Raw genomic sequence first — 71510 nt, forward strand, 5'->3', positions numbered from 1 at the left:
TGTAGAGCTTTTTACTAGCTTCGAAACGAGCCCAAGATCATCAAAATCGGAGTCCGGATGCAAAAGTTATTGAAGTTTTCGTGAAGCAGTTTTTTGGCCGGAAGTTGGCCGGACCCGGAACTTCCGCCCTACTTCCGGTGAACTTCCGGAAATGACGAATCTGCACGCAGAAACTATACTGTAAGCATTCCGGGGACGCCCGACTTCACCCGGAAGTTGGCCGGTACTTCCGGGGGGCGGAAGTTCCGCCCCAAATGACCGGAAGTTCCGGTTTTGACGAGTTTTGTGCATAACGGGCAGATTTCTCTTGCCCTATTTAAGGGGGTCTTCTTCCCCAAAGTTTCCCAACCGTTTGAGCTCGTTTTTGCCCCCATTGTTGATCTTCTTTGAGCTTGCTATCTCCCTCTCCCTCCCATGAATCTTGCATCTATTTGAGAGATAGATAGAGGAGATCTAGATCTACATCTTCACCAATCAAATCCCTCTCTTTGTGAGGGGAATCCACTAGATCTAGATCTTGGAGAAATTTGGTGTTCCTCCTCCTATTTGTTCTTCCTCTCTTATTCCCCCCAATAGCTTTTGTAGCTTTGTTGGAATTTGAGAGAGAAGGACTTGAGCATCTTTGTGGTGTTCTTGCCATTGCATTTGGTGCATCAGTTTGAGTTCTCCACGGTGATTCGTGGAAGTGAAAGCAAGAAAGTTGTTACTCTTGGGTTCTTGGAACCCTAGACGGATTTGAGGCCTTTGTGGCGATTTCTTGGGAGCCTCCAATTAAGTTCCGCCTCGAAGGAAATCCCTTAGTGGAACCGTGACCTAGGCCTTTGTGGCGAGGGTCACCGGAGATTTAGGTGAGGCGCCTTCGTGGCGTTCGGTGTGTGGTGTGAGTACCGCATCTTGGGGTGAGGCCTTTGTGGCGTTGGTGTGCATCGAGCAACCACACCTCAAGGTGAGCCTCTTGTGGCGTTCGGGAGCACTAAGCAACCGCACCTCTCCACCGGAGATTAGCACTCGCAAGAGTGTGAACTCCGGGATAAATCATCGTCTCCCGCGTGCCTCGGTTATCTCTATACCCGAGCTCTTTACTTATGCACTTTACCTTGTGATAGCCATCGTGCTTGAAGTTATATATATCTTGCTATCACATACTTGCTTGTATTGCTTAGCATAAGTTGTTGGTGCACATAGGTGAACCATTGCTTAGAATAAGTTGTTGGTGCACATAGGTGAACAATAGTATATAGGCTTTGGGCTTGACAAAGTAAACGCTAGTTTTATTCCGCATTTGTTAAGCCCATCTCGTATAAGTTTTAAATCGCCTATTCACCCCGCCCCCCTCTAGGCGACATCCGTGTCCTTTCACCACGTCCCAGCGTTCCAACACTATTTGGAAGCGATACGGAATGCTGGCCCTGTGGAGATTGTGCCTCACGACTTGGCCGCTTTCAACAACTACCTCCAGTGGTTTCATGAAAACACGCGTATCGAGTTAGTGAAGCACGCGTATGCTGACGACATCTTGGACGACCCCATCGAGTTCAATGAGGTTGCGCAAAGCCAGCACGACATCTATGCTCGCAGAGGGAGATCGACTTCTATTGCTTCCGAGCTGAACTTCGTGGTAATGGATTCTCTCATTAACTAGTACATCATCTAGATTGACATGTGCTCGCTTAAGTGTATACTATGTTTCTCACAGCGGTCGGAGATCCAAAAAAACAGCTGACGAGTGCGAGGTTATGTGGGATCAGAGCCAGAGAGATGAAAAGCCCGTCAGACCGTTGCGGCATTTCATTAAGGTATGATCACCAGCTTTGAATGTACGCTATTATGTTCTGGTGGCTTTGTAACCATGAGTTCCATGACGCAGAACACTGCACGAAAGATGCGGCGGTTAGCCAACTTGCTAGGTTGCCGCGAAGACGAAATTCCTACATCCTCTTCTGAAGAGCCGGAGGTATGGACTATTTTGTTGCTGTCAAACATGTTCTTACTAATTTCAACTTTTCTAATCTCATGTGTTCATGTTTGTGAAGATTCCTGACGACGGCGAAATTTTGAGTCAAAGTATTAGTCGCGGCAAGAAGCAAGCCACATGGTCTGCTTATCAGTTGAAGCCAAGGGGCAAGGCTCCAAACCGATACACTCCGGAAGATTATGTCAACCGAGGAAAGAAGGTTGTCATTGAGGAGGATGAGGAGCCGCCGCGGAGATCATCTTTGTCGAGGATGAGGAACGACGAGCCGTTATCTTCAGATGAGGAGGAGCAGGAGGAGCAGCAGCAAAAAGAGCCACGACAGCGGACGAAAAGGATGGCCGCCCGGAAGCAGCCCGTGAGGACGGCACGTCGAGGACGATACTAGGATTTGCTACGTGCTGTTGTGAACTCTATCTTCATAAGTATCGTATTGTGAACCCTATGTCATTTCGAACCATGTCTGTAATGCTACTTGTTGTTTGAATCTACGTGCTATGATGTGAGCTATGAATTGTTATATGTGTATGTTCTGAAATTGCTATTATTGTGTTCAAAACTGATTAAGTAAGGCAAGAATTCTGTCCAATGTTGTATTCAAAACTGTGAGAGTATGGTAGGATTTTTCATTGGTTTAACACAAGTCAATGTGTGGCGCCCTTCACACTGGCGCCACACTGCACTATGTGGTTCCCGTGGCATCGGCGCCACACATGCCAACTTATATTAACTTTTCGGTCGAAAACATCCAGGGCTCTAGACGATTAGTCCTTAGCCGTTTTGGCGAGCCTCTTTGTGTGGCGCACGTGGCATCGGCGCCACACTGTGAGGTGCGGCGCCCGTGGCATCGGCGCCACACAAACAGGGTCGCAAAACGGCTAGGTCCCAGACGATTTGTCTTACAGTATGTTTTGGGCAATTACAAATGCATGTGTGGCGCCGATGGGAGGAGCGCAACACATGCTGCCACGTCGGATCGGCGCACCAGCTTAGCGTCGAGGGCGCCACGTCGGCTAGGAGAGTGGCGCCGACAGGACGGGCGCCACACTGACATGTGTGACGCCCATAAGAGGGGCGCGAGGGTTAGATAGGTGAAATAGTTGGACCGGAGGGTCCGTCTGTTTGGGCTATTTTGTGTGTAAATCGCCTCCACCCTTCACCCAATCCACCCCATCTACAGCAGAAGAACATGGTACTGTTCCTCCGGCCGCTCACCATAACCGCTGCGGCGGCGCTTCTCCGCGCCCCCACCACGTCGATTCCTACCTTCGTTGCTCCTGGTAGAGCAGCCGGCGGTAGGCGCTGGAGGAGTGTGAGGGTCAGCGCGGGCGGCGGGGGTTGGCTGTCCGGCCTGCTGGGCGGGAAGGGCGGCGGCGGTGCGCCCACGGCGATGACGGTGACGCCAGGGACCGTGAAGGCCGGCGACCCCGTGCTTCACGAGCCAGCGCAGGAGGTGGCTTCGAGGGACGTGTCCTCAGAGAAGGTCCAGGGCATCATCGACCAGATGATCGCCGTCATGCGCAAGGCCCCCGGCGTCGGCCTCGCCGCCCCACAGATCGGCGTCCCCTTGAAGGTCCTTGCATTGCATTGCTCTCCTGTTATCTGCACTTGATTATATTCAGTCCTAAAAGACCCAGGACCACGCCACATTTCTCAACCTGTTATATTTACCAATGACAGATTATTGTCCTGGAGGACACCCAAGAATTCATCAGCTATGCTCCCAAGAAGGACATTGAAGCGCAGGATCGCCGCCCCTTTGATCTTCTTGTCGGTACATTTGCCGCATGGAACTGCCCCATTACTGTTAGGAATGAGCACCTTCTCATGCCTTGTTTTTTTTAAAAAATTCCTTCTCTCCCTGATACAGGTTATTATCAATCCTAAGCTTAAGAAGACGAGTAAAAGAAGTGCATGTTTCTACGAGGGATGTCTGAGGTATGTATTCGTATATTGCTTACTAAAAGGTTATTAGTAGTAATATCTCATCTATGAATACAAAAGAGAAATTGCATTGTACATGCTGTGCATATTTCCTCATACTTTGTTTTATGCGCATGCCAGTGTTGATGGATATAGGGCGGTCGTTGAGCGACATTTAGATGTTGAGGTTTCGGGTTTGGACCGAAATGGACGCCCCATTAAGGTGGTGGCTTCAGGATGGCAGGCACGCATCCTGCAGCATGAGTGTGATCACCTTGAAGGCACTTTGTATGTTGACAAAATGGTTCCCAGGACATTCAGGACGGTTGATAACTTGGATCTTCCGCTTGCCACTGGATGCCCTCCTTTAGGTGCACGATAGCGTTCATGCCATTCCAATTCTCTATTCAAGTATAGGTAATTGGTCTTCCTAGTATTTGCATTCTTTTATTCCAGTACAATATCACATCTGTGCTTCTCTGGATTGGGTTGATGATTGGTAGATGATTTGTACGATGTCATTATGTATGCGGCCTTGTATATCTAGTTGTCAACCAATTGTAACACTCCTTTAATAAAGGTAATTGGTCGATGATTTGTACGATGTCATTGTGTAATAAGAAATTGTCGTTTTGTCCTTGTACTACATATTTTCTTTCTCGTTGTCCCATCGGTAGGGATGTAAATGCTACACATAATTTCCGAAATTTCCTCTCCAGATCTGCATCCGCGTCCGTTTTTGAGGACATGGTAAGCACTTGGGACAAAACGGGAGGCTAGGTATGGGAGGCTTGCTTAAATTGATAGATCAAACGTTAGTTTCCTAATTTCAAGATAACAACAATTTGAGAGTATAGGTATATGTCAAAGCAGTATGTCCTTCCATGTTAAAGAAAGAAATGAGCTGTAGGCAAGTACTTCTACTGAGATAGGTCAGATAACAAGGCGAAGATGGGCCTTTCATTTTTTTTACAAAAAAAAAAAACTGCAAAACATAAAGGCTTCAACATTAGGAAGAACACTGCGAGGCATGAAAAGGAATAGGGGCAATTACCACCCTAAGCACAGAACTGGGCATGCAAAATTGAATCAACAAAGATGGTAAGAGTGCAAATTCGAAAAAGGTTGTCCTTCCCAGCTCAGCATTAGTCTTGGCAATGAATTCTCGATTCTGGATGACCGTAAGGTCTGTAACCACACTTTGACATGCCTAGGTATTGTTCTAAGTGTTTGGCGTATTACAAAAGCCTACTTGGATAACTGAAATTTGCTTTGCCTTCTCTGATGACCCTGGGCATTGTCCAGGTGTATGTCCTCTCTGTTCAGCTTGCACACCTAGGACATGTGCAGGGGTATATGCTCCATGTTTATCTTCTCCATTGCATATACCCGGGTCATGCCCATGGGTTGTTCTCCTTCATCCATCTCGAACCTCGGGATGCATAAAGTTGATGCATCAAGTAGCATCCCATTCATATATAGATTAGTAAGCGACTCGACTGGGAGAGGATTCACCTGTTGCTCAGGTTGTTTGGCACGAGCTCTTGTCATCGGTCCTACTTGAATTAGACATTAGCTGGAAGAGGCATGTCATTACAGATGCCCTCATCATATGTCGGATGCGAAAGGTTGCATTTTTCAAGACAGACATATACAATTTCTGATCTAGGTATAGGAGGTCAAGGTGATTCAAACACAACTTTACACATCATGAAAACTAGGTGGGACAAGGATACCAATTTCTTTTGCAAGTATTTTATTGGTGCTAAAGGGCATCTGAAAATTGTATTTTAATGTGACACAATCTCTCATGGGCTTATATAATCATTCTTCTGATTTGTTTCGATAGCACAAAGTGGATGAACAAGTACAATTTTCATTTTTGGCCCATGCGTAAGGCTGGACCACCATCGTCAAATATAAACAATTTTAGCTCTACAATGGTGTTATAGTGCTCCAAATCGAAATAAAAGGGATCATGTATTCATATTATTGACAATCCTCCATTTTTCTGCAAGATCATAGAAACTGAGTTTCTTAACCTTGTCTAAATGTTGTACAGACATATGGTTATCCACGACTCATCAAGCCATGCTGAATTGAGGAGCTGAGTATAATGCTTGTAGTAAATGCAACATTCACTTTTTTACTCGTCACAATGATTTCCTAACATATTGTAATTAACTGAAACACATGTCTCCACTTTGAGAAGTAATCTGAATTTTCATTCCCCTAGAGCTGCATTTCTTCCTCAGCAATTCAGAACATACTGTGGTTGCTGCAAGAATCATGAGACTTTCTAAAACTGCTGTTCAGACTTCAGACATAAAGAACACTTTGGCCCATCAGTTCGAGTTCACAAATAATATTATATTATTTACATATAGAGTTATTCCTTGACAAACACTAAAACTATACTAGTAGGGAAAATAATACACTCACGATGCCCTTAGATTAACTAATTTGTGTTTCATGCAAACACGTCGTGGAAGAGCATAGAAGCACTGCCCGGCACTCAATAACCATGAAGGTTTTTGTACCACTTCGTGGTTAGTTCAATTGCTCAGATTGCTTATGGTGATTTGGTTATTTTTTTTCCTTTTCTCATGGATCATTATGTTTGATTCATTAGTTTAGCTAACTGTTGTCGGTCCCGTTTTGTTAGCATATGGAGACTTTTTTGTGTGGGATTATTATGGAGACTTGATATAGTTCAAATGAAACTACCCAAAGGGATCAAATCCATGGTAGATGTAACATCCTTATGTTGTGCTATTCATGGTTCCAGAAAACAATTTAAGTTTGTAAAATAATTATGACATAATATAATATTTTTAATAGGTCAATTTCAGTAACTTTATGCATCTATTCGAGATGGATTGATGGGTGGGCAAAGGTTATCCATTTGGAATTTAGACTGAAAATCTGAGGCGCAGAAAGGTCCTTGGAGACGAGAAAACTAGAAGTTTCGATATGAGGGATAAATTACAAAATGAACACTCTGTACAATAATAATTTGTGAACAGTTGTTTTGTCATTGTATCTGGGAAGTACTAAATATAGTGTTTCTGCTAACATCTTCTACAGGCATTTAAGAACTCCACTACAATCAGGAGTTCCGGACAACGGTGTTACAGCTCATAGATTAGAGGGAGAGAGATGGCGCAGCTGGCTGGAGGTGTTCGTATGGCTGGGTTTAGCGGATGGTGCATCTTGGATTTAGAGGGAGAGATGGGAGAAACTAGGGCTAAATTCTAGTCGGCCTTTGTTTGATATCTAGGAATCTCCTTATATAGATAGGTGGAGAACCCTTAAAATCATGGAATGCAAACTTTTATGTTTGGAATTTAGTAAGTCCTAACTTGGGGTCAAGAAGGCAGATGCGCCTTCCCTGGTGTGGCCTTGTCAGCTGAGCGCAGCAAGAGGTGGCTCTTCTTCTTGTACTTCTGTCCCCACATAACAAAGGGAGTGGTTATGTTCCTTACAGTGGGAAACAATTATGAGATTATATGGTATTGAATCATGACGCAAGAGAACAAGAGGGACTTCAACCTGCAGGATGCAGAGTTTATTAATGATGACAGCTTAGTGACACTTGCTCACATGTCCCTTAGGAATAGGAAGTTAGCATTTACTAACAATGTCAATTCCAATATAAGTTACAGCGCAGATATATGCTGCTAAAATTCCGTTTGAAAGTTCTTTTGTTCCAAATGACAATTTGCTGGTTATGCTAAAGAAAGAGTGGGAGAGCAAATGACAGATGTAATTCTGTACTGCAGGCATAGTGGTATGGAATCACATTTGAATGAATGCTCTGGCACATGACCTTTTTTTTGTGCTTTAGGAGCATAGAACAGCTGGAGCGTACGTCCAGTGTGAGGCAAGAATATTCAGTACCATAGACAGGAACAGATGCCATAACATAACTAGCCTCATTAGAGGGAGCAAGAGAATACAGGAACATAACACAAATGTAAGCATTATGGGGTTGTTGAGATTGCTTTGTAATGATCACTTTCAACAAAGAAAGCTGCCAAATGTGAGAAGAGATAAGTATGATTTAGAACTTATGGTTTTAGTTTGCCTACCATGTGTAACAGATCACAATAAACAGACATTTTATTTCCTCTTTTGTTTGAACTTTCTGTGATATAGAAGCTAGTTGTCCAATAATTGTTATCATTGGTGTCTGTTCCGTAGTCCTGTCATTGAACTAAAAATTTAAAAGTAGGTTGGACTGCATGAAATCAAGTGTTAGATATGAAATCGGTGTAAATGATTTTCCTAGTCTTGACAAAGAAAATTCTCAATGATGGGATAACCGGATAACCACTGATCATATGTGGCACTTTACAACTTTAGACACCCCTCAATGCCTAGCTAGACGCTCTGTATTTTCTTTGGGATATGCCCTTTTTTGTACATTCCCTTCTTCCTTCTTGTACATATTTTCTCTTTTGATAAAATTTACTGTCGGGGCCTCCCCTACACTGGCTCAAAAAAGTACTGACACCCATAATATACTAACTGAGCGGCATAGTGGGGTGGTTGAAACTTGTAGTTCTTTTCTGTTATACAGTTCAGGCATTGGGATCCTTCAAATCTGGCCTTAATGCACCAACTAACCTATGCACTAGCTTTTCTTCATCATACAGGGCACCCAAACAACGGAACAAGGCAGGAGGCACATGGCCTGTGCTGTTTATTATGTGTAAATAAAATTTTGTCCCTTGCCATACCCACTCATCATTGCAGAGGATCCAAACTCATGATCCATTAATAATTTAGTACCGGCACTATAGGATTCCTCTTGCCTGTGTCATTGCCAACACTGCTATATAAATGGCTTAGGGAGGAACACTCATAGAGATCCAGAACTGAACACCAGTAGTATAGGAGATATATCATCTAGCTAGCAATGGCTGCCCGCAATGGTAGCAGGAGGACAAAGACGGAGCAGTGGCTGTTCAGTGGGAGATGGAGGGGAACTGTCAAAGAGACACGACATGCTGTTGCCTCTGAGGATAAGCCTCCAAATCCCGCCATGGTTCAGAAGGATGAGGATATCTGCCTTGAGAAGTCTAGAGTGCATCTGCCTGGTCTGGGACAGAGGGAGATCATTGACATAGCACCTGGGAGGAAATCGATGCCGGAGATGGAGATCAACATGAAGGAAGTTGTTGCGGTGCTGGGGGTGAAGGTGATGGCTGCAGACATGCCACCATTCATGCAGTTGCATGCATTCCGATGTGCTAAGCGATCCCATGATAGCTTGGACAAGTTCAGTTCAAGGCAGGTGGCCCATGACGTGAAGAAGGTGAGTTCTATGCAAATATTGATCTTTCGCTTGTTATATCTCGAAAAAAGTTTATCTTCATATCTTTGATTTTATTTTCATTTCAGTTTTTCTGTAACCAAGTTCAGAAGCTGCTAATTTAGATAGGCTGTAACCAGCGGGAATGTTGAAATGCATACGGTTATCATGTTGGGTGTGCCCATCATAAACCTTAATTAATTTCACTTCATATGCTGTTCTCTTCAATTCTTGATGTCCATTTTCCTACACTGTGCTTTTAAGTGGACGCTACATGGCTTATCAATTCTGTTTGATACCTAACAGGAGTTTGATAAAGTGTATGGTCCTACATGGCACTGCATCGTCGGTACAAGCTACGGTTCTTTCGTGACACATTCCAGAGGTTGCTTTCTCTACTTCTCCATGGACAAGATCATCGTGATGCTATTCAAAACCAAGATCAGAAAAGTGTCAGCATCTTGAGCCTTTGCAATAAGATGGCTTATTATCTCTGTCCCATTACTCATTCACCTTCATGGTGACTGGTTATAGTCAGGATATGATTGTGAGGTTGGAGGTTGGGAACAGAAGAGCCAGCCAACCTCAACTATATGGTTGTTATTTGTGAGGTGCAACTACTGAACATGGCACCGTAATGCTCTGCACTTGTATATTGAATTAACAGTTGAAAAAAGGCGATGATTAATGGACAGCTCTGACAAGATACAGCGATCACCGTCAGGATCACGTTGTAAGATTCCTAATTAGTAGATCGAGTCGTCTCAGTCAGGGCATGACTTGGTCATCATTTGTAGATTAATCAAAAGGTTTCCCGTTCAGTACTAGACAGCTGGAACAAGAAATTCTGTCACGCAGCATGTGACAATCAATCGACAGGCTTAACAGGAAGAGTTCTTAACATTTCTTCCATGGACAGTCGTATTAGGTCCATTGCTTTGTGATTTTGATTTTTTAGAATCATCAACATTGTTTACCTTTTTTTTTATCGAATGTGGTGAAACAGTGCTATGCCTCATCGCCTTGTGGCAGGATGCTCGGCAGGGAGGTGTTGTGCCTTGCTGATATATTTACCGATTATGAAGTATAATAAAAATCACAAACAGGTCACTGGATCCTCTAGTGAGAAGGTGTGTCGCCGTCCTCACGCCTCCATCACCGGAGCCAGACAAAACTTGTCGTATTAAAACTTGTTATAGTAGACAATCATGAAGTCGTTGTGCTAAAATTCTAAAGGACCAGGGCACCAGAGCAACAATTATTACCAATGATGAGAACTTTAGATTGGAAGCGTCAAACCTAAAAACCCATACCAATGAACATGAAAACCAACTAGATCCCATGATATCGGCTGGGCAAACAACTCCACATGTCCTCCCCAATGCCAGGTGCACCACCCCACCATCGAAGCAAGAATAGGGCGGGGAAGAGGGGGAGACGATATCGCCACTGTCTCACCATCCTGAAGAATGCACTACAAATATAAAATAAGAAACGGGAAACCCTCCCGTCAGTGCTGGAAGAGACGGAAACCCTAGCAACCTGGGATCGCCTTCTTTTTTCTCCGATCCTTCTCATACTAGTTTGTTCTTTTCATGAGATCTCTAGTTGAATTGCCCTTTTTGTGTTGTTGTGCCGTCCTTTGGTGCTCGCTAGATGTTGTGTGATTTTGTGGCCTAGTTTTTCTGATAAACCGAGCCACTATTTCTTCTACTTCCTCCATTTAGAAAAGGATGTCGCAGATTTATCTTAATTCGAATGTAATACATTAAATTGCACTTAGAAGTCGTTTGGTATCCATCATTTGGGTTCCTGGAATTCATTTTGGAATTCCATAGGTGGGCTGTTTGGTTGCTACAGAATTGGGTCGTCATTTTATTTAGGAAATCCAGCAAAATGACGCCATGGGTAAACACAATTCCAAGCTGAGACCTGTCATTTGTGTTTCTCTATGAAAGCCATTTACAAATTCAATATTGAATTCTGCTGTCATTTGCAATTCCTGTGGCAACCAAACAAGTGTCCATTTCTGAAATTACAATATAAATGAAATGAATACATGTATTCATTTCAAAATGCTACAAACGAAATGAAAACCTGGCTTCCAAACGACTTCTTAGATGCTATCTAGATTCTAGACAAATATGTGTTAGACTTCTAGGACCTCTAGTTGTAGCATCTAGTGAGTAATTGCATCTAGCCTAACCGGGACTAGCACTAGAGGGGAAAACAGTGGGGTTCATACCGTCGGTCTTGGTAGACGAGGAGCTCGCCATGGCGGCGACGGAGGGGCGGCGGTGATGTCGGTGGAGCTTCCCGCCGCTACAGCGCCTCACCAGATCGGGTGGCTTAGGGTTTGTGTGTCGGTGGGGAGGACGGCAGCGGACGAACCTTGGCGTCCGTGCCCCGGCCCCCACCTCTTTTATATGTGGCGGCGGCGACAGGCCCACCAACCAGACGTGGTTGGGCGCCCCCGATCAGGGCGCGAGATAGGGTCGTACGACCGTTGGGTCGTACGTGGAGATCAAACTAACATTCTCCCCCTTGATCTCATCTTACTTTAATCTTAATCTTAGACTTATACTTTTCTTGGTATCCATTTTATCACAGATTAGCATATAGAGCATGTCTCGTCATGATGGCCAGTTACGCACCATCAGATTCAACAGCTACTACACACCTTTCCATTTTAAAATAGATTCTTCCTCTAGGCCCTTAATATCCAGGTATCATAGGCTTTCCCGTAAACCCATGCCGGCTACATGTTCTCTGAACACACTGGGTGGTAAGCCTTTTGTAAGCGGATCCGCGAGCATTCTCTTTGTGCTTATATGCTCTAAACTTATGGTATGATCCTGGATTCTATCTTTCACAACATAATACTTGATGTCAATGTGCTTGCCAGCATCACTTGACTTATTGTTGTGAGCATAAAATCATTTGGCTCATTGTCGCAGTACATTCTAAGTGGTCTTTGAATGCTGTCTACCACTCTCAACCCGGGTATAAACTTCTTTAACCAGTTTGCCTGCCCCGATGCCTCATAACATGCTACATACTCAGCAACCATCGTGGACGGTGCCGTGATAGATTGCTTGAAGCTTTTCCACGATATAGCTCCACCTGCGAGAGTGAATACATAACCTGATGTGGATTTTCTGTCATCTACATCTCCATAAAGTCTGCATCCGAATACCCTTCTATCTCAAGGGAATCAGTTCTTCTATATGTTAGCATGAGGCCTTTCGTGCCTTGCGCATAACGCAATGCCTTCTTCACCATTTTCCGAGTGATCTATTCTGGATTACTTTGGAATCTCCCAAGTACCCCGGTAACAAAAGCTAAGTCTGGGCGCGTACATACTTGAGCATACATTAGGCTTCCGACAGCTGAAGCATATGGAACCGCTTTCATTTGATCGATCTCATATTGGTTCCTGGGAGATTGAAAATCCCCAAATCTATCGCCCTTGACTATAGGAGCAGGCGTGGCATTACTCGCATGCATACCATACTTTTTTAGAACTTTCTCTAAGTATGCCTTTTGCGATAATCCTAAAACCCCTCTTTGTCTATCTCGGTGAATTTCAATTCCTAGAACGAATGAAGCTTCACCAAGATCTTTCATATCGAAATTCGAGGACAAGAAGTTCTTCGTCTCCAATAGTAGACTAACATCACTACTAGCAAGCAGAATGTCATCCACATATAGGATAAGGAAAATGAATTTCCCTTTCTTAAACTTTGCATATACGCAATTGTCCTCTCTATTCTCATTAAACCCAAAACTTTTAATTGTCTCATGGAACTTCAAGTACCATTGTCTGGAGGCTTGTTTTAACCCATAAATGGATTTCTTCAGACGGCATCCCATATGTTCTTTTCCTTCCATGACAAAACCCTTGGGTTGTGCCATGTAAACATTTTCCTCCAAGTCTCCATTTAAGAAGGCCGTCTTTACATCCATTTGATGCAACTCTAAATCATAGTGTGCCACTAAAGCCATTATAATTCTAAAAGAATCCTTACATGAGACCGGAGAAAATGTCTCATTATAATCTATTCCTTCTCTTTGAGTGAAACCTTTTGCAACAAGTCGTGCTTTATATCTTTCAACATTCCCTCTAGAGTCACACTTTGTTTTGTAGACCCATTTACAACCTACTATTTTGGCTCCTTTAGGAATTTCTTCTAAATCCCAGACTTTGTTGCTACTCATTGATCTCATTTCATCAACCATGGCCTCAATCCACTTCGATGAATGAGCACTTCTTGAGGCTTCTTCAAATGTGGTGGGATCACCCTCCATTTGAACTGCTTCACTGACATAGATCTCAAAATCGTCAGGAATAGCTGGCTTTCTTGCTCTTTGAGACCTTCTAAGGTTCTCAATCTCTGGCGCACTTTCTATGTGGGGCTGTTGCAGCTCTTCCTCATGTGTGGTAACATTCTCTCTATTTTCATTCATTGTTGCCACAGGAGAACTAACAACAGGTGTCGCAATGACATCGTCTGTGTCGGTGCGGCAGCGGGTATCGAGAAAAAAGGTTCTGGATCATCGGAGTGGGTGCATACACCCGCTTCTCCTCAAGGTTGATTTCTCGGGATACCGTGCTCCCCACGATCATCTCATCCTCCAGAAACACAGCGTGTCTCGTTTCTACAAACTTAGTGAGTCTGTCTGGACAATAGAAACGATAACCTTTCGACTTGTCTGGATAGCCAATAAAATGGCAACTTACTGTCTTAGGGTCTAATTTCCCAATGTTCGGGTTAAAGAGTTTAGCCTCAGCTGGACAGCCCCACACTCGCAAATAATTGAGTGAAGGTTCTCGACTAGTCCACAATTCATATGGTGTTTTAGACACCGACTTACTAGGAACTCGATTAAGTATGTGAATAGCGGTTTTTAACGCCTCCATCCACAAACTAACCGGTAAAGTGGAGTAACTTAACATGCTTCTCACCATATCCATCAGGGTACGGTTTCGTCTTTCAGCTACTCCATTCGTTGAGGCTCGCCCGGTGTAGAATCTTGGGCAACTATGCCATGTTCTGTAGGAACCTTGCAAAAGGTCCAGGAACTTGGCCATATGGGGTGTGCCGACCGTAGTACTCCCCACCACGGTCAGACCTTACTATTTTAATCTTTATGCTATGCTGATTTTCTACTTCAGCCTTAAATATCTTGAATTTATCCAATGCTTCTGAACGCTCTTTAATTGGATAAATATAACCATAACGCGAATAATCATCCGTGAATGTTATGAAGGAATCATAGCCATCCACAGATTTCACAGGAAACGGACCGCATATATCCGTATGAATTATTTCTAAAACTCCTGTGCTTCTTTTGGCGCCCTTCTTTATGTTCTTTACATACTTTCCTTTAATGCAATCGATGCATTGTTCTAAATTCGAAAATTCCATAGGCGGAAGGATTGATTCTTTTACTAAGCGTTCTATTCTCCCCCTCGAAATATGGCCTAAACGACAGTGCCATAATTTCGAAGAGACTTCATCAATTCTCTTCCGCTTATTATTTTCATTCAGGGATGTGGAGACATTCTCATTATCAGCGCTTAAAACATTCACATTCTCATCACAAAGTGACAATAAATAAAGCTTGTCTTGTCTGAAGGCAAGACCAACAATCTCATTATTAAACTTGATCTTACATTGACCATCACCAAAATGGCAAGCAAACCCATCATCATCTAAGCGCGATACACTTATTAAGTTCCGATGCAAAGAGGGTACATAAAGCACATCTACTAATAAAAGTACAAAGCCATTAGCTAATACTAATGGGAGATCTCTAATGGCTTCGACTTCAGCTTGGACGCCGTTTGCTACTTTAATGCATCTTTCTCCTCTTTGCAGGGTCTGTCTCATACGGAATCCCTGTAATGAATTTGCAACATGAACAGTTGCACCTGAGTCAATCCACCAAGTAGATTTTGCATAACTTAAAAATAAGGATTCATCTACAAATGTAATTAAATCCTCACCTTTCTTGCACAGATGTTTCAGGAATGCCACACAGTCTTTCTGGTAGTGGCCCTTTTCCTTGCACCACTTGCAAGTGTCCTTGGCCACCTCTTCATGCGGCTGGTGATCTTGAGCCTTGCCATGCGGCTTAGGTGGAGGAGGATTCCACTGAGGTTTCCCTTGTGGCTTGGAACTCTGAAAACTCTGAAAGTTCCTCTTCTTGGTTGGGCTTAGGTAATTGACAGAATCACCAGATTGCCCCTTGATCCTCTCTTCTTCTTGCACACACATGGCAATCATCTTCTCAATGGCCCACTTTTCTGGCTGTGCATTGTAGTTCACAGCAAAAGTCTCAAATTCTTTTGGGAGTGAGGCAAAGATCAGATGGATGACGAACTGTTCTGGAAGCTCCATCTCCATAGACTTGAGCTTGGAAGACATATGGCTCATCCTCAATATGTGATCCCTTACTCCACCACCAGTGTACTTGGTAGTGACAAGCTTTCTTATGAGAGTGCTAGCATAGGCCTTGGAAGACCCAGTAAACTGACTCTCTACCTTTTTCAGGTACTCACTAGCGGTGTCACTGCTTGTGGGATTGCTCCCCTTATAGCCTCCAAAATGGAGCTCTTGATCACCATCAAGCACTTTCTGTTGGACGAGTCCCACTTAGCACGATCAAGATCGTACTTCATTCTTTTTGGTCCATGGTCAAGGACCCTTTTGTTGAAGTCATCTTCACTTTCTTTGTCGCCCCTTACGGGGTCCTTAGGTTCTATGGGACAAGCCTCTATCAGTGCCAAGTCGAGGTCAAGCAAAGCAAGCCCCATCTCAACCTTCTCTCGCCACGAGCCATAGTTCCCTCCATTGAGGGGCTCAATAGCCGAGATGAAACTCATAGGATTTCCTGAAACAAAATTTTCATCAAAATGTGTTAATTCAACGTTGGTCAAATTAAAACATGGCACTTCTCAATATTAATTCTACATCACCGTTGGGCAGAAATAGAACCAATAATGATAATTCTGAATCTTGCGGAATACAATTTTATTAACAACGTTGGTCATTAAATAAAATCATCATACTCAAAATTAACTCTCATTTCCTAATTCAATTTTCCCGTTGGTTCCAATTAAATTAGGAAACAATAAAATATGACTTCAACTTAACTAACACAGCGGAAACTTAACTTAATTTTTGAACTTTAACCCACTGGAAAAAATTCATATCTCACATTTATTCTTATTACTAAACTATTTCCAGAAAATTAAAAACAGAGAAATTACTGGAAACAAAAGAAAACAGGCCAAAACAGCCCAGATGGGCTCTGTCTCTGTTGAGAAAACGCGCAGGAGGGCGGAAAACAGTCCGCGTCGCCGGACGGGCCTGGCCCAGCAACCGGCCCCGGCCTCTCCTGCTCTCACTTTGGCCCGTGGGCAGCTGCCGGCGGCTCGGACCGTCGGATGCAATCCGACGGCTGTGCGCCGATCTCGGCCACACAAAACCGGCCGGACAGCCCCCAAACCCTAGCCCCTTCTCTCATTTCCCCCTGCCCCGTCTCTCACACCCAAAAACGGCGGCGCGAGGCAGACGAGGAGAAACGGTGGCCGCCGCAGCGGTCCGTCGCGCAGGCCCGCGGGGAGGCGGGGAAAGGCGGCGCCGTAGCCTACCCTCTCGCCGGTGCGCGCGTTCCCCTTGCGGGTGGGCGCGCCGCCGTCGAGCGGATTGGCCGCGGTGCCCTTGCACAGCACCTCTGCGGAGGCAGAGGCTGCTTCCCGGACGACGCCGGTAAGTGGAGGCCGGCATGGGTGCCGCCTCCCTCTCTCTGTCCCCCCTTTTTTTTCTTGTCTAATCCATGTTCTACTCGGGATGATCCGATCTAGGGTTAAGGTTTGCCGTCGAATAAAATCTTCTCTGTTTGGATCTTTGATTCTATCCCGGTATGAGATCTACCTCAACTAGATGAACGAACTAGACATGCTCTGATACCATTGTTAGACTTCTAGGACCTCTAGTTGTAGCATCTAGTGAGTAATTGCATCTAGCCTAACCGGGACTAGCACTAGAGGGGAAAACAGTGGGGTTCATACCGTCGGTCTTGGTAGACGAGGAGCTCGCCATGGCGGCGACGGAGGGGCGGCGGTGATGTCGGTGGAGCTTCCCGCCGCTACAGCGCCTCACCAGATCGGGTGGCTTAGGGTTTGTGTGTCGGTGGGGAGGACGGCAGCGGACGAACCTTGGCGTCCGTGCCCCGGCCCCCACCTCTTTTATATGTGGCGCTGGCGACAGGGGCCCACCAACCAGACGTGGTTGGGCGCCCCCGATCAGGGCGCGAGATAGGGTCGTACGACCGTTGGGTCGTACGTGGAGATCAAACTAACAATATGCAATAACTTTTTATGAACAGTGGGAGTAATATCGACCGAGAGAGTAATATTGATGAAATGCACCACTGCTGTTTGGAAAAGAAAAAAAAATGACAACACAAATGTCGAAAGGGTGACTTGCATTATATGCATCACTAGATTTGCGCTTGAACAAGAAATTCTCATTACTGTACTGTGAAAAGATAAAGTCTCATAATTATTAACGGAATTAGCAACGAAGATTAAAAGTCGCAGCTTTACACATCCATCCACTACTAGCTAGCTCTGTCAAACACGACGCCGCTTCGTACGTGCGAGTGCCATCATGCACGAGAAGTACAACTAATCCATGCCATAGCCATCGACGGCGTCCGCCAGCTCGAGGTAGTACGTCTTGAGCTCGTCGTGCCAGAACTTGTGCCTCCCCTTGCCCGACGCCGACGAGCCGTCGCCCTTGCCGCCGGGGGGCTTGTACATGCCGGACGGCTTGGAGTGGTTGGTGGGCCTCCGCGGCGCCCTGACGAAGCCGCCGTTGGCTATCGCCGTCCCCGGCACGGCCGTGTGGGCCGAGATCGGGCGGCGCGGCTGGTAGTTGCCGTCCTCATCCGGCTCCTGCTCGAGCTCCAGCCAGAGGCAGAGGTCGTACGCGCGCACCCACCCGCGCTGCCGTCCCTCCCGACGCATCGTTGCTCGATTTTCCCTTGGCTTGTGTTGTCGGTTTGGTCTGCGCGGCGACACGGGAGCCTAGTTATAGGCGTGCGGTACCTTGGCCGCTACGGATACATACCGACTTGGAATTGGGATCCCACTCGCAGTCGGTTTCTTCTCTTGGAGGGAGCGGCTAGCTGTTTCTGTTTACGTCGTTCTCAAGGCACACACCAAACTACCGACGTTGCCTTAACCCTCCACCTCCAGCTACACAAAGCCTACAACTTGAACTCAGTCCCACTGCGTATTTATTTTGAGCAAATTTCCCGAAAATACGCAGCAGCACTAGGTCCTAATGAACCAGGTTTAATGTGCGCGGCCCAAAAATCCGTATTTTCAGACCTCCAAATTTTTTAAATAACTTTTTTTTTCTCATGTAGAGGATGCACGTATGTATGCGCATGTCAATTTTTATATCCAAATTCGAAACTATGTAGCTTAAACAAAAATCACAAGTTTTAGATAAATAGACAAGGAAACTCTCCTCTCCGAAAAGTTTTGTAACTTAGTGGTCAAGTAACTATGTAACTTTAGTGGTAGAGTAAATTTAATCGGGTTCCGCGGTACCTAGGTGCCAAAAAATCACTTTCCAAATTTTCGATTACTTTTGGACTATGGACACATGAACCCAAAGAGTTAGCAGTTGATGGGTTAAACCCATCGGTGTGTTATTATTTATTTTCTGTTGTATCATGTGTCTTCTCTAATCAACATATTTTTGTTAAAATTTAACTAAATATCATCAATTGCTCGAGAAGATAAGATCTTGGCCCGCACCAGTCCAGGTGAGGTCCAAATGACATATGCCTTTTTCTTTGATAGGGCAAAGGTGTTCGATCTTTCGACGAGACAAGGATAATTCGATTTGTTGGTGGAGTTAGAGCTTGACGGTCCGGCTACACGTGCAAAGCTCGTACGCCAATGCAATTGCTAGAACAATCTCCGGGAGTTACTGATTTTGTGGGTGAACGATCGGCCGAGGATCTTAATTCCTACCTGAAATCGAGAACAATTAAGAACTAATAATGCACTCAAGATATTGCGGATAAATATGAAAGCTTTATTGAAAAGTGGGATTCTGAATAGTCGTTCTTGTTCTCGGCGTTGGCCTCAAAAGAAGTACACGAAGTTGCAGCAATTGGCTAACTTTTAATCTAGTTAAAATCCGAGTCTAAAAGTGACGGCTATGAGGGTATTGATACGGGGTGGCCTTCGGACACCACCGCCTCAAGACCGACAAGCCCTCCTCGTGGTCCAATGACACGAGCTCGAGCCCAAGCCCTACGCCAAGAGGTGAATTCGCTCCTCTCCACGTATGCTTTTGATACCCCTTTGGATGGCTTGCTACTTCATGCCAATACCCTATGTTCAATCAGGTACATCGACCAAGACGAGAGCCATGGAGACCAAGCCAATGGAGAGAGAGCTGGAAATGAGGAAGATGGAGCTACAGCGCCCAGGCCGGAACTTCTGCCCCCCAGGACCGGAACTTCTGGCCAGATGCCCTCAAGATGCCTTCCAGCGCCCAGGAAAAAGGATCCAGCCGGAACTTCCGCCCCAGAGGACCGGAACTTCCGCCCGCCGGAACTTCCGCCCAAGTTCTGAAAGTCCGCGAAAACCATACTGGATGTTACTGCGGGACAATGGCGGAATTCCGGAACAAGGCCGGAACTCGGCCGGAACTTCCGGCCCGCAAGACCGGAACTTCCGCCCCTGATCGGAACTTCCGCCCAAGATGACCGGAACTTCCGCCCCATCGAATTTCAGCACAATAGCACTTTTCAGCGTGTAACTTACCTCTTCGCCCCCACCTATAAATAGCCTTGTTGGCTCAGATCTGAGATTAGACTTGATGTAAGAGAAAACATGAGCTATGCTCCTTCCCGCGGGAAACCCTTCTAGATCTACGAATCTACGAAGTTATCTACTCTTCTAGGCGGTTGATCTCTTCCATTCTAGGAATTCTAGTGTTTTGGATCTTTTGCTTTTGCAATTCTATCTATTTGCACTCTTTTCCTCTTTGGAACTCTATCGATTGCTATTGCCAATCTTTTGTGAGGGATTCTACTCCTTGTGGGTCTTTTTCTTGCAATTCCATTGGGTTGGTGTATCGGGCCAACGAAGAACAACCGGTTGTGTGTGTGTGTGTTGCGTTTGTATCTTCGATCCACCCCGCCATCCACCCACGTTCTTCGTGTTCATCCACCTCCCCCACAAATCCCATCCAAATCCGTGAAGATCGGGCACATCCTAGGACTTAGTCCTTATCATATGGTATCAGCAGCTCTTTGGTTGCCACGGATTTGACCCCCACATCCCCCAATTCCACCAATTTCGCCCAAAAAAAATTCCAAATTTTTTTCCCAAAAAATAGCCCCAAATTGGCCTTGGATCGATCTCGCGATTTGTTGAGTTTTTGGTGGTTTTGCTCCAATAGAAACTTGTCTTTGGTGTTGATCTGCAATTCCCCCACCTTCCCACAGCTTTTAGTGCCAAATTTTCCTCGAATTCGAAGGATTTCGGCCCGGATTTCCGCCCAAATCGACGAACAGCCCGCAGATCTGATTGCGACTGGAAGTTCCGCCCGGCAGGACCGGAAGTTCCGCCCGGGACCGGAAGTTCCGCCTGGCCGAAATTTTGACAGCAACCTTTGTTTTTCGTTTTGGTACTAACCCCCTTGTGTTTGGACTTCGGTTTGAGTGCCATTTCAGCTACCACAAAGCTTCCGCAACATTGACAACGACGACGGCACCCCGAGGATCCAAGCGGTTCATTTGACACCTCCACCATAGCAAGTTCAAGATCGTCGGCCACCATCATCAAGTGGTATAACTTGCTCCTAACTTGTAGCCCTAGCCTCTTTTGCGTACCTTTCCTATCGAGAGTGGCTTTCTAGTGTTGCGAAGCATTGCGCAAGCGTCCCGACCGTGAGGGTGTGCGTGTGTTGAGCAAAGCTTCGAAGCAAGCTCGTGTGAAAAGATAAGCAAAAGGAGTGTGACATACTTACATAGATAGTAGTATCCTTACATAGTGAGAAAAAAAGGAAGAAAAATACAAAAAGAAAAAGAAAAAGTGTGTGAGTGACACCTATACACAAAAGAGTCCAAAGCTTATAAGCAAAAGAGAGAAAAGAGAAGAGAGGCGTCTTGCACAAATCTTGTTGCTTCTCAATTTTGCAACCAAGCCACGGTCTCTCTTGCGTTAGCGTGACACCGAGCTAGTAGTCTTCGTTAGGACCATTTTGTTCTTGCTCATTTTCCAAGTCGCGCTAACCCCATTTTGTCCCACGCGTGTGTTCCTCCTTGTGTATGCCTTTTGTGATCACCGCCTTTGACTTGTGAATTTTGGATCTTACCCACTTTTGACAATAGACTTTTCGTTTGGTTCTTCCATTTGGCTTTCCACATCCGTACCTAACACCATATAGAGTTTTGTTTTTGTGTGTGTAACCGGTTGTTCCTCACCTTGATACACCTTTCCAATTTTGTTGTGAGTCTTTGACTTACTTGTGAGCTTTCCTCTAACCCCCACAACATAGTTCTTGTTTTAGTTGTAACCATGTCTAGTGGAGAGGGGAACCAACTACCGATGACACGGCACCAACATTGGATAGCTACTCAAGCCGTCAACAAGAGTATCCATGACCTCACGGCAAGGATCGATGAGACCGTTGCACGCTATGAAGAACGAGCTCAAGTGCAAAGAAGGGACCTCAATGTCCAAGTGCAAGACATCCATGACAAGCTTGATGCTCAAGGCCATGATATGAGGGCCACACTTGCTACTCAAGGTCAACAAAACATGGCGAGCATGAGAAGGCAAGAAGAAAGGTTGGCATGCCTTGAACAAGCTATTGCCAACATCGCCAACAACCGAAGCCAAAACTCAAGGTCTTTGCGCTCTCATAGTTCAAGACACCGAGCTTCGTCCCCGTCTTACCATGCTTCTAATGAAGACCCACACCACCATAATGTGGATGCTCAAGTACTTCAACAACAAGCTCGAGATGTGGAGCAAGCACGTGCTCAACTTGAACAAGAGAGACTACAACAAGCACATCGCCAAGCTCAATTCGAAGAGGAACAACAACGTCTTCGTCATGATCAAGCTCTCCTTCATGCACCTGAGCAAGAACGTCTTCGCCATGAGCAAGAGGCACGTCAACAACAAGGGCAACCGCGCCCATCTCAAGTGGCCAATGCTCAAAGGAACCCACCTCATGACGGCGACCAAGAAGTGAACCAAGAACGCCAAATCATCAATATTGATGCTCCGCAAGATGATGGCGCAAGAAGAAACAATAGGGACAATAGAAGACACAACCCTCTCAATTATCGAGCTCGTCAAGCACCTCATGCTCATCAAGGTGAAGCAAGGCACCAAAATGAAGAAGACGCCTCAAGTGAATCTAGTGTCATACCACACCCCCGACAACCTCATGGAAGGCGTCCTCCTCTTCCAAACCGCCGCAATGAAAATGAGGATCAACCCCCACAACCTCGCAACCATAATGAGGATGAAGATGATGCAAGACCACCTCCTAGACGCAATGACCGCAATGAAGAGGAAATCTTTGGGAAGCTCAAATTCACCATGCCCAAATTCCACGGAGAAGAAGACCCCGATGCATACCTCTCTTGGGTTCTCAAGGTTGACAAGATTTTCCGCATCCACAACTTCTCCGAAGCAAAGAAAGTGGCCATGGCATCACTTGAGTTTGAAGGATATGCAAATGTTTGGTGGGAAGAAGTGAACAAGAAGCGTGACAAGGAAGATCTAGAGCCCATTGACACATGGGAAGAGATGCAAGAAGTCATGCACAAGCGCTTTGTGCCCAACCACCATAAACGCGACCTCTTCAACAAGCTTACTCAACTCAAGCAAAGCTTCAAGTCCGTTGAGGAATACTACAAGGAGATGCACATGACAATGATGAGTGCCAATGTGGATGAGCGAGAAGAGCAAACAATGGCAAGATTTTTGAATGGATTGAACATTCCCGTCAAGAGAATAGTGGAGTTCTTGCCTTACACCAACATGGTTGAGTTGCTTCACCAAGCTACAAGAGCCGAGCGCCAAGTGCGAGAAGACATAGCAAGTGCAAAAACAAAGTCCTTCTTCGCAGCGCGAAATGTAACAAACACCTCCTCAAGCATCAAGAACACAAGTGCTATTGCTCCAAAGGATCCTCCCAAGCAAACGAAGAGTGCCTTCAAGACAACAAGCTTCAAGCCGGATCAATCAACTATGTCCTCCAAAGCTTCCACGGGATCTAGTAACATCACTTGCTTCAAGTGTGGAGCTCAAGGACATAAATCCTTTGAATGCAAGAACACAAGAGTTATGATAACTCGAGATGATGGAGATGTGGAGTACTTGAGTGAAGGTGAATATGAAGCCTTGGTACAAGCCGCAACCAATCATGAAGATGATGACTTGGAAGACCAAGAGCAAGTCCTATGTGTGCATGATTCAAGCCCGTCCCTTGTGGTGACCAAAGTATTGAAAACCCATGCACTCCCCAATGAAGATCAAAGGTGCAACATCTTCCAAACAAGAGCCGGAATCAATGGCAAGTCAATAAAGGTTATCATCGATGGAGGGAGTTGCCACAATCTTGCAAGCACCGAACTATGCTCCAAGCTCAACCTCACACTCCGGAAACACCCCCACCCTTACCATGTGCAATGGCTAAGTGACAATGGAAACGTCAAGATACAACACACCGTCTCCGTATCCTTCAAGATTGGCGCCTATGAAGACACCGTTGATTGTGATGTAGTGCCCATGACGGTGTGCCACATGCTACTTGGTCGCCCTTGGCAATATGACAAAAGAGCAAGCCATGATGGCTACACAAATACCTATAGCTTCAAGGTCGGCGACAAGACATTCATCCTACGCCCAATGACTCCTAGCCAAGTAATTGCGGACAATGCAAAGGCTCTAGCGAGGGCTAAGGAAGCTACCATCACTAGTGAGATGAGTGATGAGAGAGTGACCCACCAAAAAGAAAGTGAGCGCCACGAGCCATATATGAGTGAGATGAAGAGTGTCCTCATAGCTACCAAGAGTGAGATGAGAGAATTGCACCACAACCCATCCACCATATTGCACTATGTGCTCATTTGCAAGGGGCCCTCTTCGGAGACTAACAACTTAACAACACTTCCTTCGTCTTTGTTGTCTCTTTTGAAGGAGTTCCAAGATGTCTTCCCCGACGAGCTTCCTCATGGACTCCCACCGCTTAGAGGAATTGAGCACCGCATCGACCTCATACCGGGCGCCCCTCTACCAAACCGCGCCGCCTACCGCACCAACCCAGAAGACACAAAGGAGATCCAACGCCAAATACAAGACCTCCTCGAAAAAGGGTATGTTCGCGAAAGCTTAAGCCCTTGTGCGGTTCCCGTGATTCTTGTTCCTAAACCGGATGAGACGCAACGAATGTGTATGGATTGTCGCCCCATCAATGCCATTACCGTTCGATACCGCCATCCCATTCCGCGTTTAGATGACATGCTTGATGAATTGAGTGGTGCCACGATTTTCTCTAAGATTGATTTGCGTAGTGGCTACCACCAAATTCGCATGGCAATAGGTGATGAATGGAAGACGGCATTCAAGACCAAACTTGGTCTCTATGAATGGCTTGTCATGCTATTTGGTCTTTCAAATGCGCCATCTACTTTCATGCGACTCATGAATCACATCTTGCGACCTCTCATTGGCAAGAGTGTGGTTGTCTATTTCGATGATATTCTCATTTATAGCATAAATCTCGAGGACCATGTACAACATGTGAGAGAAGTCTTATGCATCTTGCGTCATGAGAAGATTTATGCAAACCTTCCCAAGTGCACCTTTGCTCAAAACAAGTTGGTTTTTCTTGGATTTGTGGTTTCCGCCAATGGTATTGAAGTTGATTCTTCCAAGGTTGAGGCCATCCACAATTGGCCCACTCCTACCAATGTTGGTCAAGTTCGAAGTTTTCATGGACTTGCCGGTTTCTACCGCCGTTTTGTGAAAGATTTTAGCACCATTGCTTGCCCTTTGAATGAACTTACCAAAAAGAATGTTCCGTTTGTGTGGGGCAAGGCACAACAAAAAGCTTTTGATGAGTTGAAAAGGAGACTTACCGAGGCACCACTTCTTGTTCTTCCAAACTTTTCCAAAACTTTTGAGATTGAGTGTGATGCGAGTGGACTCGGTATTGGTGGAGTTCTTATGCAAGATGGAAAACCCGTGGCATACTATAGCGAGAAGTTGGATGGCGCACGCCTCAACTATCCTATATATGACAAGGAACTTTATGCTTTGGTTCGTGTTCTTGAAGTTTGGCAACACTATCTTTGGCCAAAAGAGTTTGTTATCCACTCCGACCATGAGTCTTTGAAATATTTGAAAAGTCAACACAATTTGAACAAACGACATGCAAAATGGGTTGAGTTCATTGAGTCCTTTCCATGTGCAATCAAATACAAGAATGGCAAGGACAATGTTGTTGCGGATGCTCTTTCCCGCAAGCTCACCCTTTTACTCACTCGTTTGGATATCCATGTTTTGGGTCTTGATGAAATCAAAGACTTATATGCCTCCGATACTTTCTTTGGCCCAATCTTTGCAAAGTGTTCTAGTGAGAAGGGCATCGATGATTTCTATTTGCACCAAGGATTCTTGTTCAAGGGCAACAAACTTTGTATTCACATGTCTTCGCTTCGCCTTTTGCTCTTACAAGAATCGCATGGTGGTGGTCTTATGGGACACTTTGGGCGAGAGAAGACATATGCCATGCTATCCACTCACTATTATTGGCCACGAATGTACCGCGACGTGGAGCGCCTTTGCCGACGGTGTACAACATGCTTACAAGCTAAGTCAACTTCCAACCCCTATGGTCTTTATACACCATTGCCTATTCCTCATGCTCCTTGGTCCGATATAAGTATGGATTTTATGCTAGGATTGCCTAGAACCAAATATGGTCATGATTCAATTTTTGTAGTGGTTGATCGATTCTCTAAAATGGCTCATTTCATACCATGCTCCCGAACGGATGATGCTTCACACATTGCCTCCTTGTTTTTTAGGGAAATTGTGAGACTCCACGGTGTACCAAGAAGCATTGTGTCGGATCGAGATGTCAAGTTCATGAGTTACCTTTGGAAGACACTAATGGCCAAGTTCAACGTCAAGCTTTTGTTCTCGTCATCCTCACACCCACAAACCGATGGACAAACCGAAGTGGTGAATCGAAGCCTCTCCACACTTCTCCGCATCCTTGTCAAGAAGAATTTGAAGTCATGGGAAGATTGCATTCCGCATGCGGAGTTTGCCTACAACCGTGCCAAGCACTCTACAACAATGAGAAGCCCATTCATGGTTGTCTACGGGTTTGAACCACCTACGGCGATTGACCTCCTTCCTCGTCCACTACACGAGCAAGTAAACAAACATCGACAAGCGAGCACAATACATGAAGAAGCTACATGAAGATACAAGGGCAACAATCGAGCAACAAGTTCTTCGCCAAGAAACACGCCTCAACATGATGAAAAAGGCACGGATCTTACATGAAGGCGACCTAGTGTGGATACATCTTCGCAAGGACCGTTTCCCTCAAGAAAGAAACTCCAAGCTCAAGCCCCGAGGCGATGGTCCCTTCAAGGTCCTCAAGCGCATCAACGACAATGCTTGCGTCATCGACATACCAACATCCAAGTACTTGGTGAGCAACACATTCAATGTGTCCGACCTCTCACCCTATCATGGCGATGAGGAGAACATCGAGTCGAGGACGACTCTTTCCCAAGGGGGGGAGATGATACGGGGTGGCCTTCGGACACCACCGCCTCAAGACCGACAAGCCCTCCTCGTGGTCCAATGACACGAGCTCGAGCCCAAGCCCTACGCCAAGAGGTGAATTCGCTCCTCTCCACGTATGCTTTTGATACCCCTTTGGATGGCTTGCTACTTCATGCCAATACCCTATGTTCAATCAGGTACATCGACCAAGACGAGAGCCATGGAGACCAAGCCAATGGAGAGAGAGCTGGAAATGAGGAAGATGGAGCTACAGCGCCCAGGCCGGAACTTCCGCCCCCAGGACCGGAACTTCCGGCCAGATGCCCTCAAGATGCCTTCCAGCGCCCAGGAAAAAGGATCCAGCCGGAACTTCCACCCCAGAGGACCGGAACTTCCGCCCGCCGGAACTTCCGCCCAAGTTCCGCCCAAGTTCCGAAAGTCCGCGAAAACCATACTGGATGTTACTGCGGGACAATGGCGGAATTCCGGAACAAGGCCGGAACTTGGCCGGAACTTCCGCCCCGCAAGACTGGAATTTCCGCCCCTGACCGGAACTTCCGCCCAAGATGACCGGAACTTCCGCCCCATCGAATTTCAGCACAACAACACTTTTCAGCGTGTAACTTACCTCTTCGCCCCCACCTATAAATAGCCTTGTTGGCTCAGATCTGAGATTAGACTTGATGTAAGAGAAAACATGAGCTATGCTCCTTCCCGCGGAAAACCCTTCTAGATCTACGAATCTACGAAGTTATCTACTCTTCTAGGCGGTTGATCTCTTCCATTCTAGGAATTCTAGTGTTTTGGATCTTTTGCTTTTGCAATTCTATCTATTTGCACTCTTTTCCTCTTTGGAACTCTATCGATTGCTATTGCCAATCTTTTCTGAGGGATTCTACTCCTTGTGGGTCTTTTTCTTGCAATTCCATTGGGTTGGTGTATCGGGCCAACGAAGAACAACCGGTTGTGTGTGTGTGTGTGTTGCGTTTGCATCTTCGATCCTCCCCGCCATCCACTCACGTTCTTCGTGTTCATCCACCTCCCCCACAAATCCCATCCAAATCCGTGAAGATCGGGCACATCCTAGGACTTAGTCCTTATCAGGTATTTAAGGAGGGAAATGTGGGTTCACCCAGCAATAGGTATGGTGGCCGAACCAAACCCTTTGAAGGCTTTTTATCCTCAAATACATACTTTGAAAGGTGGCTGACTTAATTGCTACAAAAATGATATGGGTCTAGCCCCAAAATAAAGATGACGCAACACCATATTAAGCTATGGACGAAATTATGAAGTATAATATTAAATATTTCTTCCAAGTCTTCATCATCATTATGGTGGCTTTCAAGTTCTGAAATCTCCACATGTGGCATCTTCTTCAGTCCCCACATGCTTGCTGCTATCGCCATGCACGATCATCCTCAATGCTTGTCCCTCTTGTTCATGCTAGGTCCATCATTCCTAAGAGCAACAAATACATTTGATTTAGGCAGCATCATATTCTCATGTATGTGAGGAATAGTTTCAAGAAACAAAAATACCTGATAGTTAAGTTGTTTGGCATGAGCTCGAGTGATTGGTCCTTGTATTTGTGTCGCTGTAGGTACAACCGTTGTATAAATAGATTGGATGTCCTCATCATGCTCCCCTTCTTAAATTGAAGTTGTCCTTGACGCAATCTCATCCTCCTCACCAAAGTAAGGCTTCGAATCTGCAGTATCAAATGTAGGACTAACCGTACCAAAATCTGCAGGCAGCTCAAGTTTATATGCATTATCATTGATTTTCTCTAACACCTTAAAAGGACCAGCAATGCGTGCCATTAACTTAGACTTGCGCAAATTAGAAAAATGGTCTTTGCGCAAATGCAACCAAACAAGATCACCAACATCAAACAAAACATGCTTTCTCCCTCTATCCCCAACAATTTTATACTTAGCATTCATGCGTTCTATGTTGGTTTTAGTAGTCTCATGCAATTATAATATTAGTTCAGCATGTTGTGTGGCATCCAAATTATTTTGCACCGAAGATGGTAAAGGCAACAAATCAATAGGTGCACGAGGAATACAACTATACACAATCTCAAATGGGCACATCTTTGTGGCAGAATGCATCAAACGATTTTAGTGTTTACTCCAACTTAGGGGCCTAATTGGTTACCCGCATGGGAATTTTCGTGTTTTCTCATTGGGCCCACTGAATGCCGCATGAGGGCTATGTTGTTCACTACGTTTGGATCCCAACAATGTTACCAGATGCATGAGGGGAGAAGTAAAGGGCGGACTGAGTGGTAGGCCACAAAACGCGTTTCTTGGCTCCGTTGATGCAACACACAATGTTTGGCAGCTCGCATAAGGCCCGATACGGTGACCTTGCACACACGGTTGGTGAGGTTACCATCGACGAGTCCAGGGTTTAGGGTATTACAAGTGATCACACAGGCTTATGACTACATCAGATACATGATCCAGATCACAAGGACGACGGTGATCAAGTTCTTCAGATTGTTGCCTTCACCCTGGCATGCAATCTTTGGTGGAGCTTACTGAACCTCGACCTGCGGAGGCACATAGTAGCATGGCTGCTGTGATAAGAACTAGGAGTAAGTTTCTTCTGCCTCCTCCCGTGTCTTGTACCCTTTGTGGAGGTTGTTCTGGTATCCATTCTCAAGAGGCTCAACCTCTTTCCATGAACTGTACACTCCTGGCACTTTCCCATAGTAGACCACATACTATACCAGTTGAACTTCTACCAACACAGAGCATAAGATACATATCAAGGAACATATCATTGCAAGACAAGTGCAGAACACAAGTTAAGCAATGTAAGCATGTATGCATACATGCAAAAACATCACATAAGTTTAATCCACTAGCTAGCGTGATCTGACTAACGATCACACTAGCTACTATGGTGTCATCCTACCACCACATCAAAAGAGGGTTCCTACCACCCAAAGCACTGCAAGTTTTTAGCATCATGTGATGGGTTAGTATATACCACCTCACATAATGTACATGCCCTGGAATAATTTTTCATCAAGTCCTAGCTACTTCAAAATGTACAACCAACATCGTCGTCGTCTTCATCATGCATGCATCACTACCATCCCAACAGAAGGGAGCACTAGACGTATTAGTGCTTGCCCATGAAGGTCCTAAGCCAGAGCTCCCTTTGGTCTTCGGCCATATGGACAAACTCGTTTCCCTGACCCTGTTATCGAACAGGTGGCTTAGAGCCACCATCTTCGCCTCTGAGCTGAAGGTAGGCGAGGCATCCATGACGCCTCTGAACTTATGTGATGAAGGTCATGTGGCCAACATCCTCATCAACGAAGACATACATCTTCCTCTTCTTCTTAGCATCAGCTGTAGCTCCGAGACGAGGAGCAGCGCTAGCGCCAACACCAGGAGAGACATGGTTGTCATTGCCATCAAGCACAACCGTATCAGAGTCCTAAGTGTCAGGGTCATGTAATGTTGGTGTTCCTAGAGGCTCATTAGAGCCCATGGCGTGCTTGCCGATGGCTAGGCCGAAGGCAAAGATTTCTGCATATGTGAGTAGTTGGCGTCCTTTGGGTGAGCCTAATACATGTGACAAAGAGCCGGTTAGCAAAATTGTTAAAGTTGTGCAAGTGAATTAGTGTGCAAGTGAACTAGTGTGCAAGTGAGAGGCCAGTACCAAGACATGGCTTGTGTAGTGGTCGTCATCCAAGAAGATGGTGTGAGTGTCCTCACCATCCGGCGCCGTTGAGGTCTCTCAGCTTGCTGATATGGATCCACCTGGATTTTCACTTATGCAGGTGGTTGTACACCTTCGTTGACTACACCTCCTGCTGACAATACTCAATGATCTTCTTGCCACTATCATTCAGTTGCACCTCCTTAAATCCCTTCTCTATCCTGACGCCACTCTTGATGATGGCGCACATCCGGTTCAGGACGAACACAGAGAGGTAAGCTGACCATTTCATAGTGGACTTGCGCAACTTAAGCCCCCCCCCCCCCCACACATGTGGTGTGTGCTTTAGCATCCTTGCTCGCCTTTTGCTTGGCGTTCAAGGTTGCATCTGCTAGGTGGTGTTCATCAACAAGCAACGAAAGGATAATTAAGTGAGTGCTAGCCGGGTCTCAGGAACTAAGGACATATTGTCCTGGGTATCATAGAGGGCCTGCTCAAACTCGTCGTGGGTGTACACCTAGGTAGTGGTCAGTTACAAAGCCGTCATGAATCAGTGGAGGTACGACATTAATACATTTCACAGTTGCAAGCTAAAATGTAAATGTAGATCACAACCATGTACATTAGCAACATTACGAATAGATCTAACACGAATGGTTACTAGTATGACAAACAAGATGTTTATTTCATCTAGATCTACATAGCAAGTTGATAAGGTAGATCCCAGCAGATCCTCCTAGGGTGTTGCCCGATCTTTCACAGCGAGAACCCGGGTAGATAGATACCTCCAATTACGCGCGGAACGCAACCTGAAGTAGGAGATAAATCCAGCAAGCAACATGATGGAGATAACCACGCCTCAAGACCAAAGCACGACAATCCTTGATGAACACAAGAACCTCCGCATCAACTATAATAGATAAACGGCGGCGCCGTCCTCGGAGGGATGCTTCACCAAGCACACACACGATAGCGTCCTCAAAACTAGTTCTCATAACCCTAGCCGCACCTAGCCCTTATATGAGGGGGTGGTGGCCGGTGATAACGCGTGAAGCACAAGTTCGTTGGGAACCCCAAGAGGAAGGTGTGATGCGTACAACATCAAGTTTTCCCTCAGTAAGAAACCAAGGTTATCGAACCAGTAGGAGATGAAGGCCACGTGAAGGTTGTTGGTGAAGGAGTGTAGTGCGGCGCAACACCAGGGATTCCAGCGCCAACGTGGAACCTGCACAACACAATCAAAATACTTTGCCCCAACTTAACAGTGAGGTTGTCAATCTCACCGGCTTGCTGTAAACAAAGGATTAAACGTATGGTGTGGAGAATGATGTTTGTTTGCAAAGAACAGCAGAGAACAATGATTGCGATGGGCGTATTTCAGATGTAAAAGAATGGACCGGGGTCCACAGTTCACTAGTGGTGTCTCTCCAATAAGATAAATAGCATGTTGGGTGAACAAATTACAGTTGGGCAATTGACAAATAGAGAGAGCATAGCAATGCACATACATATCATGATGACTAATATGAGATTTACTTAGGGCATTACGACAAAGAACATAGACCGCTATCCAGCATGCATCTATGCCTAAAAATTCCACCTTCGGGTTAGCATCCGCACCCCTTCCAGTATTAAGTTACAAACAACAGACAATTGCATTAAGTACTGTGCGTAATGTAAACAATACAAATATCCTTAGACAAAGCATTGTTGTTTTATCCCTAGTGGCAACAGCACATCCATAACCTTAGAACTTTCTATCACTGTCCCAGATTCAATGGAGGCATGAACCCACTATCGAGCATAAATACTCCCTCTTGGAGTCACAGGTATCAACTTGGCCAGAGCCTCGACTAGCAACGGAGAGCATGCAAGATCATAAACAACACATATATGATAGATCAATAATCAAGTTGACATAGTATTCCATATTCATCGGATCCCAACAAACACAACATGTAGCATTGCAAATAGATGATCTTGATCATGATAGGTAGCTCACAAGATCTAAACATCATAGCACAAGAGGAGAAGACAACCATCTAGCTACTGCTATGGACCCATAGTCCAAGGATGAACTACTCACGCATCAGTCTGGAGGCGGGCATGGTGATGTAGAGTCCTCCGGGTGATGATTCCCCTCTCCGGCAGGGTGCCGGAGGCGATCTCCTGAATCCCCCGAGATGGGATTGGCGGCGGCGTCTCTGGAAATTTTCTCGTATCGTGGCTCTCGGTAATAGGGTTTTCGCGACGGAGAGAATATATAGGCGAAGGGGCAGAGTCGGGGGACGCTCGAAGGGCCCACCCATAGGGCGGCGCGACCAGGGGTGGGGCCGCGCCCCCTAGGGTGTGGCCGCCTCGACGCCCCTCTTCGTCTCCTCTTCGGACTTCTGGAAGGCTCCGTGGAAAATAAGACCGTGGGCTTTTGTTTCGTCCAATTCCGAGAATATTTCCTGTGTAGGATTTTTGAAACCAAAAACAGCAGAAAACAGGAACTGGCGCTTCGGCATCTTGTTAATAGGTTAGTGCCGGAAAATGCATAAAAATGATATATAGTGTATATAAAACATGTGAGTATTGTCATAAAACTAGCATGGAACATAAGAAATTATAGATACGTTTGAGACGTATCAAGCATCCCAAGCTTAGTTCCTACTCGCCCTCGAGTAGGTAAACGATAACAAGGATAATTTCTGAAGTGACATGCTACTATCATAATCTTGATCAATACTATTGTAAAGCATATGAGATGAATGAAGTGATTCAAAGCAATGGTAAAGACAATGACTAAAGAACTGAATCATATAGCAAAGACTTTTCATGAATAGTACTTTCAAGACAAGCATCAATAAGACTTGCATAAGAGTTAACTCATAAAGCAATAAATTCTTAATAGAAGGTTTTGAAGCCATACAAAGGAAGATATAAGTTTCAGCGGTTGCTTTCAACTTCAACATGTATATCTCATGGATAATTGTCAACACATAGTAATATGATGAGTGCAAATAAGCAAGTATGTAGGAATCAATGCACACAGTTGAAACAAGTGTTTGCTTCTAAGATGGAAATAAGTAGGTAAACTGACTCAACATAAAGTAAAAGAAAGGCCCTTCGCAGAGGGAAGCAGGGATTACTTATGTGCTAGAGCTTCTTATTTTGAAAACATGGAAACAATTTTGTCAACGGTAGTAATAATTCATATGTGTCATGCATAACATCCTATAAGTTGAAAGCCTCATGCATCGAATACCAATAGTGCTCGCACCTTTTCCTAATTAGCTCGGATTTCCATGGATTATCATTGCATTACATATGTTTCAACCAAGTGTCACAAAGGGGTACCTCTATGCCGCCTGTACAAAGGTCCAAGGAGATAGATCGCATTTGATTTCTCGTTTTTGATAAATCTCAACTTGAGGACATCCATACAGGGACAACATAGAAAACAGATAATGGACTCCTGTTTAATGCTTAAGCATTCAACAACAGATAATATTCTCATAAGAGATTGAGGATTAATGTCCAAACTGAAACTTCCACCCTGATACATGGCTTTGGTTGGCGGCCCAATGTTCTTCTCTAACAATATGCATACTCACACCATTTAATCATGACAAATCACCCTTACTTCAGACAAGACGAACATGCATAGCAACTCACATGATATTCAACAAAAGTGTAACAGTTGATGGCATCCCCAGAAACATGGTTACCGCTCAACAAGCAACTTATAAGAAATAAGATACATAAGCGACATATTCTTTACCATAATAGTTTTTAAGCTACTTTCCCATGAGCTATATATTGCAAAGACAAGGAATGAAATTTTTAAAGGTAGCACGCAAGCAATTTACTTTGGAATGGAAGAGAAATACCACATAGTAGGTAGTTATGGTGGACACAAATGGCATAGGTTTTGGCTCAAGGTTTTGGATGCACGAGAAGCATTCCCTCTCAGTACAAGGCTTTGGCTAGCAAGGTTGTTTGAAGCAAACACAAGTATGAACCGGTACAGCAAAATTTACATAAGAACATATTGCAAGCTTTATAAGACTCTACACTATTTTCCTTGTTGTTCAAACACTTTTACCAGAAAATATCTAGACTTTAGAGAGACCAATCATGCAAACCAAATTTCAACAAGCTCTACAGTAATTCTCCACTAATAGGTTCAAACTACATGATGCAAGAGCTTAAACATAATCTATTTGAGAGCTCAAAACAATTGCCAAGTATCAAATTATTCAAGATAATATACCAATTACCACATGAAGCATTTTCTGTTTCCAACCAAATAGCAATGAACGAAGCGGTTTTCACCCATTGCCATGAACATTAAAAGTAAAGCTAAGAACACCGGTGTTCATATGAACAAGCGAAGCGTGTGTTTCTCCCACACAAGGAATGCTAGGATCCGATTTTATTCAAACACAAACAAAAATAAAAACATACAGACGCTCCAAGTAAAGCACATAAGATGTGACGGAATAAAAATATAGTTTCAGTAGAGGTGACCTGATAAGTTGTCGATGAAGAAGGGGATGCCTTGGGCATCCCCAAGCTTAGATGCTTGAGTCTTCTTGAAATATGCAGGGATGAACCACGGGGGCATCCCCAAGCTTAGACTTTTTACTCTTCTTGATCATATTATATCATCCTCCTCTCTTGACCCTTGAAAACTTCCTCCACACCAAACTCAAAACAATCTCATTAGAGGGTTAGTGCATAATCAAAAATTCACATGTTCAGAGAGGACACAATCATTCCTAACACTTCTGGACATTACCCAAAGCTACTGAAAGTTAATGGAGCAAAGAAATCCATTCAAACACAGTAAAAGAGGCAATGTGAAATAAAAGGCAGAATCTGTCAAAACAGAACAGTCCGTAAAGATGAATTTTTTCTAGGAACTTAACATGCTCAGATGAAGAAGCTCAAATTGAATGAAAGTTGCGTACATATCTGAGGATTACTCATGATTTTTCGCAGATTTTTCTGAGTTTAATACAGAGAGATCTAGTCAAATTCGTGACAGCTAGAAATCTGTTTCTGCGCAGAAATCCAAATCTAGTATCAACCTTACTTGGCACAACAATGCAATAAAATAAATATAAGGAGAGGTTGCTACAGTAGTAACAACTTCCAAGACACAAATATAAAACAAAAATTGCAGAAGTAAAATAATGGGTTGTCTCCCATAAGCGCTTTTCTTTAATGCCTTTCAGCTAGGCGCAGAAAGTGTAAATCAAGTATTATCAAGAGATGAAGCATCAACATCATAATTTGTTCTAATAATAGAATCAAAAGGCAACTTCATTCTCTTTCTAGGTAAGTGTTCCATACCTTTCTTAAGAGGGAATTGATATTTAATATTCCCTTCCTTCATATCAATAATAGCACCAACAGTTCGAAGAAAGGGTCTTCCCAAAATAATAGGACAAGATGCATTGCATTTAATATCCAAGACAACAAAATCAACGGGGACAAGGTTATTGATAACCGTAATGTGAACATTATCAATCCTCCTCAAAGGTTTCTTTATAGAATTATCAGCAAGATTAACATCCAAATAACAATATTTCACCGGTGGCAAGTCAAGCATATCATAGAGTTTCTTAGGCATAACAGAAATACTTGCACCAAGATCACATAAAGCATTACAATCAAAAATCATTGACCTTCATTTTAATGATGGGCTCCCAACCATCTTCTAACTTCCTAGGAATAGAAGTTTCAAGTTTTAATTTCTCTTCTCTAGCTTTAATGAGAGCATTTGTAATATGTTTTGTAAAGGCCAAGTTTGTAGCACTAGCATTAGGACTTCTAGCAAGTTTTTGCAAGAACTTAATAACTTCAGAGATATGACAATTATCAAAATCTAAACCATTATGATCTAAAGCAATGGGATCATTGTCCCCAATATTATGAAAAATTTCAGCACTTTTATCACAAACAGTTTCAGGCAATTTTGCACGCTTTGCATTAGGAGTAGAAACATTGCCAACACCAATTATTTTACCATTGATAGTAGGAGGTTTAGCAACATGTGAAGCATCAACATTACTAGTGGTGGTAATAGTCCAAACTTTAGCTACATTATTCTCTTTAGCAAGTTCTTCTTCTCTTTCCCACCTAGCATGCAATTCAGCCATCAATCTAATATTTTCATTAATTCGAACTTGGATAGCGTTTGCTGTAGCAAATGACTTAATATCTTTATCTTCATTAAGCATAACTTTCAATTTCAAAAAATCAACATCAGCAGCAAGACTATCAACCTTAGAAGTAAGAACATCAATTTTACCAAGCTTTTCCTCAACAGATTTGTTAAAATTAGTTTGTGTACTAATAAATTCTTTAAGCATGACTTCAAGACCATAGGGTACACTCCTACTATTGTTGTAAGAATTACCATAAGAATTACCATTATTAGAAGGATTATTCCTATAAGCATTGTTACCAAAATTATTCCTATAAGCATTGTTGTTGAAATTACTATTTTTAATGAAGTTCACATCAACATGCTCTTCTTGAGCAACCAATGAAGCTAAAGGAACATTATTAGGATCAATATTAGATCTACCATTAACAAGCATAGACATAATAATATCGATCTTATCACTCAAGGAGGAGGTTTCTTCAACAGAATTTACCTTCTTACCTTGTGGAGTCCTTTCAGTGTTCCATTCAGAGTAGTTGATCATCATATTATCAAGAAACTTTGTTGCGGCACCCAAAGTGATGGACATAAAAGTACCTCCAGCAGCTGAATCCAATAGGTTCCTCGAAGAAAAATTCAATCCTGCATAAAGGTTTGGATGATCATCCAAGTAGTCAGTCCATGGGTAGGGCAATTCTTTACCAAAGATTTCATTCTTTCCCATGCTTGGGCAACATGTTCATTATCCAATTGCTTAAAATTCATTATGCTACTTCTCAAAGATATAATTTTAGCAGGAGGATAATATCTACCAATGAAAGCATCTTTACATTTAGTCCATGAATCAATACTATTCTTAGGCAAAGATAGCAACCAATCTTTAGCTCTTCCTCTTAAGGAGAAAGGAAATAATTTCAGTTTTATAATGTCCCCATCTACATCCTTATACTTTTGCATTTCACAAAGTTCAACAAAATTATTAAGATGGGCAGCAGCATCATCAGTACTAACACCAGAAAATTGCTCTCTCATAACAAGATTTAGTAAAGCAGGTTTAATTTCATAAAATTCTGCTGTAGCAGCATGTGGAGCAATAGGTGTGCATATGAAATCATTATTATTTGTGCTAGTGAAGTCACACAACTTAGTGTTCTCAGGATTATTCATTTCAACAATAATAAAAATAAGTATAGCAAACTAAATTAAGTAAAGTAAAACAAGTAACTAATTTTTTTGTGTTTTTGATATAAAGAAAGAAAACAAGACAGAAAATAAAATAGAGTAAAGCAAGACAATAAACAAAGTAAAGAGATTGGATGTGGGAGACTTCCCTTGCAGCGTGTCTTGATCTCCCCGGCAACGGCGCCATAAAAAGAGCTTGATAACGCGTGAAGCACACGTCCGTTGGGAACCCCAAGAGGAAGGTGTGATGTGTACAGCAGCAAGTTTTCCCTCAGTAAGAAACCAAGGTTATCGAACCAGTAGGAGATGAAGGCCACGTGAAGGTTGTTGGTGAAGGAGTGTAGTGCGGCGCAACACCAGGGATTCTGGCGCCAACGTGGAACCTGCACAACACAATCAAAATAATTTGCCCCAACTTAACAGTGAGGTTGTCAATCTCACCGGCTTGTTGTAAACAAATGATTAAATGTATGGTGTGGAGAATGATGTTTGTTTGCAAAGAACAACAGAGAAAAATGATTGCAGTAGATTGTATTTCAGATGTAAAAGAATGGACCGGGGTCCACAGTTCACTAGTGGTGTCTCTCCAATAAGATAAATAGCATGTTGGGTGAACAAATTACAGTTGGGCAATTGAAAAATAGAGAGAGCATAGCAATTCACATACATATCATGATGACTAATATTAGATTTACTTAGGGCATTACGACAAAGAACATAGACCGCTATCCAGCATGCATCTATGCCTAAAAAGTCCACCTTCGGGTTAGCATCCGCACCCCTTCCAGTATTAAGTTGCAAACAACAGACAATTGCATTAAGTACTGTGCGTAATGTAAACAATACAAATATCCTTAGACAAAGCATTGTTGTTTTATCGCTAGTGGCAACAACACATCCATAACCTTAGAACTTTCTGTCACTGTCCCAGATTCAATGGAGGCATGAACCCACTATCGAGCATAAATACTCTCTCTTGGAGTCACATGTATCAACTTGGCCAGATCCTCTACTAGCAACGGAGAGCATGCAAGATCATAAACAACACATATATGATAGATCAATAATCAACTTGACATAATATTCCATATTCATCGGATCCCAACAAACATAACATGTAGCATTACAAATAGATGATCTTGATCATGATAGGCAGCTAACAAGATCTAAACATGATAGCACAAGAGGAGAAGACAACCATCTAGCTACTGCTATGGACCCATATTCCAAGGATGAACTACTCACGCATCAGTCTGGAGGCGGGCATGGTGATGTAGAGTCCTCCGGGTGATGATTCCCCTCTCCGGCAGGGTGCCGGAGGCGATCTCCTGAATCCCCCGAGATGGGATTGGCGGCGGCGGCGTCTCTGGAACTTTTCTCGTATCGTGGCTCTCGGTAATAGGGTTTTCGCGACGGAGAGAATATATAGGCGAAGGGGCAGAGTCGGGGGAAGCTCGAGGGGCCCACCCCATAGGGCGGCGCGGCCAGGGGTGGGGCCGCGCCCCCTAGGGTGTGGCCGTCTCGACGCCCCTCTTCGTCTCCTCTTCGGACTTCTGGAAGGCTCCGTGGAAAATAAGACCGTGGGCTTTTGTTTCGTCCAATTCCGAGAATATTTCCTGTGTAGGATTTCTGAAACCAAAAACAGCAGAAAACAGGAACTGGCGCTTCGGCATCTTGTTAATAGGTTAGTGCCGGAAAATGCATAAAAATGATATATAGTGTATATAAAACATGTGAGTATTGTCATAAAACTAGCATGGAACATAAGAAATTATAGATACGTTTGAGACGTATCAGCCGGCCAGCCCTTGTGGACCTCCCTAACTTGGTTTGGACAGGCCCAAACCAAAACTGACTCAACTTATTAAAATCCCTAATTGGCCCACATATGACCATAGATATAAAATACATAAAATAAGATAACTAGGCTAGTGGAGTCCTGAAATTGGGCTTCACATCGGCCTTCATACAATGGCTACATGAGAATAAATGGCACCAACAGAGGGCATAATCTCTACTATTAAGAGCAAACTGGTGAATGCCTGGTGTCACATTTTCAGGATGGACAATAATACCCCCCACGTCCTCAATTCATATTTCCTCCCTCAAACCACCCGGTCCGCACTCCTCAAAAATAGCTAACCATCTTATCTTATCTTGCTAATAGGAACAACTACCTTGATGGAGTTATCACAGTTTGACTCAATTTACCACACGCATATCATCATGGCAACCCATCGTTTCCGACTCTGGTGGCGTGGCATCGCCGCACCGATGGGTGGGACTGCCAGGCGCAAATCTGGAAGGTGTAGCAGTGCGAGTCGGCTTTCCCATGGTGCGTGCACGTCGCGGCCGCCGGTAGCTCTTTGGATGAACGGGGCGACTGATTTTTTTCGGCTCTTTGGATGGAGGAGGGAGGGAGTAGATCGAGGGTTAAGCAGCGACCATGGCGTGTGGTCTACCGCGAACGCCTCATTTGCCGTGCGCAAGAGAAATTGAGAAAAGAGATGAGAATAGCTGGAGACATAGATTTGGCTTGTGTGTTTACTGCTGCTGCCGCTGACTGCTAGCGCGCGTGTTTGCCTGCCAATTGCAAAGGTGTGTTTCCGCTTCGTCTTATTTTATCTCAGAATGAGCGCGTGTGCTTTCTTGTGTATGCCGCGGCTGCTAATTGCTATTGATGCTGCTTACTAGCACGTACAAGAGTGTTAGATGCTGCTTTCCTGACTGCTGTAAAACTTTTTGTTTCCCAGCGCCTCAGGCCGGCAACCAGCGGGCCACGCCTCCTTCCAACGGCACCGCGTTCAGGTTTTTTTGACATACGAAGTGGTGATCCTATTACTGCTTTGTTGACTTCTGTCATGTCTTTGGATACTTCACCGTTCAGATTATGTGGTGATCTTGCTTAGCTTATGTAAGTAATTAGTCTGAGATGTTTGATTTATTGAGATTGCAGATCCGATATTTTTTTCTCTCTCCCCTGAAGTCTCCGATCTGTTTATTTGTTCTATAATTGCTTTTGGATTCTGTATTTTCCTGTTTTTATCACCGATGTATTCATGGATCCTGGATCCACCAAAATCTGTTTTGCTTGTTTGTTAATATATGCAGAATCTGTGATATATTCATGATAACCTGTGACCGTGGAACATGATTGTAGCCTGATGTAAATTTCTGACGTGGAGAGGGCTCACGTTGGTCCATGCATCTTATTTATCTACTTCATGTTGCAGAAAATTCTTGTTCATATACTCCATTATATTTATTGAGCCAATCGTTCTTGTTCAAACAGATTTTTTTTTGTTGAAGGGAATCTCAAGAACAAATGCTTCAGATCCAAATGTCAATGGATGGTTTGTTCTGAATAAAACTTTTGTTTAATCTCCATATGTGTAAATCGTGTTGGAATTCTGTACCATTTTTTATGGGTAATATCAGAAATTAATTTCGTATCATATAAAAAATATGGCAATGTCAGAAATAAATTTCTATCATATGATTTTTTTTGTTGTGCCATGAGAATGGGAAAGAGGGGAGAAAAATGAACGGTAAAGTTTGTGTATTATAAACCAATTTTACGGTTCAAACTGATCTATTGAATGATTCTGGTTCATGCCATATTAATTTCCCATTCTATCCTGGACAGAACTACATCAAGGTCGACCTTGTTTTTGCTTATAGTCAGGTCACCGAAACTATCCATTTGTGGTAAAGGAATATTTCCAAAAATAGTAATAGTGGGCCCGCGTGGGAACCAAAGGAAAGCACGGGCAACTCTTCAACGGCGGAGTAACAACCGTGCGGCTGATGGAGGAGTGGTTTAGCTCCGGAGGGCGGGGAGGTCGGCAGCCTGAACCGTCCGCCGAATGGCAGGGAGGCAGGCAGCCGAAATCGTGCGCCGGGGGGTGTGGAGGCCGACGGTGAGTGGCTTGGCGCCGGAGGATGGGATGGACGTGAGAGAGCTAGCCGTGGACGGGCGCCAAACAGCGAGTGACCTTGGCGGCGTGTGTGGCCACAGGCGGCAGGAGTAACCCATGCGGTGGTGTCGGGAGAATGTGAAATCGGGAAAAGTTTGTTATTTTAAAATTAAAGTTGGGGAAATTTGGGTGAGGAAGAAAGCAGGATTGTCTGACTTTTCTCAGTACTCCAATACCAACAAGCACTGACATGTGGTTTTCTGTGGTTATCATTACAAAAAAAGTATTATCATCCTAATGACCAAGAGATAATAATATTTTCCATTTATTTGCAAAAAATTGTTTGGTTACTTAGTATTTTCTTTTATGCTTTCATGCGATAAATGATTTGTTCATCCAATTTGCACCGGGAGTACTTTATGTTCACATTCTTATATTTTTATGAAAATAAAACTTCATGCTAACTCGATAGATTGATTGTGCAGGATGGCTACGAGTTGACAAAGAGATTTTTGATACACATACTCAAGTACCTTGCTAATGACATTGAAAATAACATACAGGATGTTGTGCGAGCATATGTTATTCACGATCAAGAAAGCATGGATTTAATAAATAATATAAGAAATAATATGTCGGTCTCGTTGCCTTTTATAATTATTACACTAAATTATATGATATGATCTTATGATATTTTAAATATTATGTGGTTATTTTTATGTACTTAAATGTTTTTGCGCATCATTTACACTTGTAATATTTGTGAAACTACATAAAGTAGAGATCCATGTAATATTGTGACTGGCATAAGGTAGGGAGCCGTGGCGAAGCACGGGCATTCCACTAGTAGTAGGAGTAACTTAGCTAGTAATATCACACAACCCAAGACATTTTGGTGACATGGCATGGCAATGAATGAAGAAAGAGAGTGGGGTGGTAACTAGCTATGTTACCATAACATCACACACCCCAAGACAAATTGAGTCTACACCATAGTAAATGACACAATGCATGACACCACATATAAGTTACCACCCACTATGGAGGTAGTAACTTAGACTAGTAACATATGTCATGTTACTAGTGTACATGTAGTATGCGTAAAGATTACTATGCACTTCCTACAATTTGGCTCAGATCTACCTAATCGACCATTCCCATCTATGTCATGCTCACAAATCCTACGGAGCTAGGGTTACGAGACTCACCGCCATCGGAGAAGAACCGGTTGACGAGGTCGGACAAGATGGAGAAGCCTGACGTAGAGCTCGAATAGGGGGAAATGGAGATGACATTTTCGGTGGTGAGCTATGCGGTGATATAAGGGGCTCAATTCGGCGGGAGGTGACAAAATTTCTCCCGCCGAGATTTCGTGGCTCCGCGCGTGCTCGCGCCATCTCCTAGACTGCACATGCGGGACACAACTTTTTCCCTCTTTAGCCGCGCCGAGCTTAGCTGCTGAAAACGGAGGAATCGAGCCTTCCACGTGCAGCGAAAATGGTGCTTTGAGAAACATGCGGGCCAAGTTTTTAAAACGGGCCAGCTAACCAAAGGACCACGGTTTTTGACCCGCTAGATGTGAGAAAACGGATTGTTGGCCCTAGATGTGGGCAAGTCCTATACACCGACCAGGTCGGTGCCTACCAGGCACCGCACACCCTGGTCGGGTACCGGGCCTAGCCCATTTTGACCTTTTCTCTTTTTTTCATTTTCGTTTTCGTTTTCTCTTTCTGTTTCTGTTTTTTTCTTTCTTTTTATGTTTTCTTTTTTTTTTTGTTTCCTTTTCTTTCCATTTTTGTTTATTTTTATTTTTGTTCAAAATTGAAAAAGTTCAAAATTGAAAAAAGTTTAAATTTGAAAAAAGTTCAAATTTGTAAAGTGTTCAAAACGAAAAATGTTCCAAGCTAAAAATTGTTCGTATCCGAAAAATATTCATAATCGAAAAATGTTCAAATTTAAAATACGTTCATTTTCTAAAAAATGTTAAAATTTTGGAAAAATCGAATTTTTTTTAAAATGTTCAATCAAAAAAATGTTCAAATTTTAAAAAATGTTTAATCTAAAAAATATTCAAATTTTGAAAAATAATATTCAAACATAAAAAATGTTCAAATCCGAAAATTGTTTAAATTCCAAAAAATGTTTAAATCCGAAAATTGTTCAAATTCGGAAATTGTTCATATAAAAAAATAAAAAACTTGAATTTTTTTCAATTTTTCAAAAATATACAAATTTTAAAATATTCGGATCTTGGAAAGTTCATATTATAAAAAAATATTTTCCGAAAAATTTCACATTAGCATTTTAGATTTATAAAAATTAAAAGAAATGAAACAGCAGAAAAAGCGAAAAACAGGAAAAACAGAAAAAAAACAAACCGTTACTCGGCCGGCCCAACAAGCTCCCTTGGGGTGCGGTACCTGGTCCGCACCGACTAGGGTGGTGTATAGCACCTCCCCTGTGTCCCGTGGAGCCGATCTGTTTCTGCTCTCGTGGACATAGCAGACAGCTATAGATGAGGTGGAGGTGCGGATTTATTAATCTGGTCCGGCATTTTACATCAAAAATAATACTACGTAGTAAGAGCATCCCCACTCGTTGGCGCTCCCCACGCCCAAATCCGGCGAAAATTTTGTCCGGATTGGACGAAAATTTGGCATGGGGAGCGCCGAAGTTCCAGCCTCCCCCCGGAAGGAAACCCCCAACCTCGACCATTTGACATATTTCAAACAAATTCGACATAAAATTTAACAAGTTCGGCCAGCAAGAGTCCGAAAACAGGCCGGCGGAGAAGCAGCCAGATAGGCCGTCGTCGAAAAACGGCGGAATATAGGCAGGTGGGGGCGGAGGGGTGGCGGAATCTGGGCAACAAGCCGGCGGGGTGGTGACAGCGGCGAGAGAGATACGAGGGGTGGGAGAGATTTTGAGTGGGGTTCGTGTGTCCAATCGCCGACGGAGCGGGCCCTTCACTGCTTTTCACTCGGAGTCCCCGAGCGCGCCTCGGGAGACCGGGGTTGGCGTGGGCTCGCCGGATGTATTAGGGCCAAATCCGGACGAAAACGAAAAACCGGGCGCGATTGAGCCGAATTACGCCGTTCGGATGGAAAAAACGTTGATCGGAGACGAATGGGATGCTCTAACATTAATCTACGAGTATCTCTTTTGCTTAGCTCGTCAAGGCGATGAACTGATCGACAAGACAACACGAGAGACGGGGGACAGCTGTAGCCAAGCTAGGGAGCCATGGCGCCCCAGACGAAGAAAGAGAGAGCGGCGGAGGCCAGGGCGAGCTCCTCGAAGCCCGTGGCGGCGGGGCCGCCCCAGGTGCAGCGGCGGATGGTGAGAGGAGGCGCGTGGACCAGCCGCCGGATTTCCTTCTACGCCTCCCGCGTCTACTTCCTGCTCATCATCCTCCAGATCCCGCTCTTCAGGTCAGCCATAATCCCCCGATCGTCTCGCCAACAATCATGCGGATTTATCCAACTATTCTCCGAATCTCTCTTGCAATTCGAAGAATATAAAGCATAGGGATCGCAATATCTCTGATTGCTAGCAGCGCTTACCTGTTAAGGCCGAGATCCCTTGTTCAGTCGTAACAAGATCTAGGCCTGTACGTTTGCAGCTTTTCGCGCTGGTCTACTATATGTTTAGTTTCATGCTGGTGCATATTGTTTCATGTTCTTGTTGTGGTTAAATCAGGTACGGCAAACTCTATCGATGCTGCTGCAGTGATTCCCATCTGACTGAAAGATATGCTGGGTGTCAGCTAATTTTTTTTTTGCTGTTTAAGGAGTGCATACCAACATACATATATGCATAATTACTGTTTTTCCTGTAAATGATTATGGGCTGACGAGGTAAAGAAGGACAGTCTGCTCACATTTCATCAAGTACCCTTCGACAGGAAACTCCCTAGAACAAGCTAGTTAGGGTTTATATGCTTCAACCCCCAAAACTTTAGTCTGCTAATAAAGACTAGAAGGGAACCTTGGTTTTCTAACAAGTAATTATATCATGGAATTTGTGCTTATATCGTGTCAAAAGCCCTGCATAATTGCTTGCGAGTTGATGACATTCCGCTCAGTTTTGCCGTAATGTTGCCTTCTTTTTTTATGAAGTCTGACCTTCGTCTTAGCCTTCAGTTATATTACTTAACTTGGCAACTAGCAGTAGTCTTCCACTAGTTTTTGCAAACCTGGGATTAATCTCATTTTTTAATACATCAGCTGTATGTTTATCAATGATAATCTGGAACCATGATTTGTTGATTACTTCTTCAATATCCAGGTCTGCATGCAATTATGCATATACAACTGATAGAAGTGGTTTTATTTCAGTAAATGTGTGTCCATATGTGCCAGCGAGTAATTTATGGATCTTATAAACAATCTAGCGTTAGGTTGTCAAGAGGAGGCATCACCCCTTAGCCTACCCATGTTCGGGTCTTTGGACTTGCTGGGTGTGCATCCTTATTAAGTGTGAGACAGAGCTGCCGGCATAATTTCAGCATGTAACCAATGAAAAGTTGCAAAAATAACACAAAAAAGTACATTAAATTGCATCGAGAACAAAGAACCATGCGTGGTGCCATTGAGAACACGTGAAATAGTTTTTTATGTGCCACAAATATGTGAGGCAGTATTAACAGGACAAAATTACAAAACACAATGTACTCCTGCACAAGAATTCCACATATGCCATGTTTGTAAAATGGTAATTCACATGCCTGCAGGTAACATCCTACTAAATTTGCAAACAATTTATTCACTTAAACAAACAAACATGGCAAATATGAGTTAACTTGATGGTGCTAATACCCGCACTAACGGATTTGAGGCAAATAACCAATTTGCTAGGTTCTCTCTGTCACCACAAGAGTTCCTTGTTCTTTATGGCATATGTTTCGTAATGTGATTTTGTGGTGGCATTCGTGTGATTTTCTCAACCATATGGAACACTTCAAGGCCTAATGAATTTTAATGATGGCAACAATGGCATACTGAATTTTAAGGATGACAACATGTGCTGCGCAATCACTTTTTGTGGTGCACTAATGCAGTCGACTTCTGGTTTGTGTATCAATTCATCTCAGATAACTACATTTTTTATCACGACATAGCATGTAGAGTTTCTACTGCACTTCAAAGTTTCAACTTTATATTCAAAATATACTTTAAGAACAAAAAAGATAAGCTTTCTGTGAATCGTAGTTTCCACCCTTTCTTTTTTTCCTTTTCCTTTTGATTTATCATTTCTGTGGTGACATTTGGGCTAGATTGTTCGACTTTTGCCTGTGATAGCATGTGTGTACTTTTGATCGACATTACCAAATGCTTGCTGTAGTTTACTTCTGTATTGAAGGCCTGTAGATGGAATGATCTCATATGTTGCTTATATGTCATAATTCCTTTGAGAGCCCAGTCATTCTGTTTCAGTTTGTAACCATAACTGCACACTGCCTTGTACTGCTACATTTTACCGCTCTTTCTCCCGAGGTCTGAGTATGGATGCGTAGGTAATTGTGTGATTGTTTCAACAAAGATGATCGCCATTCTTTAGGTTGAACTGAAGTAATTCTGTAACCAGCAGCATAATATGCCAGGTAGCTTTCCTTATCTCCTTATGCTATTTCAGGGTCCCTTGTAGAGCAGGCATATGCACAACACCAATTCAAATTACTTCTTCGCAGTTGGTCTCAAATGAGATATTCCCACCAGCTGTTGTTAAGGCCATGCTTTTCCCGGGAGCTATAGTTAGCAACATCACCACAAGTATGAGCATGACATTTCCAAGGTGGAGTGACTTGTTCGACATATACAATCTGACAGAAGTTAAGAATGCTTCAGCAGTAATTGATCTACAGCGTCTAGAGGTGCTTTTCTTTAACTGATGTTGCAACTCTTTATGAGAAATACGTTTGTGACAACTCTTCACAAGTTAACATTATACACACCCTCTCTCCTGAATCAGATGCTTGCTGGAAGCTACTTCTGTGTTGCTGGAGCACTTGTTGGCGTCATTAATCCTGGGAGGATGATCTTGTTTGGAACCCTTCTGGTTATCTGGGGTCTAGTGAAAGATGCGCTCTTCCGGAAGCCCATGAACAGTGAAGCAACAGAACCAGTCTATGTCTACCCTACCATTTTGATTGCGCTGATATGTTCATTCATGTCAATAACTTACAATATAAAGAAGAAAGCGAGAAGCAGCCAGTCTGTTTCTATCTCTAAGCCACTGCAAAGTTCGGCGAAGTCAAAACTGAAGTAGACACTTTACAGTCAGTTTGTCGGAGCCCCTTATCTATGTAGTTCATTTCCATCATCTGATTGCTGTAGTTCATTTCCATCATCTGATTGCTGAGCTGCTCAAGATAGATGGAATGATAGCCTGATTCTGGTTCTCATGTATCACTTACTGTAATCTTTACTATTCTCATTTGTATTGAATGCTCAAACTCTACAATTTTGATCAGGTTTATTTCCGCAGTAATGTTATTGATGTCTTTTTTACATTGTTACGACTACTGATATTGTACCACCCTTCTAACAGTTTGTTACTTATTTTGTTGCAAGTTACAAGAAGTGTTTCCGTGTTCTTTCATATATGTTGCCTGCTATATCTCTGGAGCAACTTCGATGTATGGCGTGCTATCTGCATGGAATAAATTGTTGATTTTCGTTGTAATATAAGTCTGGCTAAATCATCATATTACTCTCTTCAAAAAGACTAGTTCCTGAACTTTTGGTCCATTATTTTCTTGTGTGGGCAAAAGAATGAATAAAGGCCTTAGTTAAGCTATCTGAATTGTCCAGTAACTTTGTATTTACCATATTGTTGACAATCTTGAACTAATAGCCTAATATAACACTTTCTGTTTGTAATCTGCATTTAAAACTTGCTGCAAGGAGTAATGGTGAAACTGATAGGAGCTAGCTGATCGTCACAAAATCCAGTAGGTGGCTAAAATTTGTTCCGTTATAAAGAAAGTTTGCTCTATTATGAGGTGGTCCACCATTCGCAGCAGTACTGCAGTCCTAGCATTTGTATATTTATATTGTGTAACAACATAAAGAATCAAGATTGCATGTACAAGTGACTGTTCCCCTGTCTCTTGCTCTCTGTTAATGTCTGGTGGATAACGAGAGCAGAGGAAAAGAGATGAGCTGAGCTTTAGCCCCCCACCGAGACCCATGTGAATTTTGTCCTTTAGGACTGTAGGCATTCTGTTCTACGTTCTTGCTTGCCTTTTCTAATGGTGAAAACCAGAGCTGTAACTGTTTTTATCTGCCCCCTTTAACAGCTGAAGCCTGAAGCTGATTAATAATTCGTAAGCAGACCACAATGACCCGGAGTTAGATGGGTGTATGTTAAGAGCTGAAGAGATGGCCTAATTTGGTTGATCTGTAAGCAGTTTCCCAAGTTATCAATCATAGTCTTCCAAGGAGCTTCTCTGTTGGTTAGATCTCACTCCTCACCAAAGATAAAAACAGGGCAGCCGCTTCAGTCCACTTCAATAATTGAGATTCCTCTCTGTCAATGTTCCTCTACCTCCTTCTGTCATAATGCATAATGATTGTTATCGCTAGCTTGACAGGTTAGACATAGATAGTAGCCTAATATCTACAACCGCACTCCCACCAATTAGATGCATGCAGCTGCTGCTATCACGATCCATCTACTGAAACAATAGTCTTCTAACTTTAGCTGTGCTTTTGCAGCTTACGTTCTTCCCCAACCTTCCTACACAGAGTTTGTTGTTCAGACTCCACAGGCTGCCATGGTTCAGATTTCTCTACAGAGGTCAGTTGCTACTCACACCTGCTTCTGCCACTCCTCGAAATTCAGCTCAGTGTTTACTTGTTTTTAGTGTTTGTATCCATTAATACACAGTGCCACAGTTTTGACATCATGATCCAAACTGTTTTAACAGGAGCCTGTGCACATCTCAATGCTCCATCTATTATCAACTGCATCATGTGGATGGTGCAAGCAGAAGATGGACTTCTTGTAGATCCCAGTATTCGGGCTTTTCTTTTAGTGCCAGATCGCCTCTAAATGTTCTCAAGACCAGCAGCATTATCAACTCCTCTGACCCAAAGAATTTGTATGGGAGTTCCCCTGCTTCGAGAAGTGGCGCCACCCGTCATCTATCTGGCACAATAGGAGTAATGGGAGCATCTTCTGTTCTCTCTCTCAGATTTTTAGAGAAGCTTGTGTATTGGAGTACCCGAGATGGAGAAGAGACACCTCCTTTTGTCATCTCCAATGATCCGTTGGTCAAGAAAGAGTTATTGTCGTCTGAAAGCTCCCAACTTCCTTCTGACTGTGATACTGCACTTGGGAAGCTAAGGAAGAAGAGACTCGTCTTGGAGAAATCTGGAGCAAGCTGCATTGTAATGCCATGCCACTTCTTACATGCCTGGCACGATGAAGTTTCACAGGGTTGCTCAGTTCCTTTCCTCCATGTTGGTGATTCTGTTTTGAAGGAACTCAAAGCTGCAAGCTTTAAACCTGTTGAGTATGGAAGTAATGTTCGTATAGGAATTCTAGCTACCGAGAATACCTTCACGACCAACTGTTATCTTGATAAGCTGGAGAGCCAGGTAAGCCAACTATTCTCTCTCTCTCTCTCTCTCTCTCTCTCGACCGTGGATTGTTAGTGATATATTTTATCTTTTTTTTTTACTCTTTCAATAAATGATGAGTTATTTAAGCTCCATAGATGGGGGGATACATGGAATATTTAAGAGCTTGATCTCTAAAGAATGTTTTCTTCTGTTTCTCTGCTTCTGCAATTTCGTGCAACATGTCTTCCTCTGAAAAGTTTTATATGACAGCTCAGTTCCTATATGAGTAATGTATGTTCAGTGTTCTTCCAGTCACTTTACATAGTGCTCTTTAGTCTTAAAACATCGGTTCTAAAACATTTAACTGCAGGAATTATGGTCTATATTGTAGCTTGTCAGTTCCCAGAATCTCAGTTGGCCAGTCACATGATAGCATAGTTTATCCATTGCGAATCTTTAATGCTAGCGAAATGACTTGAAACATTCTAGTTGAAATTTCCCTTGGTGCTATTTCTCACTCATCCAGTTTCCAACCTATGGTTAAATTCTTCTTTGCTGAAATTTCCGCATCAGGGTTTTGAGGTAGTTCGTCCAGATAGGGCTTCCATGGAGCACGTGGTGTTACCATCTTGCAGTGCATTTAGAAAGGGGGACATGGAAGGCGCGAGAAATCTGTTGCAAATATCACTCCAGCTTCTACTTGTGCAGGCTGTGAATACAATAATCCTTGCATCTGATGACTTCATTGGTATCTTGCCGGATGATGATCCGCTGCTCAAGAAATGTATCGACCCTATGGATGCTTTGGTCAAGGATACCATTATGTGCGCAAGAACAATGAGACCATGATATGCCTTCCAACTATTCTGTTTCCTTGTATAGTTTGACCGTGGTAAGCTGTTTGCACTTGAACCTTTAAGGTTGAGAGAAGAATTCATCATGTCATTATCGTCAATAATTCAGTACAGTACATGCAATGCGATCTACTTATTCTTTGTTGCCAAGTCAAAGAAGATGCTAGCTTCATTTGTGAACTCAGATTTTGTCAGTTTATTCTTCTGCTGAGGCATGGCTCCTCTAGAGGAATTTTCAGAGAAGAATCTAGAAATTAAAATAACTGATGTGATGGTTTGCTGGATCAGATTGTAGATAGAGAAAATGGCGACACTGTCGAATATAAACTGCGTGGATGAAGCACCCTAGCTTTTCATTTTCCAGATAGGCAGCTGCATGTTATGATGTTATACATGTGAATTGAGAGGTGAATATCAGGGTATTCATCGCACATAATCAGAAATGGTGCAGTTCCTTCATGTTCTGCTGAATATCTTGCCACTGCTGCATCATTGCAAATTCATCTCTCATATTGCTCCTTGGATCCCAGAGCATGTAACAGCTCATCAGTGACGATACATGCCGAGGAGTTGTAACAGTGATGATGCTACCATTTGACCTGGGAAAGCTGTGTGGGCCTGCTACTTGTATTCCATAGAATCTGGTTATTGGTGTGGAAGAGCTAGGAGGGAATGAATGTTCTGTGCAGATGTGGGATTGTAAAAAGGTGCGCATGATGAGTGAGCAAATGATTCAGGCTGTCTGCACCAAGCAAGTGGATGAATGCTCTTTCTCTTTCCCATGCAGGAACCGGAGACAAAAAGAAACAAGCAAAACACACACACACACACACCGGCAGAGACATTTCGAGACCAACTGGGCTGCCTTTGTCTAGGGTAAGCAACTTACTAGCAAGTCCAAGGCCAACCAACCTAAACCAGTGCATTCTAAGATCAAAGAGTACCATGATATATATTCTGATGCTTCCTGATCACCTTCTCTCTTTCTCGCACACACTTTTCATTTTCTCCTCTTCGCACAAGATGTGCTCACATATGCACGCACCGTTGATCTTTTAGATCAATGACTTGATGCACCACCTGGGAAGTGTAATATTTTCCTCTGTTGCAACTCTTGGCAGAAGATGTGCTCACATATGCACGCACCGTTGATCTTTCAGATCAATGAGACAATGACTTATGCACCACCAGATATAGTTATGGGAAATAGATGACGAGATATCTAGTAATATTCATTTGACCAGTCTCGATTAAACCTTTTTATAATTAGTAGTCTTGGAGAAGTTCGAGTACACACTTCGTTATTTATTTTCAAATGGAGACAAATATCCACGTGTAGAAACTTGCAACTTAAGATCGATCCGTTGAAAATACAGCAATTGTGATGGCAAAGTGTTGTCCAACTTGTCAATGACATGTGGTACGTGGTCGCACATGCGATCTTTGCAGCATATGTATTATGTATATGCGTATCTATGGTGCTGGGAGGAGTTCCTCTAGGGTGGCACGAGAGGAACCCTAGCCATTGCTTCCTCCCCTACCTTCTCCGCACCATTTTTTTCTCGATAGTGACCGCTTTATTACTTAAATGATTTAAGTATTACACCTAGCCTCTCCGTAGCTAGGATGCACATAGTCGCACACCAATCATAATCAAATACTAAATAGAATGTCCGAGACAATAAACGACATGAAGCTGCATCAACTCCCAAGATGGCTAAGGACCAATCTGCCACCCATGTTGGATAATAAAATGTTTCGCCGTGTCTTCCGTGTCTTCCAACTGTGTAGAGACATCTGCAAGAGGTCGTGATTATCCATACACTGAAGAGATGTCCATGTATAGAGCAAAGTACTACACCGGTAGATAACTTGCATAATAGAAATTTTTATTATCAAACACTTCATGATTTTTACATAGTTATAGCGATCAAATAATGGCCAACCTAATAAGTACTTAAACCTATGATCCACCTCATTAAGCCAATTGCTAAAAATATTGGCAACACTCCATGGCGGGTATAAGGTAGAACCTATTTGGATGATTAACCACATAAACCTAGCGAAATGGTATTTGAAAAATAAGTGTTTTATTGTCTCATCATGATGACAAAAAGCGCAGTTCTTACTTCCTTGCCAATTACGCGTTGCAAGATTATCCTTAGTAAGAATCACTCTCGTGATGAAGATACCATGCAAAACCGTCGTTTTCAATGGTATCTTCATTTTTCAGATTTTCTTAATATTAGCTACCAGCTCTAAAGGTTGGATCAACGCTCTAAAGTAGAATCTACTGTTCGCCGTCAGATTCCAACGGGACTTGTCCGTCCCATGTGACAATTGGATGGAAGCCAAGCGATTTAGAAATACGTTCGAAGCCATAAGTTGGGGCCCAACATGATCTCTTCGGAAATCATCACATACACGAATTTAGGTTCCTATTTATACTTTGATTCCTAGGCTAGACCTGGTACTCATGCAAGTTATTTTGAGAACTATGATTTAATGTTCACCAAGATTAAAAAAATCCTAGTACTCATGTTTAATGGTTGTGTGCATCCATAGTTGATGCAGAAGCTGGGACGTGAAATTCTCTCCATTTTTTTTGGGAAGTGAGCCTAGCTCAACTGATTGAGGGATCGGATGCACAAACCTAAAATTTGAGTTCAAATCCTCACGGACGCGAATTTAGGTTCCTATTTATACTTGAGGTCTATGATAAACCTGGTAATCATGCAATTTATCTTGAGAACTATGCTTTAATCCTCACAAAGATTCAAAATCTTAATACTCATGCTTAATGTTTACGTGCGTCTTTCGGGGATGCAGAGGACTAAAAAGTGAAATCTCCTCGTCTTTGCCACTAACCGAGGACACTAACAAACAAAGTACGCACTGCCAACAGAGATATTGGGTCTAATGTAGCAAACCATGGTGAAAGTCTGAAGGATGCATGTGCTTTGCGTTATTTTTAAAATTATATATGCATGAAAACCGTGGGCTTAATATTCATGAAGGTGACGAAAGCAACATGACTTGCCCTCACTGTTGAGTAACATATTGTATATGTATAGGTCCCCGTGTTTTCTCAGGGTTGTATCTGTAATTGTACATGTGTCCGCCTATATATACATGAGCAGCCGACCTTTTGATGCTGTGCAATCTCCAATAACCTTTCTACATGGTATCAGAGACCCTTCGGGTCCTGACCTAGCCGCCGCCCTCCTCTCCCCTTGGGGCGTCGCCGGCCACCTCCCCCCAACCCTAGCCGCCGCCCCCTCCTCCCTAGGGCGCCGCCGGCCACCACCTGTTGACAAGGCTACGATGGTCTTCTGCGACAACGTGTCGTCTGTCCACCTCTCCGCCAACCCCGTTCATCATCGGCGCACCAAGCACATCGAGTTGGACATCCACTTTGTTCGTGAGCAAGTTTCCCTCGGTCGCGTTCGAGTTCTTCACGTACCGACGTCTCAGCAGTTTGCCGATATCATGACGAAGGGATTGCCGTCCACGACTTTTCCTGAGTTTCGCTCCAGTCTATGTGTCGGTGCCGACCCTTCGACTGCGGGGGGGGGGGGGAGGGGTGTTGAGTAACATATTGTATAGGTATAGGTCCCCGTGTTTTCTCAGGGTTGTACCTGTAATTGTACATGTGTCCGCCTATATATACATGAGCAGCCGGCCCATTGGTGCTGTGCAATCTCCAATAACATTTTTACACTCACAACTTGTTATCCTAAGGGAAAGGGAATTCATTGCCACACCGAAAATTTCTCTTTTTTCTTTACGTGATGCACAGACTTTATCGACAATCAATTGGCTCCTAGGATTCACGCCCCCCCTCACTAGCCTCATGTACCAGAACAAGAAACGATATGTCATCGATTATTTATAAGGATGAAATTGGTCATGATTGATAGGCTTGTGCCAACTTATGCTCCTTATATTCAAGCTCTTATCAATATTATGACTGCTCCCGTCCTTATGAATTCTTATTGTAAGACGCACCACACATTGTTCCAACCTTTGAACGATAACAACACTCATCGAAGGAAGACATGATTATGAAAACTCTTTGGGGGGGCTCGGGGCGATCTTTGATATTTGCAGGGGCATAGCACAAGGTTAATGCTAGGTCCAAGATGGTCAAACTCCCTTGGTCGATGAGGATGATGGTGTTCTCCTTGCACATGTTGACGGGGAAGAAGGGGATTAGCTATGTTCTGCTAGTTATGGATAAAATTCTTGATTCAAATTATCTTTTGTTTATATTGTAGTTCTAATTTGTTTAATGTGATGAAATGGATGCACCTGACATTTATGTGTGTTGCCTTCCTCGGTGTTGGGGTTGCCAAGAGGCGGTGCAGGTAGGGCTGCACCGCAAGAAGGGTTTTTTCCAGGTGGGTAGCTACTGGCCTCACACGGAAATTTAGTCCGGAGCCTCCAGGTATAATTTCTGGGCAAGACTAGTACCTTTTGAAACTGCACGGAAATAATCCGAAGCTCCAGGGCCTTACATACTTTGTCCGGTGGTTTTACATAGCATGTTTATACTCAGTAGTACGAACTTAGAAATAACCGCGACACACAATGCCCGTCGACGGTGCACGTTACCTCGGTGTACGTTCCCTCTGACCAACTCTCACTCATCAATGACTACCTAGTCATTTCTAACCAACACGTTCTGATGGGAGCAAAATCGGATAGAACAGTCATGGCAACAAATCTACTAGTGAATGCCAACTCGTTGGGACTTCTAACGTAGATTGATCTAGCAAGTGTACTTTTTTCCAAAGGGTGACTCGAGAGTTTATATTAAAATTGCGGGAAAAGGTGGTTCTATTCACTGTTCAAAAAATCGGCCGAGATACCGATTTATCGACCGATTTATCATGAATCGGGCGGTAACCGATAAGATTTCAGCATATCGACCAGTTTATCGCCACACTGATATTTTGGCCGATTTTATGCATGAGAGCCGATATTTCTCCCGATTTTTACTATCATGGCCGATATTTCTGCTGATTGTTAGTGAAATTTTAATAAAATTTGGTATTGCAGTCGATATTTTTGTCCTATGGTTTTGTATAATTGTGCATTAGTTCAAATTTTCCATTTTATTGATTCAAATGCAAGAAATCAAAGTAATACTTATGTGCAATGCTCCAATATTCTACCTCCTTTCCTCTTCAAGCAACCTACAAATGCAACGAAGTGATTGGTACACATTCATATGCGCATCAACGTCATAGCATAGAGAGGATATAACACATATCACTGATACTCCTTTGGTTGGTAAAACTCGTTCAACCAAGTTTAAGATTTAATAGAATATTGCCTTAAAAGCGTTGTCATGTTGTTAAAAAAATACTATCTTGAACAAACAAGGTCACCAAAAGATTGTCACTATATGAACAACATAATAAGCATTCATTTATCCGTAGTGAGGTAATAAATGGAAAGGTAAAAATCTTAGTAGCACATTGATTTTTGTCAGTATCCACATGCTTATTACCAGATTACTCCATCTAACACACTTCTCCACATGGGTTTAGCATATATACAAGTTTGATCAAAACATAGCATATATAAACGGGGTAATATATGCATCTATTAATACATCAAGCACGTCAATATCAATTGCATCTCATAACAAAAGATCCACCATCAAGGTAATACATGTATGACTACAATCATGTAAAGCAACTCATGTGGCTCTAATTAGTGAAGACCATAGAGAGATGATACTATTGGATATGTACCCTAGAGGCAAATAAATAAAGTTGTTTATTGTCATATTTTTAATGTTCATAATCATTTTTATACCATGCTATAACTGTATTAAGCCGAAACATTAGTACACGTGTGGTATGTAAACAAAACCTTGTTCCAATAAAATAGTCCATTGGTTAATAGATGATCAAGGTTTCATGACCATGTACAACAACGTCATTAATAATGGAGTTATGTCGTTGGTAAATTATGTGATGGACTGATGAGTGTTTTTTAGAGTGTTTTTACTCCTTTATTTCATACAAATAACCTTGTGTAGCGATAGGATTTTGATACTTTACTGTGCTCCTCTGAACCTTTTCTGTTTGTTTCAGCAGGATCTCGAAATATTAAGGCAATGATGAAATATCAATGAAAACTATCATTTTTATTGTATTTTGACGTGATAAAATAATCTAAGCACTTAACCACGCACCTGGGCCAAAGGAGAATGTGAGGATAAGTTCCTGAGAGTTTAGCGGACACCGGTACAAGGGAAGCCGGCCCATACCATCCGCCCGTACTACACGCCAGGAGAACCGCCTCGTCAAATACTTTCATCTCTCGCAGAATGATCTGAGATCCGAGACCCCCAGCCACCAGAAACACGAGAATACCATCCCAGAAGAGATCTCAAGGAGGAACAAGAGGAAGCATCGTCCAAGTTGCTACCCGGATCATTAGGACGACAAGGCATCATCCCCTTCATCATCAATCGCTGCACCATCACCATCTCCATCACTTTCATCCCATTCTCAGTTGTAATATCCATTGATATTGTGGATTTGTAATTGAATTCACATCTCTATCCTTATTCCATCCGCAAGATTATCATGATGTTCGTGATTGCTTCCATGTGTGAGTTGTTTACCTCGTTCTTGGGAGAGATGGAGAAACCCTAGCAATATTTTGATATGAATAAAGATGATTTATAGCTTTGTACTATGATTGTGTGTTAGTTTTCTCTCGTGATATTACATGAAGTCGACCATGTAATATTTGCCTTTGGTCATGAGAGGAAACTACCTTTAGAAGTATAGTAGTGTATAAAGTGGGAAGTGACATACCGTGATCGGTGCACTATTGTATGGAAGGAGGGGATAATAAAGGACTCACTATGCTTTCATGAATAACCATGAGGGAATCCCTTAATTGTGATGACTCAATAGGTGGTTTGTCGAAGGTCATTGCGATGGTTATTTAGAGATGCGTTACCAAACATTATCGAGCATTACCCACACATGATGAGAACAAAGATATAGATTATCTAATTTGTGTTCTTAATTAATGCTAGTGGTGGAACCAACAACCCTGAGAACATTTTAGCCTTATTGAAGTTCAAACTTAATCCATCACAACTGTGCTTTTCTATTTCAGTTATTTTTTACAAACCAAACCACAAACTAATCCAAAACCAAAACCTCATTTGGGATTTAAGACAACTTTTAAGTAAACTTAGTTAAATAGCAACAAGAGACATTAAGACCTTGACTAGTAGCTCCTCGTGGTTCGATACTCTTATTTTAAAACTAGCTACATTAATTTGATCTGTGTACTTGCAACCATCAAGCTATTTTCTAGTGCCGTTGCCAGGGAGCTCAGCGCGTTTGGTATTTGTTTTTAGTTGTTAATTTATTTGTTGCTCTACTTGAGTTGTTTACGAGATTCAGGTGAAACACCGTGGGGGACTACCAATATGAAATGCATCTTCAAGCTGTGAACAGCTCTGGCCCTCCCATGGACGCTTTTATTAAAGAAAATATACTCATCAATTCGAAAGGTTATGATATAAATGCAATGCTATTAGATTTATTGCAATCCAAAATGTTTGCACGAGATGATACTGAAGATCCATATGGGCACGTGGAATATTTTGAAGATGTCTGCGCAACTTTCAATTTAAATATCTTTAATGAGAGGTTAAGTTTGAACTCTTTGGTCAAACCCTCACTGATAGAGTGCGAGCTTGGTATAATGAATATCCCTCACTAAATTTCTTTAGATATTTTTTCCAGAAACCAGGTCCCTTGGAGCTAGGAGGATGATCACAAACTTTAAAAGTCTACCGCATGAGAGCTTATATGAAAGTTACTCAAGATTCATGGAGATTCTTAATAACTGCCCCTGATACGTCTCCGACGTATCGATAATTTCTTGTGTTCCATGCCACATTATTGATGTTATCTACATGTTTTATGCACACTTTATGTCATATTCGTGCATTTTCTGGAACTAACCTATTAACAAGATGCCGAAGTGCCGATTCTTTGTTTTCTGCTGTTTTTGGTTTCAGAAATCCTAGTAACGAAATATTCTCGGAATTGGACGAAATCAACGCCCAGGTTCCTATTTTGCCCGGAAGCATCCAGAACACACGAGAACCGCCAGAGAGGGGGCACAGGGCCACCAAACCCTAGGCCGGCGCGGCCAAGGGGGGGGGCCCGCGCCCCCCTATAGTGTGGGCTCCCCAGAAGTCCACCGACCTTGCCCTTCCGCCTATTTAAAGCCTCCGTCGCGAAAACCCTGATACGTTCGACGAAACCAGAGAAAACCTTCCAGAGCCGCCGCCATCGCGAAGCCAAGATCTGGGGGACAGGAGTCTCTGTTCCGGCACGCCGCCGGGACGGGGAAGTGCCCCCGGAAGGCTTCTCCATCGACACCGCTGCCATCTCCACCGCCATCTTCATCGCCGCTGCTGCTCCCATGAGGAGGGAGTAGTTCTCCATCGAGGCTCGGGGCTGTACCGGTAGCTATGTGGTTCATCTCTCTCCTATGTACTTCAATACAATAATCTCATGAGCTGCCTTACATGATTGAGATTCATATGATGATGCTTGTAATCTAGATGTCGTTATGCTAGTCAAGTGAATTTTACTTATGTGATCTCCGGAGACTCCTTGTCCCACGTGTGTAAAGGTGACAGTGTGTGCACCGTGTGGGTCTCTTAGGCTATATTTCACAGAATACTTATTCACTGTTATGAATGGCATAGTGAAGTGCTTATTTATATCTCTTTATGATTGCAATGTGTTTTGTATCACAATTTATCTATGTGCTACTCTAGTGATGTTATTAAAGTAGTTTTATTCCTCCTGCACGGTGTAATGGTGACAGTGTGTGCATCCGTGTTAGTACTTGGCGTATGCTATGATTATGATCTCTTGTAGATTATGAAGTTAACTATTGCTATGATAGTATTGATATTATCTATGCCTCCTTTCTTAGCATGAAGTTGACAGTGTGCATGCTATGTTAGTACTTGGTTTAGTCGTATTGATCTTTCATGCACTCTAAGGTTATTTAAATATGAACATTGAATTGTGGAGCTTGTTAACTCCGGCATTGAGGGTTCGTGTAATCCTACGCAATGGTGTTCATCATCCAACAAGAGTGTAGAGTATGCATTTATCTATTCTGTTATGTGATCAATGTTGAGTGTGTCCACTAGTGAAAGTCTGATCCCTAGGCCTTGTTCCTAAATACTGCTATCATTTGCTTGTTTCTTGTTTCTTTGCGTTACTACTGCTGCGTTACTACGCTTGTTCTTGTCCTGGGCAAAGCACTTTTCTGGTGCCGTTGCCACTGCTCATATATATTCATACCACCTGTATTTCACTATCTCTTCGCCGAACTAGTGCACCTATTAGGTGTGTTGGGGACACAAGAAACTTCTTGCTTTGTGGTTGCAGGGTTGCATGAGAGGGATATCTTTGACCTCTTCCTCCCTGAGTTCGATAAACCTTGGGTGATCCACTTAAGGGAAAACTTGCTGCTGTTCTACAAACCTCTGCTCTTGGAGGCCCAACACTGTCTACAGGAAAGGAGGGGGCGTAGACATCAAGCTATTTTCTGGCGCCGTTGCCGGGGAGGAAAGGTAAAAGGTACTCACACTCCGGATCTCGGCTACTAAGCTATTTTCCGGCGCCGTTGTAAGTACTCGAAGCTATTTCCTTTAGATCCTGCAATTGCAACTTTTTGTTTCTTGTTTACACTAGTAAGGCATAATGGAAACCATCTGTGAGCTTTTTATTCTATTTCCTGAGTCAAGACATGAATGGTTTAATGCGAAAATTAAAAAACCTATGGAATCTTATTTGCATGCTAGTAGCAATGATATTAGTATGAACGCTTTGAACACCATTGTTGCTAATGATATGGAAAATTCTAAGCTTGGGGAAGCTGGCTTTGATGAGCATGATATTTTTAGTCCCCCAAGCATTGAGGAGAAAATTTTCTTTGATGATACTATACCTCCTATATTTGATGATGAGAATAATAATAGCTACTTTGTTGAATTTGCTCCCACTACAACTACTAATAAAATTGATTATGCTTATGTGGAGAGTAATAATTTTATGCATGAGACTCATGATAAGAATGCTTTATGTGATAGTTATATTGTTGAGTTTGCTCATGTTGCTACTGAAAGTTATTATGAGAGAGGAAAATATGGTTGTAGAAATTTTCATGTTACTAAAACACCTCTCTATGTGCTGAAATTTTTGAAGCTACACTTGTTTTATCTTCCTATGCTTGTTACTTTGCTCCTCATGAACTTGTTTATTTACAAGATTCCTATGCATAGGAAGCATGTTAGACTTAAATGTGTTTTGAATTTGCCTCTTGATGCTCTCTTTTGCTTCAAATACTATTTCTTGCGAGTGCATCATTAAAACTGCTGAGCCCATCTTAATGGCTATAAAGAAAGAACTTCTTGGGAGATAACCCATGTGTTATTTTGCTACAGTACTTTGTTTTTATTTTGTGTCTTGGAAGTTGTTTACTACTGTAGCAACCTCTCCTTATCTTAGTTTAGTGTTTTGTTGTGCCAAGTAAAGTCGTTGATAGTAAAGTTCATACTAGATTTGGATTACTGCGCAGAAACAGATTTCTTTGCTGTCACGAATCTGGGCCTAATTCTCTGTAGGTAACTCAGAAAATTATGCCAATTTACATGAGTGATCCTCAGATATGTACGCAACTTTCATTCAATTTTTGCATTTTCATCTGAGCAAGTCTGGTGCCATTTTAAAATTCGTCTTTACGGACTGTTCTGTTTTGACAGATTCTGCCTTTTATTTCGCATTGCTTCTTTCGCTGTGTTGGGTGGATTTCTTTGTTCCATTACCTTCCAGCAGCTTTGGGCAATGTCCAGAAGTGTTAAGAATGATTGTGTCACCTCTGAACATGTGAATTTTTGATTATGCACTAACCCTCTAATGAGTTTGTTTCGAGTTTGGTGTGGAGGAAGTTTTCAAGGGTCAAGAGAGGAGGATGATATACTATGATCAAGAAGAGTGAAAAGTCTAAGCTTGGGGATGCCCCGGTGGTTCACCCCTGCATATATCAAGAAGACTCAAGCGTCTAAGCTTGGGGATGCCCAAGGCATCCCCTTCTTCATCGACAACATTATCAGGTTCCTCCCCTGAAACTATATTTTTATTCCATCACAGCTTATGTGCTTTGCTTGGAGCGTCGGTTTGTTTTTGTTTTTGTTTTGTTTGAATAAAATGGATCCTAGCATTCACTGTATGGGAGAGAGACACGCTCCGCTGTAGCATATGGACAAGTATGTCCTTAGGCTCTACTCATAATTTTCATGGCGAAGTTTCTTCTTCGTTAAATTGTTATATGGTTGGAATTGGAAAATGATACATGTAGTAATTGCTATAATGTCTTGGATAATGTGATACTTGGCAATTGTTGTGCTCATGTTTAAGCTCTTGCATCATATACTTTGCACCCATTAATGAAGAAATACATAGAGCATGCTTAAATTTGGTTTGCATATTTGGTCTCTCTAAGGTCTAGATAATTTCTAGTATTGAGTTTGAACAACAAGGAAGACGGTGTAGAGTCTTATAAATTATAATGTTTACAATATGTCTTTTATGTGAGTTTTGCTGCGCCGTTCATCCTTGTGTTTGTTTCAAATAACCTTGCTAGCCTAAACCTTGTATCGAGAGGGAATACTTCTCATGCATCCAAAATCCTTGAGCCAACCACTATGCCATTTGTGTCCACCATACCTACCTACTACATGGTATTTCTCCGCCATTCCAAAGTAAATTGCTTGAGTGCTACCTTTAAATTTCCATCATTCGCCTTTGCAATATATAGCTCATGGGACAAAATAGCCTAAAAAACTATTGTGGTATTGAATATGTACTTATGCACTTTATCTCTTATTAAGTTGCTTGTTGTGCGATAACCATGTTCCTGGGGACGCCATCAACTACTCTTTGTTGAATATCATGTGAGTTGCTATGCATGTTCGTCTTGTCTGAAGTAAGGGCGATCTACCACCTTATGGTTAGAGCATGCATATTGTTAGAGGAGAACATTGGGCCGCTAACTAAAGCCATGATCCATGGTGGAAGTTTCAGTTTTGGACATATATCCTCAATCTCATATGAGAAAAATAATTGTTGCCACATGCTTATGCATAAAAGAGGAGTCCATTATCTGTTGTCTATGTTGTCCCGGTATGGATGTCTAAGTTGAGAATAATCAATAGCGAGAAATCCAATGCGAGCTTTCTCCTTAGACCTTTGTACAGGCGGCATAGAGGTACCCCATTGTGACACTTGGTTAAAACATGTGCATTGCGATGATCCGGTAGTCCAAGCTAATTAGGACAAGGTGCGGACACTATTAGTATACTATGCATGAGGCTTGCAACTTGTAAGATATAATTTACATGATACATATGCTTTATTACTACCGTTGACAAAATTGTTTCATGTTTTCAAAACCAAAGCTCTAGCACAAATATAGCAATCGATGCTTTCCTCGTTGGAGGACCATTCTTTTACTTTCATTGTTGAGTCAGTTCACCTATTTCTCTTCACCTCAAGAAGCAAACACTTGTGTGAACTGTGCATTGATTCCTACATACTTGCATATTGCACTTATTATATTACTCTATGTTGACAATATCCATGAGATATACATGTTATAAGTTGAAAGCAACCGCTGAAACTTAATCTTCCTTTGTGTTGCTTCAATACCTTTACTTTGATTTATTGCTTTATGAGTTAACTCTTATGCAAGACTTATTGATGCTTGTCTTGAAGTACTATTCATGAAAAGTCTTTGCTATATGATTCACTTGTTTACTCATGTCATATACATTGTTTTGATCGCTGCATTCACTACATATGCTTTACAAATAGTATGATCAAGGTTATGATGGCATGTCACTCCAGAAATTATCTTTGTTTATCGTTTACCTGCTCGGGACGAGCAGGAACTAAGCTTGGGGATGCTGATACGTCTCCGACGTATCGATAATTTCTTGTGTTCCATGCCACATTATTGATGTTATCTACATGTTTTATGCACACTTTATGTCATATTCGTGCATTTTCTGGAACTAACCTATTAACAAGATGCCGAAGTGCCAGTTGTTGTTTTCTGCTGTTTTTGGTTTCAGAAATCCTAGTAACGAAATATTCTCGGAATTGGACGAAATCAACGCCCAGGTTCCTATTTTGCCCGGAAGCATCCAGAACACACGAGAACCGCCAGAGAGGGGGCACAGGGCCACCAAACCCTAGGCCGGCGCGGCCAAGGGGGGGCCCGCGCCCCCCTATAGTGTGGGCTCCCCAGAAGTCCACCGACCTTGCCCTTCCGCCTATTTAAAGCCTCCGTCGCGAAAACCCTGATACGTTCGACGAAACCAGAGAAAACCTTCCAGAGCCGCCGCCATCGCGAAGCCAAGATCTGGGGGACAGGAGTCTCTGTTCCGGCACGCCGCCGGGACGGGGAAGTGCCCCCGGAAGGCTTCTCCATCGACACCGCTGCCATCTCCACCGCCATCTTCATCACCGCTGCTGCTCCCATGAGGAGGGAGTAGTTCTCCATCGAGGCTCGGGGCTGTACCGGTAGCTATGTGGTTCATCTCTCTCCTATGTACTTCAATACAATAATCTCATGAGCTGCCTTACATGATTGAGATTCATATGATGATGCTTGTAATCTAGATGTCGTTATGCTAGTCAAGTGAATTTTACTTATGTGATCTCCGGAGACTCCTTGTCCCACGTGTGTAAAGGTGACAGTGTGTGCACCGTGTGGGTCTCTTAGGCTATATTTCACAGAATACTTATTCACTGTTATGAATGGCATAGTGAAGTGCTTATTTATATCTCTTTATGATTGCAATGTGTTTTGTATCACAATTTATCTATGTGCTACTCTAGTGATGTTATTAAAGTAGTTTTATTCCTCCTGCACGGTGTAATGGTGACAGTGTGTGCATCCGTGTTAGTACTTGGCGTATGCTATGATTATGATCTCTTGTAGATTATGAAGTTAACTATTGCTATGATAGTATTGATATTATCTATGCCTCCTTTCTTAGCATGAAGGTGACAGTGTGCATGCTATGTTAGTACTTGGTTTAGTCGTATTGATCTTTCATGCACTCTAAGGTTATTTAAATATGAACATTGAATTGTGGAGCTTGTTAACTCCGGCATTGAGGGTTCGTGTAATCCTACGCAATGGTGTTCATCATCCAACAAGAGTGTAGAGTATGCATTTATCTATTCTGTTATGTGATCAATGTTGAGAGTGTCCACTAGTGAAAGTCTGATCCCTAGGCCTTGTTCCTAAATACTGCTATCGCTGCTTGTTTACTGTTTTACTGCGTTACTACTGCTGCGTTACTACTGCTTGTTTACTGTCCTGGGCAAAGCACTTTTCTGGTGCCGTTGCCACTGCTCATATATATTCATACCACCTGTATTTCACTATCTCTTCGCCGAACTAGTGCACCTATTAGGTGTGTTGGGGACACAAGAGACTTCTTGCTTTGTGGTTGCAGGGTTGCATGAGAGGGATATCTTTGACCTCTTCCTCCCTGAGTTCGATAAACCTTGGGTGATCCACTTAAGGGAAAACTTGCTGCTGTTCTACAAACCTCTGCTCTTGGAGGCCCAACACTGTCTACAGGAAAGGAGGGGGCGTAGACATCAGCCCCCACCATGATTTCCCACCTTGGATAATTATACATACTTTTTATGCATGAGTTAATGTTAAAGATGTTTTAGATTTACTTACTGATGGATCTTTTACTGAGTATGGAGTTGATAGGGCTTGAAACTTATTAGAAACCATACATAAGGATGAGTTCCCAAATGATAGTAAGGAATTAGTTGAAAAATCTCTATAGAGCTAGAATCCATTAATAAGTTCATGCAATCTAGAAATGTTGTTGAATTTCTTGTAATGACAAACTTCAGCCTAACGATATCATTCATAATTATTAAGGGTTATGCTAAACATTTACATCTTCGTGATGATTGGAAACACTATGAAAGGAACTTCAAAACGCAAGCAAGTTGAGGAGGAAGTATATAAAACTGAAGGTCTATCATGTCTACCTAAAAGGAAGAAAGATGATGAAATGTGGACAAGGAAGTCTAGGAAGTTACTGAAGAATTTGGGGAAGATCAAAACCAATATAGATACAGTAAAGGAACTTCTAGAACCATAATGTATTGAAGATGAGGAGGTGAGGATTTACCATAAATCTTCTCAACTTATAAGTGGAATCCCCAAGGTAAAAATGAAAGGTATAAAGTATTAAGTTTAGATTGGGAGAAGCTGATTTCAAAGGTATAAGAGATTTAAGTTCAAACATTAATATTCACCCTTACCATTCTTATGAATCCTATTGCTATTATCTTGATGATCATGAACTTGAAACCACTGACACCGTTTTAGTACTTTCGGATAGAACATATCAAAAATGCCGTGGAGTTCTTTGTAATGCTTATGTTGCAGTTGAAGCCTTTTTTTACCCTATAGATTTCCATGTTATTGATATACATCTAGATACTTTTTGCCCAATTATTTTGGGAGCACCCTTCTATGCTTCAACTAAGCTAAATATTGATAGCAAGAAAGAGATTGTGTCTTTGCAGCTTGCAGGAGAGGACGTAAATATTGAATTTAAGCAACTAAAGAAGCTTCCTTATGAAAAGGAGGATGAAATTAAATAATAAAAAACTATTGAAGAATTGGCTGCTATCTATTTTAGTATTCCTCAGAAGGAATCGAGAGAAGCTTGACAAACAATGAGTCAACTCCAAATGATGAAGGGAAGAAAGAATTATATGATATATTGAATAATACACCAAAAGCAGAAGACCTTCTGGAGTCTAAATATGAAGGCTGATAAGAAAGGGCGATGAAGAACCACCACTTCTAGAGTTAAAACGTCTTTCTGAAGACTTAAGGTATGAGTTTCTAGATGGGGAAAAGAAATGCCCAATTATAATAAGTAACAAACTTTATTCTATGGAAATTCAATCTTTGTTTGATGTGCTCATGAAAACATCATAAGGCTTTTGGATAATTTCTTAGTGATATTAAAGGTATAGATACATCAATAGAAACCCATAGGATAATCATGGAGGACGATGCTTAACATTTCGTGGACCCACAAAAAATAATAAACCCAAAAATGAAAGAATTAATAAGAAAAGAAGTTACTCGCTTACTTGATGCTGGTATAATCTAACAAATTTCAGACAACAAATAGGTAAGTCTTGCTCATTGCATACATAAATATGGAGCAATAATTATCATTAGTAATGATGAAAATAGTATCATTCCCACACGAACTATAACTGTTTGTAGTATGTGCGTAGATTTTAGAAAACTCAACAAGGATACTAAAAAGAAACACAAACCACCACCATTAATGGAGCAAATCTTGGAAAGACTTTCAAGTAACTCTTATTTCTGTTTTCTTGATGATTATTCAGTTTATTCCCAAATCCCAATTCAACGTGAATACCAAGAGAAAGCAACTTTTACTTGCCCATATGGTGTGTATGCTCATAGATTACTGCCTTTTGGTTTATGTAACACTGCTGCAACTTTTCAGAAATGTGTTTTAGATATCTTTGAGAAATTTGTTGAAAACACTTTGCAAGTGCTTATGGATGATTTTGTTGTCTACAACAATACTTTCAATTAGTGCCTCTACAATCTTGACAAAGTTTTGCAGGAGTGTAGGAAAACAAAGCTAGTCCTTAATTGGGAACATTCTCATTTCATGATAAGAGAAGGTAAGATCCTTTGGTCATAAAGTTTTCGAGAAAGGAATTGAAATAGACAGTGCATGACTTAAACCATTAGAACAATTACCTAAGTCACAAGATGCTAAAGATCTACAAAACTTTCTTGGCCATGATGGGTTCTATAGGAGTTTATTAAAGATTTTGCTAGCATAGCTGCCCCCTTGACCAATTTGATTCAAAGGATGTCCCATTTACTTTTGATAACGAATGCATTACTTCCTTTGAGCCACTAAAGAAAGCTTTAATAACAACACTTATTGTACAACCACCTAATTGTGGGGGAACCCTTTGAGATAACGTGTGATGCCAGCGACTACGCAGTAGGTGCCCTCTTGGGACAACGAGATGGTAATAATTTGAATTTTATCCAATATGCTAGTCGCCTTTTTGATGATGATCCGAAGAACTATGCCACAACTGAGAAAGGATTCCTTGTTATTGTTTTCGCTTGTGACAGATTTAGATCCTATATTATTAACTCTAAGATAATGATACATACTGATCATAAGGCCTTGCGACACCTCCTTGCAAAGAAGGATGCAAAGCCGCGATTGATTAGGTGAGTATTGCTACTCCAGGAGTATGATTTAGAAATAGTGGATCGCCATGGCAAAGATAACCCTGTTGCCGACCATTTATCTCGCATGGAAGGCATAGTTTATGATCCAGTTCCTATTAATGAATCCATACCCGGTGAATACCTTGGAATCGTTAATTCTAATGATCCCTGGTTTGTAGATTATGCTAAATTTCTTGTAGGTAGGTTCCTACCAAAGGAAACGAGTTTCCATAAAATAAGAAAGTTCGTCAATGGTTTGAAACATTAATTTTGGGATGAGCCGTATTTATACAGGCATGGAGTGGACGGTATAATCAGAAGGTGTGTACCCGAGGATGAAATGCTCCCTATTTTAAAAGCCCGCCATGATAGTCCTTATGGTGGACATCACGCCGGATTTTGAATAGCTACAAAGGTTCTACAATCAGGTTTTTATTGGCCAACTTTATTTGAAGATGCTAATGAACTTGTTAAGAATTGTGATGCTTGTCAACGCATGGGTAACATAGGAAAAAGACATGAAATGGCTATGAATAACAATCTTATACTAGGACCTTTTGATATTTGGGGGTATGGATTGCATGGGACCGTTTCCTTCTTCAAATGGATAAACTCAAATTCTAGTCGCAGTTGATTATGTTACTAAATGGGTTGAAGCGATCCCCAGTGCTCATGCACATGCGGCAACATCTATTAAAATGATAAAAGATATAATTTTCTCCAGGTTTGGAGTTCCTGGAGTTTTAGTTACAGACGGTGGAACTCATTTTATGGAAGGAACTTTTAGGAAAATCCTTCATAAGTATGGAGTGACTCATCGAGTCGCCTCCCCTTATCACCCACAGATTAGTGGGCAAGTTGAACTCTCAAAAAGAGAGATCAAATCAATAATTGAGAAGACGGTGGGTACCACGAGGACGGAATAGTCTATGAGGCTTAATGATTCTGTATGGGCCTACAACACTACATTAAAAAAAACCAATGGGAACTACACCTTATAAAAAGGTTTACTGTAAAGCTTGTTATTTGCATTTATAACTAGAACATAAAGCTTTCTGGGCACTTAAAAGACTGAATTATGATTTTAAAACTGCCGGGGGAAAAGATTACTACAAGCTTTCGATGAATTTATGAGTGAAGCTTATGAAAGCGCTAAGCTTTTTAAAGGGAAAGTTAAAAGATGGCATGATGGAAAAATTGAGAAAAGAGAGTTTAATTAAACAAAGAGATAAAGTTTTGCTATACAATTATCGTCTTAAGATTTTTGCAGGAAAATTTAGATCAAAATGGGAAGGGCCATATGATGTGGAGGAAGATTAGCCCTCGGGTGCGGTGAAACTAAAAGGGCGATCTACCTACAGCTCATGGATTGTTAATGGCCAGCGCCTCAAGCATTACAGAGTCGAAGATGTATGTCATGTTACGGAGGTTCAACTAGTTACAGCTGGAGAATTCATTAAGGACACATATGTTAGCCCTTACGATGAGAAGTATTTTGTCGATATTTTTGCATCTTGAAAGCCGGTAAAGTCCTATTTGAGTTTTTCATTCTTCTCTCTGCTAGTTATCAATTTTTTTGATATTTTCAGTATTGGTACGGGCGGCCAGTATGGGCACATGCGCCTGTACGGGAGGTCGCTAAACTCTCTGAAGTTTTTACTCTTTTCCGAACCTTTTGACTTTTAGCAGTACGATCGGGTGGTACGGGCAAACGCGCCCATACTCATGGTCGCTAAACTTGCAGATGTTTTTTTCTCTTTCAGAACCTTTTCATTTTTAACAAGTACAATCGGGTGGTATAGGTAAATGCGTTTGTACTCTTGGTCGCTAAACTCTCTGACTTTTATGCCATTTCTTTTGATTTATGTTCCTTTAGAAAAAATAACTTCGGTAGCTTTTCGATACGGGTAGAGAGTACGGGGCAAACCCGCATGTACCATATGTCGGTGCCAGCGCAGACCTTTTGTTTGACTCTTTATTAGTTATTCTTTTTATCATAATCCTTTTCAATCTATTCTTTTCCTATGAAAATTAGGGTTATGCTGATATTTTCTTCCTCCTACTCAGATTCTTGATAATCTTGATTTCACTTTACCGCTCCAAAAGATATGCAGCCCTTTCACGTTAAGTAGATCTAGGTGAAGAAGGAAGAGGAACTTGAGAATCAAACCAAAAAGAAGGAAACCTTTCATTCAAATCCCTACAGGCATAATTTCCATGGATCTTCTCTCCATATTCCTTCCAGCCCGCCCTCTCTCAATAAGAAGGAGCAACATGACTAAATAGAGGAAAAGATCGCATCTCTCGAGAAGGTTTCTAAGGCATGTGTGAAAACCATGAGTGAGGGCGTTCACTCTTATTGGCTGATGAGCAAACCCTGGCTAAAGTTGTTCTTGAGATGGCTGATGACAAGAAGCTACTCGTGAATATAATTAAGAATCAACATGATGACATCATGGAGTTAGCTACCCGTTTTGCATGAATCACACATGATGTAACCTGAAGCGGGACGATGATGTCGATGGTGCCTCGCTCACTCCCAAGGAAGAATAGGTACATCCAAGGAGGTGTGATCCCACCTGGCTTGATATCAATCTTGGGGAGATCATCCGTAGCTTTGTAAATTTATTATCAAAGT

The 71510-nt window shown here is 42.6% G+C and overlaps 5 protein-coding genes and 1 pseudogene across 11 annotated transcripts; 4 read left to right on the forward strand and 2 right to left on the reverse strand.

The window, feature by feature from the left end:
- Positions 1-3111: 3111 nt before the first annotated feature.
- LOC127318344 (peptide deformylase 1A, chloroplastic) lies at positions 3112-7338 on the forward strand. Of its 2 annotated transcripts, XM_051348822.1 has the most exons (5): positions 3112-3545; positions 3653-3742; positions 3843-3910; positions 4037-4312; positions 6983-7338. In XM_051348822.1, exons 1-4 carry the CDS (start codon positions 3162-3164, stop codon positions 4275-4277), a joined length of 783 nt encoding a protein of 260 aa, XP_051204782.1. In that variant the 5' UTR covers positions 3112-3161; the 3' UTR covers positions 4278-4312; positions 6983-7338. The 2 variants fall into 2 exon arrangements, with proteins under 2 accessions (XP_051204782.1, XP_051204781.1); XM_051348821.1 differs by lacking the exon at positions 6983-7338 and having other exon boundaries at positions 4037-4541.
- Positions 7339-7566: 228 nt separating this feature from the next.
- Positions 7567-10200, forward strand: LOC127318345 (uncharacterized). Its single transcript, XM_051348823.2, has 2 exons — positions 7567-9215; positions 9519-10200. Exons 1-2 carry the CDS (start codon positions 8817-8819, stop codon positions 9675-9677), a joined length of 558 nt encoding a protein of 185 aa, XP_051204783.1. The 5' UTR covers positions 7567-8816; the 3' UTR covers positions 9678-10200.
- Positions 10201-15002: 4802 nt separating this feature from the next.
- LOC139837604 (uncharacterized) lies at positions 15003-16101 on the reverse strand (annotated as a pseudogene).
- A 1627-nt stretch (positions 16102-17728) lies between these two features.
- On the reverse strand, positions 17729-18288 carry LOC127318381 (uncharacterized). The gene has a single exon (XM_051348861.1). The coding sequence runs from the start codon at positions 18250-18252 to the stop codon at positions 17911-17913; it is 342 nt and encodes a 113-aa protein (XP_051204821.1). The 5' UTR covers positions 18253-18288; the 3' UTR covers positions 17729-17910.
- A 26878-nt stretch (positions 18289-45166) lies between these two features.
- LOC127318343 (uncharacterized) lies at positions 45167-48533 on the forward strand. The gene is made up of 3 exons (XM_051348820.2): positions 45167-45455; positions 47659-47896; positions 47995-48533. The coding sequence occupies exons 1-3, from the start codon at positions 45268-45270 to the stop codon at positions 48289-48291; spliced, it is 723 nt and encodes a 240-aa protein (XP_051204780.1). The 5' UTR covers positions 45167-45267; the 3' UTR covers positions 48292-48533.
- A 4-nt stretch (positions 48534-48537) lies between these two features.
- LOC127318342 (uncharacterized) lies at positions 48538-52283 on the forward strand. Of its 6 annotated transcripts, none has more exons than XM_051348815.2 (5): positions 48538-48661; positions 49325-49480; positions 49743-49824; positions 49955-50627; positions 51165-52283. In XM_051348815.2, exons 3-5 carry the CDS (start codon positions 49802-49804, stop codon positions 51438-51440), a joined length of 972 nt encoding a protein of 323 aa, XP_051204775.1. In that variant the 5' UTR covers positions 48538-48661; positions 49325-49480; positions 49743-49801; the 3' UTR covers positions 51441-52283. The 6 variants fall into 6 exon arrangements, with proteins under 6 accessions (XP_051204775.1, XP_051204778.1, XP_051204774.1 ...); XM_051348818.2 differs by having other exon boundaries at positions 49325-49427; XM_051348814.2 differs by lacking the exon at positions 48538-48661 and having other exon boundaries at positions 48673-49480.
- The last annotated feature ends 19227 nt before the right edge of the window (positions 52284-71510 follow it).

Source organism: Lolium perenne, chromosome 3, assembly GCF_019359855.2.
Source record: "Lolium perenne isolate Kyuss_39 chromosome 3, Kyuss_2.0, whole genome shotgun sequence".
Lineage (NCBI taxonomy): Eukaryota > Viridiplantae > Streptophyta > Magnoliopsida > Poales > Poaceae > Lolium > Lolium perenne.

Bases quoted from the DNA above. Each gene is read 5' to 3' on its own strand.
- LOC127318381 (XM_051348861.1), bottom strand. From the start codon at position 18,252: ATGCGTCGGGAGGGACGGCAGCGCGGGTGGGTGCGCGCGTACGACCTC.
- LOC127318345 (XM_051348823.2), top strand. From the start codon at position 8,817: ATGGCTGCCCGCAATGGTAGCAGGAGGACAAAGACGGAGCAGTGGCTG. The intron at 9,216-9,518 runs GTGAGTTCTATG...GATACCTAACAG, and splicing joins TGGCCCATGACGTGAAGAAG to GAGTTTGATAAAGTGTATGG.
- LOC127318344 (XM_051348822.1), top strand. From the start codon at position 3,162: ATGGTACTGTTCCTCCGGCCGCTCACCATAACCGCTGCGGCGGCGCTT. The intron at 3,546-3,652 runs GTCCTTGCATTG...TACCAATGACAG, and splicing joins AGATCGGCGTCCCCTTGAAG to ATTATTGTCCTGGAGGACAC. The intron at 3,743-3,842 runs GTCGGTACATTT...TCCCTGATACAG, and splicing joins GCCGCCCCTTTGATCTTCTT to GTTATTATCAATCCTAAGCT.
- LOC127318342 (XM_051348813.1), top strand. From the start codon at position 49,594: ATGATTGTTATCGCTAGCTTGACAG. The intron at 49,825-49,954 runs GTCAGTTGCTAC...CTGTTTTAACAG, and splicing joins GTTCAGATTTCTCTACAGAG to GAGCCTGTGCACATCTCAAT. The intron at 50,628-51,164 runs GTAAGCCAACTA...TTTCCGCATCAG, and splicing joins TTGATAAGCTGGAGAGCCAG to GGTTTTGAGGTAGTTCGTCC.
- LOC127318343 (XM_051348820.2), top strand. From the start codon at position 45,268: ATGGCGCCCCAGACGAAGAAAGAGAGAGCGGCGGAGGCCAGGGCGAGC. The intron at 45,456-47,658 runs GTCAGCCATAAT...ATGCTATTTCAG, and splicing joins CTCCAGATCCCGCTCTTCAG to GGTCCCTTGTAGAGCAGGCA. The intron at 47,897-47,994 runs GTGCTTTTCTTT...CTCCTGAATCAG, and splicing joins TTGATCTACAGCGTCTAGAG to ATGCTTGCTGGAAGCTACTT.